This window comes from Heterodontus francisci, unplaced genomic scaffold (genome assembly GCF_036365525.1).
Source record: "Heterodontus francisci isolate sHetFra1 unplaced genomic scaffold, sHetFra1.hap1 HAP1_SCAFFOLD_606, whole genome shotgun sequence".
NCBI classification, from domain to species: domain Eukaryota; kingdom Metazoa; phylum Chordata; class Chondrichthyes; order Heterodontiformes; family Heterodontidae; genus Heterodontus; species Heterodontus francisci.
The window spans coordinates 497,975-558,922 of NW_027140713.1; the positions used below are offsets into that span (position 1 = coordinate 497,975).

A 60,948-nucleotide genomic window follows, 5' to 3' on the forward strand; every position below is an offset into this window, starting at 1 on the left:
GGATACAAGCTTAGCCTGTCCAACCTTTCCTCACAAGATAACCTGACCATTCCAGGTATTAGTCTAGTAAACCTTCTCTGTACTGCTTCAACGCATTACATCCTTCCTTACATAAGGAGATCAATACTGTACACAGTACTCCAGATGTGGTCTCACCAATGTCCTGTATAGTTGAACCATAACCTCCATACTTTGTATTCAATTCCCCTCACACTAAATGATGACATTCTATTAGCTTTCCTAATGACGTGCTGTACTTGCATACTAACATTTTGCGATTGATGCACATGGACACCCAGGTCCCTCTGCATCTCAGAACTCTGCAATCTCTCACCGTTTAGATAATATGACTCTTTTTTATTCTTCCTGCCAAAATGGGGAATTTCACATTTTCCCACATTATACTCCATTTGTGAAATCTTTGCCCACTCACTTAACCAATCTACGTCTCTTTGTAGCTTTCTTATGACCTCTTCACAACTTAATTTCTTACCTATCTTTGTTCATCAGCAAATATAGCAACCATACCTTCAGTCACTTCATCCAGGTCACTTATATAACTTGTAAAAATTGTGTCCCCAGCACTTATCCATGTGACACACCACTCGTTACATCTTGCCATCCAGAAAATGACCCATTTATGCCAACTCTCTGTTTCCTGTTAGCTAGCCAATCTTCCACCCATGCCAAAATGTTACCTCCTACACCATGAGCTTTCATTTTCCGCAATAACCTTTGATGTGGCACTTTATCAAATGTCTTCTGGAAATCTCAGTACAGTATATCCACTGGGTCCCCTTCATCCACAGCGCATGTTACTTCTTCAAAGAACTCCGATAAATTGGTTAAACATGGTTTCCCTTTCACAAAACTATGTTGACTCCACCTAATTACCTTGAATTTCTCGAAGTGCCTTGCAATGACATCTTTAGTATTAGTTTCTAACGTCTTCCCTATGACAGATGTTAAGCTAACTGGCCTGTAGTTTCCTGCTTTCTGTCTCCTTACCTTTTGAATAAGGGAACTACATTGGCTATTTTCCAATCAAACGGAACCTTCCCAGAATCTAGAGATTTTTGGAAAATCAAAGCCAACGCATCAGCTATCTCACTAGCCACTTCTTTTAAGACCCGAGGATGAAGTCCATGAGGACCCGGGGACTTGTCAGCCCGCAGCTCCAGCAATTTGTTCAGGACCACTTCCCTGGTGATTGTAATTTTCTTGAGTGCCTCCCTCCCTTCCATTTCATGATTTACAACTATTTCTGGGATGTTACCTGTATCCCTTATGATGAGAATCGATGCAAAATACCTGTTCAATTCATCTGCCATCTCCTTATTTCCCCTTATTAATTCCCCAGACGCACTTTCTATAGGACCAACGCTCACTTTGTTAACTTCTTTTTAAAATATCTATAGAAACTCTTACTATCTTTCTATTTCTCACCAGCTTTCTCTCCTACTTTAATTTTTTTCCTCCTTATTAATCGTTTTGTCGTTCTTTGCTGCTTTCTATATTCTGTCCAATCTTCTGACCTGGCACCCAGCTTTGCACAATTATATGCTTTTTCTTTAAGTTTGATACCATCTTTAACATTTTTAGTTAACCACAGATCCCTTGGTCCTTCCCTTGGATTTTTTCTTTCCACTACAATGTAGTTTATGTTCCTGAAAGCTTGCTGTGCGCACATTAGCTCCCATGGTTCCCTGCATTAAAGCAGCTTAAACCATATTTCATTAGCTGGATTGGAAGTCATCAAAGGTGCTACATGAATGCAAGTTATTTCTTTCTTTCTGGAGAGTAATATTGGGTGGATGTAATATTGGAGTTGCACTTGATCTGGTCAGTTAGCTGACTGAGTGGGGAATGGGAATGGTGGGATTTGGTTACAAAATCAATACGCTTAACTTGTCCGTCAGTGAAAATGTTGTTAAAAAGAATGTACAATTATAGCCTTAATAATGAAAACGGAAGATGGTGAAGGGAGATATAAATAATTCCACCCGTTATGATTTAATGGCATCGCAATGTGATGTCTATAATTGTATAATTGTCTAATTAATTATATTGTATGAATCCAGCAGACAGAATTTGTCAACGTTTAGCTGTCCTAACAATGGAAAATTACTTTTGATTAGATACACAACAGATGCAGTACGATGGCCGAGGAAATGAAATTGGAACCTGAACAATCCACTTCGACAGGTGGGAAAGGTGGAAAAGGTGCAATTCGAAAAGTGATCAACTATTTTACTAGCACTGGTAAGGGATGATTAGGAAATGGTTAGGCATCACCCGACAGAAAGATACCATTGAGGGAATGAATTAGAAGTTAGCTTGGCTAAATAGAAGCAGGAGGTTGTCGTTCAGCCGCTAGAACATCTTACACAGGAACACGAATAAGTCATTCAAACCCTTGAGTACGTTACATAGGAACAGAAGTAGACAATTTTGCCCATCTAGCCTGTTACATCAGAACAGGCGAGGCCATTCTAGCCTCTCAACGCTGTTAAATAGGAATAGATCATCCAGGTCAATGAACCGGTTGCATAACAATTGACGCCATTTAGCCTCTCAAAGCAGTTACATTGGAACAGGTGGAGACAATTCATTCACTCGAGTCTGTTGAATCGGTACAGGAGGACGCTATTTAGTTTCTCGAGTCTATTGCATAGAAGCAGGAGTAGGTCAATGGACGATTAGAATCGGTAACATAGGAACAGAAGTAAGCCTTTCAGCCCTTCGGATCTGTTCCACTATACAGTTAGGTTGCATCTGATATGTATCATTGCTATATTTAGATATGCTGTATGTGAGGTAAGGACGTTCTTCATTGTGAATTTAAATCCGGTGCCAATTGGTTGGAACTAGTAGATGTGTGTACTGATACCTCCATAAATATGTTGGTCATATTTCGTAATTTTTTTGTTCACATTTACTTTTTTTAATAGCTGGTGATAATGATGGAATCAGACAACTACTGGACAGTTACAGTGACACAGAGTTAGACATTATTACCAAGTTCTACCGTGAGAGATTGGAGGAGGCGATTTTAGAATTGGTGGAGAGCATCGCCTTGGCACTAATGAAAACCGATTCCTTGAGCAGCGCTCAATATGGGGTATTTTGTATGACATATACTTTTTGCATTAATAAACTAAATAGTGTGCGGGAGGGGGTGGGTTGGTTGACAGGAGGGTTCAAGTGAGGTGATTTTTAGAAAGTTAAAGAGAAAGGATAAGGCATAGTGCAGGGTTCTGATATAGGTAATGAAAACCATAGTGTAACAGGAAGGAACAGAGGATAGAAACATGAGCGTGTACTTCAAATCGGATCAGAATGGGGGTTAAAAGATAAACAAAGACAAAATTAAAGGCTCTTTATCTGAATGCAGGCAGCATTCATAACAAGATAATGATGCCATACATCGAAATAAATAGGCATAATCTGACAGCCATTGCAGAGACGTGGTTACAAGGCTTGGAAATGAATATTCATGGTTACTTGACATTTCAGAAGGATAGGAAGAAAGGTAGCTCTGTTAATGGGGAAGTATGTGATCAGCACAGTAGTGGGAAATGATCTTAGCTTGGAGGATCAAGATGTAGAATCAGCTTGGGTGGAGATAAGGAATAACAAGGGAACAAAGTCACTGGTGAAAGTGGTTATAGGTACCATAACATTAGCTACTCTGTCGAAAAGAGTAGGAATCAAGAAGCGATAGGGATTTGCAATGAAGGTTTTGTAATAATAATGGGGGAATTCAACCTTCATACAGATTCGACAAATCAAATTTACAAAGGTAAATCTGAGGATTTGTGGACGAGATCACAGAGTATATTCAGGACAGTTCCTCAGCACTGTGGAACCAACAAGGGGAAAGGCATTTTTTTAGCCTGGTAAAGTTAATGAGACATGCTTAATTAGTGATCTCATACGAAAGGATCACCAAGGGAAGAGTGATCATAACATGATAGAATTTTGCGTTCAGTGTGACAGTGAAAACGTAGGTCTGAAACTAGTTTCTTAAACTTAAATAAAGGGAAATGCAAATGTATGGAGACATAGTTGGCTAAAGAGGACAGGGAAAATAGATTGAAAGGTAAGACAGTAGATAAGCAGTGCCAGACATTTAAGGATATTTTTTCACAATGGTTGAGAAAGATATATTGCATTGGAAAAGAAAGACTCGATGAGAAGGAGGAATCATCCGTGACTAACAAAGAAAGTTACCAATGGTAGCAGATTGAAAGAAAAGGTATTCAATGTTGCAAAGATTAGTCGTGGGCCAAAAGATTCAGAAATATTTAGAAACAGCAAAGGATGACTAAAGAAAAGAGGGAGAATAGACTATGAAAGTAAACTAGCAAGAAAAATGAACATAGACAGTGAGTTTCAGAAACAATATAAAAACGGAAGGCAGTGGCTAACATAAAAATTGGTCCCTTCGAGGATGATTGTCGAGAATTAATTATGTGAAGCAAGGAAATGGCAGAGCATTTGAACAAACATTTTGTACATGTCTTAAGGGTGGAGACACTAAAAGCATCCCAATTATTGTAGAAAATCAGGGGCAAAGGAGAGGGAGGAACTTAAAACACATCATCACTTGACAGTTAAGTGCTGGGAAAACTTATGGGACGAAAGACTACAAGTCCCCCGGATCTGATGGTCTGCATCCTTGGGTCTCAAAAGAAGTGACTGCTGAGATAATGGATGCTTTGGTTGTAATCTTCCAAACTTTCTTAAACTCTGGAAAGTCTGAGTGTATCAGAAAGTGCAAGAACTGAGGGAGCCAGAGAGCAGGAAACTACCTGGCAGCCTGTTAGCCTCACATCTGTCATTGGGAAAATGTTGGGATCCATTATTAAGGAAGGACATTTAGGAAATCATAATATAATCAGGCAGCGTCAACATCATTTTATGAAAGGGAAATCGTGTTTCTCAAATTTATTGGAGTTATTCGAGGATGTAACGGTCAGGTTAAATAAAGGAGGACATGCAAGTGTAGTATATTTGGATTTCCAAAAGACATCCGGTCAGCTGCCGTAATAAAATTTTACAATACATGAGCTCAGAGTGTTGGGGGTAAAATATTAGCATGGATAGAGAATTGGCTAACTGACAGGAAACAGAGTCGGCATAAACTGTTCATTTTCAGGTTGGCAAACTGTAACTAGTAGGGTTCCACAGGGATCAGTGTTTGGGCCTCAACTATTTGTTGTCGGGACTGGAGTGAGATTTAACCGAGTTTAATAAGAAATATGTGAAACAGAGACTGAGACAGAAGCAACAAGCTGAGAATAATTGAGTCTTTATTCTGTGTTTTACTTTCACTTTTCCTTTGCTAGCATGTGTTTTCTACAACAGTCCCAAGCGTACAGAAAGCACAATGCGATATCAATTTCAAAACACGACAATGCTACAGAGATAAGAAGGTATTTATTTCTCAGAGTGTCGTGAAACATTGGAATTCTCTACCCCAGGGAGCTGTGGAGCCAGCCATTGAATATATTTATAAGGCTGAGATAAACAGGTTCTTGAACTATGTCGAGGATTATGGGGAACAGGCAGGAAAGTGGAGTTGAGACCAATATCAAATCAGCCATGAGAGCAGACGCGAGGGGTCATATAGCCTATCCTTGCTTCTATATGTTATGTTATTCAGGGCCATCGAATGGGATGCTCGGTTTGAATTGGAGCAAAGTATCAGTTACTTCTTGGGAAAGTGGTTGCAGTGGGAAGTGAGACTTTATCGAGTCACCATTGCAACCTCCCCTGGACGGGGGCAATTTTCATTTCGCACAACAGTGTTAAGTTAGACGCCTGCCAATTGATTGTCCATTGTATGCCACGCCCGATTTATCTCATTTAAGCTGTTACCTGCTTCACTCGACAAACCTCTCCAACACGGCCAGCAAGCATTAATAACCAGCTGATAGACGTTGCCCATGCGCCTAACTGGCTCGGGGAAATGTGCAGCACCGTTCCAGAGGGATTGGAACACTAGTATTTCATCAGTTTCTGTTGAAAACTTATCATAAGCTGTTCTTGTTGGCATGTAAAGCAGGAAATATAAATTAGATTTCAATGATGCATAAAAAAACAAAATAAAGACTAATAAATGCAGATGGGGAGGAGGGAGGGGGATAAAAGACGTGCACGAAAATGCAAAGAAAACTTTAAAAAGATCTGTAATACTAATGCAGAAATCCGACTCAACACTACGAAAAATGTTTTCAGGGTCAGAGAGTTTGTTGATCAGTAGCTACCACTTATCACGTTAAAAGCTCACTGAATGCTGCATGCACAAGCCCTAGCCTTTTCAGCTGTCTTTAATGAGGACTAGTTGAGAAGCGCAACAAGTTTGTCCCGTTTCAGGCATTTCAATGCTGAGTTTATTGGCAAGGATTGCAACAGTGCATCCTATGGCGTCACAAGGTATCTCAGAGAGATACTAGATTTTGTGTTTATCTGCGCATGCGTGAACATCGGAAGTTGCTGTCAAATGTATCCCAGAATAATGGTGAGTGCTGATTGATAACCTCAACATTGTTATTGCAGCAAAATCCTGGCCATCAATAACTTTCCGAAGCGTTCGTGTAACTTTTCAGTGGTTGTTTCAAATTACCCTCGCTGAGGCTTGGACTTCATTCTCTATTCCTTTGAATGCTAATTTTAATTCCATGCTACTCTAAACACAGAAATCCACTGCACAGGAGATTCAGTCTAACACGCTGATGTGTCAGACGTAGCTTCGTGCATCATACTTTCACCTCAGAGTCAAAACGTCTTGGGTTCGAGTCCTCCTCTGGATGCTGAAACACCATAATCCAGACCTTTACGCCCTCGTGTCTGGAGTGAGGGAGCACAGCAGTGTGTAAAATGCTGTTTATTAGATCAGTTATTGGTCTGAAATTCCATGTCGTGCTAGAACAATAAAAATGACACTACTTCTGAAGTTGAGCTGGTGAGCTCTCCTCAGCACCCTGGGCAAATATTTATCCCTGAACCAACATCACTAAAAGGGTATTATCTGGTCACTGTCACAACCTTCTCTGTGGGACGGTGTCTGCAGAAACTCCATCATTATAGCACTGACTATACCTCAAATGTGCTTCATTGGCTCAAAAGTCATTTGGTGATGTCCTGAGAGTGCGAAATACATTGTATAAATGATGGAATTTCCTTTTTTTCCATTCATTTCTTTGTTCCCTTCCTTTCTTCCTTGTTTAATTATTTCACTCATCTTTCCTTCTGTTCATTCTTTCTGTCCTTCTTTATTTCTTTTCATCCTTATTTTTTTTACATACCAACATACGAATTAGGAGCAGGAGTAGGTCACTTGGCTCCTCAAGCCTGCTCCGCCATTCAATAAGATCATGACTGATCTGATTGTAACCGTGACTCCACATTCTCGCCTACCCCCGATAACCTTTCACTCCCTTGCTTATCAAGAATCTGTCCACCTCTTCCTTAAAAATATTCAAAGACTCTGCTTCCACCGCCTTTTGAGGAAGAGAATTCCAAAGATACACCACCCTCAGAAGAAAAACTCATCCGTCTTAAATGCGCGACGCCTTATTTTTCCTTCCTTCTCTATTCTCCCTATTTCTTTGTTAATTTGTTTGCTTCTTTTTTTTCTTTATGCCATTCTTTCTTTTTCTTATTCCAGTTCATCAGTAAACTAGTAAACCACCAACGCAGAAAGGAAGCAACTCGGTACCTTCTGGATACAGTGACTGAAGAGAATGGCCGGCCAGAACGCGCATTGTGGGACACGTTGGTGGAAATGCAGGGAGCAAGGCCAAAGCTGAAAGGCATTTTGAAAGAAATCCAGAGGAAAGGTATTGCACCACCCAATATTTCTCCTGACAGCGAAACGTTGGTACGGTTCGGTGTGTCAGAGTGTTAAATACAATACTAATGAAATAAAACGTCTTTACTAGGTCCTCATCTGCTTTATAACGCACGCAGCAGTCAGCTGGAAACGAAACTATCAGGTGATATCCATGGTAAGTGAATGGCCTGATTTTCACATTCTACCCCATCGTGCCTCTGACAATTATATAGATATACCATACCATTCATATGATGACCTCCAACTATTGCTCGAAAGTGCTATCAAAGTTAATACACGAGGGGAGTCTAAATGGACTTGGGGATGTAAAACGGGCAGGTATTCCACTTGCCATAACTTATATACTGCATGCCCGATATTTGGTTTCGTTGAATTATAATGACGTTATGTCATTTCCGTCCTTATTCTGTCTGAGCCTGAATGTGAATTGAGTCCTTTCACAGTCTGGGTGCATATGTGATACCTGCCTATTTGTGTCCCTGCCAAAGTACGCTAGCATTCAGCTGGAACTGAATACTTCCAGGTCCCGATGTCCTAATGCAGCCTGCTGTAGTACAGAACTGTAAGTTAGAAAGACGTCAAGTTTTCCTCTGGCCACCAAAAGATAATGTTGCTATTGTTTACGTCTTTGTTTTTTTTTGTGTCAAGACTAGAATTCTGCATCCCGACTGTCCCAATCACACTGAATGCCTCAATTCAGAGGGCATTTAGGAGTCTGTTAGGTTGATGCGGGTATGGAGTCACATACAGGTCTAAACCAGGTGACTCGAATGACATCTGCCCAGACTGGGTAAGGACTAGAGTCACATATAGGACCAGAATGGCCGAGGACTTTAGTCATATATAGGACCAAACTGGATAAGGGCAGGACTCATATATACCCCAGAGTCTTTATGGACTGCAGTCACATGTGCGCCCAGACTGTGAAAGGACTTAATTCACATTCAGGCTCAGACAGAGTAAGGACGGGAATGACATATGGTTCCAGACTATGTAAATATTCGAAACATGCATTCTCCCAGACTAGGTAAGGACTGGAGTCACATGTAGCCTCGGGGTGGCTGTAGACTGGAGTCACATGTGGTTCCAGGTTGGATAAATATAGAATCACACTTACACTCAGAGTCTCTAAGGACTGAGATCACATATGGTTACAGATGGGTGAGGGCAGGAGTCACATATAGCTGCACAGTCAGTGAGGACTAAAGTTGCACACATGTCCTGATTGCTGAACGACTTGATTCACATTTACTTCCACACTGGGTAAGGAATGAAGTCACAGATACGCCCAGACTTGTTAAAGATTCCAGTCACACAGAGCCCCACGCTGGCTATGGACTGGAGTCACATGTAGTCCCAAATTGGGTATGGACTGGCCTCACCTAAATGTCCAGAATGGGGAAGGCTGGAGTCACATATCGTCCCAGAGCAGGTAAAGACTGGAGTCACATATAGGTCGAAACCAATTCGATAGTGCAGAGTTTCCCAGAGTTAAATTTATTCTTGAATGGGCAAGAAAGGAGCGATTGGCCTGAAAGTTTTCTTGACAGTGGCGCAAAATGGGTGGTATTGCATCGGACACCAGTTATATGCCCTGCCTTATATTACACTTAATGGTATTGAATATCAGTCCAGATGAATTTCTACACCTAGAATGTAAAATTGGTGTCTGAATCGCCCGGTTTGCCTCACCACCCAAGCTGAATTTCTATAGATGTTGCCCTTTTTTTTTCGGTGTCCAACAACATTGCAACAATGACACTAATTGCATTATGAATATTCCAATGAAAGGCATCCAAAAGCAACACAAGGAACATCTCCGGTCCAAAAACCAGAATCTGAGTAATGCCACCATCCGAGGAAAGGACAAAACAAAGACATTCTCTCTTGCTGATCGGTACACTGAACTTATAGTTATTTCCTCTCTCCGTGAACGGAGACTGGTGGAACACGAGCTCCTGGCCAGAGGGAAAGACCACGAGGAGTGGCAGCAGAAGTACATCAACAGCGACCTTGAGAAGATCCGCATTGATCAGTTATTCAGGAGCAGTTTCGGCCACACCAGCCTGTCTGGGACCTCAGTGGTGAGCGGGGTGGCAGGGATTGGGAAGACCACTATGGTGCAGAAGATGGTCCACGAATGGGCCCTGGGGACCATGTATACTCAGTTCCAATTTGTTTTTCATTTCACATTCCGAAACCTCAACTCCATAAAGGGGACCACGTCTCTGAAAGAAATAGTGCTGGATTCCTACCCTTACTTAGAAAAGATACTTGGGGATATATGGATGAGGCCAGAATACCTACTCCTGGTGTTCGATGGATTAGACGAGTTCCAACACACGATTGATTTCACAGATCGTGCGACCAGGAAAGTATCTGAGACCAGCTGTACCGGGCCCGAGAGCAGATGTGAGGTGGCTGAGATTGTCCGCTGTCTAGTGCAGCAACAGGTGCTAAAAGGCTGCTCCGTGCTGGTCACAAGTCGGCCAACCGCTCTCAACTCATTGGAACAGGCCAATATCAACCTCTGGGCAGAGATCCTGGGCTTTCTGGCTGACGAAAGGAAAGACTATTTCAGAAGATTTTTCGGGAATGATGAGCTTGCCAGCAACGTCTTCAAATACGTGGAGGAGAACGAGATCCTGTACACCATGTGCTTCAACCCTTCCTACTGCTGGATCATCTGCTCCACCTTGGGCCCGCTCTTCACTCAGCCAGAAGGGAAGAGACCACTCCCAAAAACTATCACCCAACTCTTTTCCAACTACGTTTACAACCTGTTGAAAAACCACCAGCGAGATGTAGAGGACCAGCGGGTGGAGTTACTCCGAATCGGGGAGTTGGCCTACCAAGGAGTTTCAAAAAGGGTCATTGTTTTCAATGAGGACCACTTCAGCCAAAATCAGCTGGAGCCCTCCAAATTCATCTCAGGATTTATGATGGAGATCCTAGAGAGGGATGACGCAGCAAAAAACACTGTGTACACGTTCCTCCACCTCACCATTCAGGAATTCTTGGCGGCCCTCGCTCACTACTTGACTCCGAGGCACCAGAATATGTTGGAGCTCCTTCACTGGGCTTTTAAGAAGGATGACGGTCGCTTTGAGATCTTTATTCGTTTCGTGGTGGGTCTTTCAACTCCCACTTCTTCGCAACAGCTGGGAGAGATCCTGGGTCCTCTGTCTCACGGCACCACCTGTCAGGTGATAGACTGGTTGAAGGCCAACGTTCAGGCAGAGATCAAAAACATGGACAGGAGTGCGGGCAAGAGGCAGCTGCTGAACATATTCCACTACCTGTGCGAGTCTCAGAACAGAGCTTTGGCCCAGATGACCGTTGGGTCGGTGGAGCGACTGATCTTTGGGGACTCCATTCCACAGAAGGCACTGAGATTGAACCCATTGGATTGTGCTGTGCTATCCCACGTAGTGCAACTCTGCGAAACCATGGATGAGCTGAATTTGGAGAAATGCTACATTCAGGAAGAGGGGGTCAAGCGACTGGCTCCCGCCATCCACAAATTCAAAGTTCTGAGGTATTTATTAATGGGGATGAAATTGGACATGGGTGGGACGTAAAACAGGCGATTATCTATTGCTCAAATGTTATAGGCTCTACCTGACATTCAGTTCCTTTGACTACAGTACCTGCCTTCTTCTCTACCTGTTTTTCTTTCCAGGACACGGAAGCAGAAAGGGCCCAGACTAAGTTAGTTGGTCTCACCACGCTCAGTGCGTGAAGGGCCTAATCTACATTCCCAGCCTGTCCTGAGCTAGTTGTACTCGCCTGGGACACACACACACACACAAGCACACCCCTGACCTGCGTAAAAGTGGGTGAACCCAGCAGCTGCTGGGCTCAGCACACATGAATAGAGCTAGAAGGAGCTCCATTCAATCACCAGTCTGAGCTGAGTTAACCCCTCTCACACAGCGCTGGACTGAGCACACATGAATAGAGCTAGAAGGAGCTCCATTCAATCACCAGTCTGAGCTGAGTTAACCCCTCTCACACAGCGCTGGACTGAGCACACATGAATAGAGCTAGAAGGAGCTCCATTCAATCACCAGTCTGAGCTGAGTTAACCCCTCTCACACAGCGCTGGACTGAGCACACATGAATAGAGCTAGAAGGAGCTCCATTCAATCACCAGTCTGAGCTGAGTTAACCCCTCTCACACAGCGCTGGGCTCAGCTCCAGACTCAGAGCAGGAAGGTCCAAATCTCAATCCCGAGCCAATGCTGCTCAGTAATTTCAACTGAGGCAGGCGGCATCAGAACAAATTCACACCTTTTAAACATCGAATTAACAGATAACTGACGAAATACCAGAATTACAATGCAAATTTTTTTTAACATTTTGTAATTTGACCCCATTTTTTGAAACGTTGCTTACATTTGTCACACATTGCAGTAATTCCCAACCGCAGTCTACTTCCTCATGGATATCAATCCCACTAGCACAGTTAAAGCTCTAACTACAACTCCAATAGGACATGAGCTCCCTCCCTAACAGCACTGCGGGTGTACCAGCAGCACTGCAGGTGCACCTACCCCACATGGACTGCAGCGGTTCAAGAACACATCACACCACCACCTTCTCAAGTGCAATGATAGGGATGGGCAATAAATGCTGGCCTGGCCAGTGACACCCACATCCCAAGAAACAATCATGAAAGAAATGAGTTCCCTTCGAAAAATCTACAAGGGTTGTAAGTTTTAGCTCGTAGAGGGTGAAAATAAATATTCGATGGCGTTTCACCTGTGTAGCTCGACTGCCGAGACCAATTTCACCCCCACAACTGGTGCCAGACAACTGAAGATTAACTAGCTGGTGTTTTGACCCTACCAGTTACCATGTGAAGGGTCTATACTTGACGTATAGGCCAACCACGTCTTGACTCAGTGAGGTTGCCACTTATGCATCACAGTTGTTGCTCAAGGGAAGAGCCAAGGTGGGATAGTACGAAGGTTCATCATAGACAGTAGGTTTTCAACACCGATTTCCAAGAGAGACACGGGTTGATAAATTTGTCTTTTTGCGGATAGCACTAGATGGGTGATAGCGCTCGGGGGCGTGGGGGGGGGTGGGGTCGGTGGGGGGGAGGAGTGGAAAATGAGCGGCAAATTTGCCATTGCCCACCTTGTACTACAGCCCAAGAGGAACGTTTAACCCATTAGACATGGCAACCGAATGCAGAACCTGTGAAATGTTAAGTTTTTCATGACGACAGAAATTGTTTTTCATGATTCATTTTCTACATTTCTTTATATGGGGATTATTTCAGCCGGAGGGTGGGTTGGAATTTAACAATAACAGAATACAACTGGTTTTTACTCCTCGCCTGATTTTACTCACCTTTGACTTCAGTAGAATAAAATTGGGCCGGATGTAAAAAGATTTGTCATAACACCATCAGTTTCCTGGTCAGGTGCTTAACTGGTTTCCAAGTTTAATGGTCTGTACTGGCACTTTTAAAAACCTATCCAATTCGTCCCAAATCCCTCGCTCTTTTCCCAAACCAATGCAAATATTTGCCCTTCATGTATTTATCCTCTGCCCTTTCTGAAGGTTGTTATTGAATTTGCTTCCAGCCTAAGTGGAACCCAATTCATAACAATTTGCTGCGTAAAATGATAAAATAAAACCTCCTCATCTCTTTTTTTGTTGTCCATTGTTTAAATTTGCTGTCTTTTGCTTAGTGACCCTTACTCCGGTGGAAATAAATTGTCCTTATGAATCTATTAAACTACTTAATAGTTTTGAACAATTCATATCTCCCCGTCTTTCTGTACTCTACCAAGAAATATTTGAGAAGGTTTCCTTTAACGTGCAGGAGATTTTTTTTTATATGAAAGAAAGACTTTACCTTTCCTTATTAGTGACCTTTGTTTTTCTTGGTTGTCAGACTGAATCATAATAATATCGGAGACTCAGGAGTCAAACTTTTGTCTGCAACACTGAAACATCCGGACTGCAAAACGCAGAGATTGGAGTAAGTGACACTCCTGATTGACAACAAGTCGGGCGAGTCGGGAACCCACTTTACACCCACCCAATTTTACCATTGACTAATAGATGCCTGGCAGTCTAGGTTATAATAATTCTCTGTTCTGTTCTTATGTTGCAGTCCTGTTCATTATCTATATTGTGGTAATTGTTACAGCTGTACAGTAATCTGCTTAGACTCCACATGGAGTACTGTGTTCAGTTTTGGGCAGCAAATCACAGGAAGGATATCTTAGCAATGGAGGGGTTGCAGCACACTTTTTCATCAGAATGATACAAGGGCCAAAAGGGTAAAATTATGATTGCAGATTGTGCAGACCAGACTTCTGTTCGTTTGAGTATGGAAGGTCAAGTTGTGATCTAATCGAGGTGTTTAAAACAATGAAAGGATATAGTAGGGCAAATAGAAAGAAGCTAATTATTTTGGTGGGTGGAGTAAAGAACAAGGCAACATACTTTTAAAAATAGAAGTTAACCGTTTGTTCAAGTGTGATTTTAGAAAAAAGAATCTTCATCCAAAAAATGGGGGAAATCTGGAAGAGTCTCCCCCAAAAAGCTGTTGTGGCTGTGGCTCAAATGAAAATGTCAAAACTGGGATTGACTTAACATAAGTAGGTAAGGATATGAAAGGTTTAAGGAAACAAGGTGTGTCGATGGAGTCAACATACTGTTCAGCCATTACCTAGCTGAATAAAAAAGCACACAAGCTGCAGGGCTGAATGGCCTCCTCCTGTCCCTGTCTCCCTATGTTCCTTCCATTGTTCCGAATGTAAAATCTTACTGCCTATTCGAGCTGTATAAAATCCCGATTTTACATATTTATTTTAGATTGCAGGATAACAATCTAACAGCTGCTTGTATTGAGCATCTATGGTCAGCATTCAGTGTGAATCAATGTCTGACAATGCTGTACCTGGACGGAAATCAGTTCACAGATGAATGTGTTCCCAATCTGCGAAACCTCATATTGAGCTGTAAGAACATGGAACTGATTCAGTGAGTGCTGGTTAAATTATCAACAATATCAATCGTATTGTGAATAATGCTTTCTGTTATAAAATCATCTCGGTTACATATTCTTCTGGGGGTGGGGTTACAGGAATAAGGATGTATATGTAACATTTGCTAGATATTGTATCCCTCTCACTATATTCAGATCCATTGATTCATAGTGAGCAATTTGAACACAATATACCGGGACAGAATTCCAATGGATCAGGGTGAAACGCTGGTTATAAACCCCATCTAATATTGCTCTTGGTTAAATGCAGTGGACGGTAAAATTGGGTTGGATGTAAAATCAGCATTGTAGCCAATCAGGCCCATTACCCAGTTAAAATTGCCCACTGTCGAATTGAATTTCGGGCAGTGTTTAACCGTCCCCACGAACTTCCAACCCTTAGATTATTTGATCATCATCCATGTGTCAGCACTTTGACAGAGCTATAAAATTAGTTACATTTTCTCTGCTGCTCTAGATTCCTTTGCAGGTATATATACAATTGCCTATGGAAAGTGCTTTTCACACATTTGATTGAAATGTTATCAATACTTCTGTTATTTTGGCCGAATGTATTAATTGTCTATTTATGTGTTCAGAATCTGGAGGAATCCGTTCGGTCCAGATGGACAGAAACAGCTCAGATCGCTGAGAGAATCTCGACCCGGATTGCGAGTGTTTGTGTGATTACAGGATCCAGGAAATGGTTGTTATTTTAATGTGTTAACAAAGCCGAAATTCTATTTTTTCTAACGTTCATGTTCAATATAATGAGAAACATGTGAGATTAAACAGAATGCAGAACACCACGTGCTGAATACCTGCAATAAAGTGGAAATGAATAATTGTACCGTACTCAAACCTGACAATAACACTGGAGTGTTACAGAACAGATTTGCTCCTGCAGGCTCCAAACTAGTCATCGTTATGCATGTATCAGGGAAGATAAGGATGCTGTAAGTTAGAGAGACGTAGAAAGAGGACAAACAGTAAAGATCTGCATTTAGATCGAGTCTTTAATTATCACTAGTCTTATTGAAGTGATTCTGAAATATATTTTGTGAGGAATTCACAGTGAAACTGAAGAAATGTTGGACGAGTTACTTTCAAGAGAGTCAGTAAGAGGACACTGAAAGGACTGGTTAGACAACAACATTCACTGGTTATCAGGTGACTCAAGTTCAAAATAGAATAGAAACCCTGGTTAGCTAATGTTTGGAAGGGAGAAACTTAAAATACCTACAAACTTTCTAGATTCAGGTAAGGCTGTCTTCAATGTAATGAGATGGAGACTGTAAACTGGGCAAGTCTATTAATGGGTAAAATGACAGAAGAGCAGGCGACCGCCTTTAAAAAGGAATTTAATATGACGCGCAACCAGTTTATACCCCGAAGGGGCAAGAGCTCTCTTTGCCTAAAAAAGGACGATAAAAGATGCAAGTGGCAACATAAAACACAAAGAAAAGCATACAAAAACGCAAAAACAACGCTGATGCTGGAGAATGGGAGAGATACAAGGAGCAACAAAAGGTGACAAAGCAAAGAAGTAAGAACTTGTAAAGGAGTATGCAAAAAAATACTTTAAGGGAGATCAGAAACAAATAATTTTAGAATTAGAACATAGAAAATAGAACATTACAGTGCAGTACAGGCCCTTCGGCCCTCGATGTTGCGCCGACCTGTGAAACCATCTGACCTACACTATTCCATTTTCATCCATATGTCTATCCAATGACCACTTAAATGCCCTTAAAGTTGGCGAGTCTACTACTGTTGCAGGCAGGGCGTTCCACGCCCCTACTACTCTCTGAGTAAAGAAACTACCTCTGACATCTGTCCTATATCTATCACCCCTCAACTTAAAGCTATGTCCCCTCGTGTTTGCCATCACCATCCGAGGAAAAAGGCTCTCACTATCCACCCTGTCCAACCCTCTGATTCTCTTATATGTCTCTATTAAGTCACCTCTTCTCCTCCTTCTCTCTAACGAAAACAACCTCAAGTCCCTCAGCCTTTCCTCGTAAGACCTTCCCTCCATACCAGGCAACATCCTAGTAAATCTCCTCTGCACCATTTCCAAAGCTTCCACATCCTTCCTATAATGCGGTGACCAGAACTGCACGCAATACTCCAGGTGCGGCCTCACCAGAGTTCTGTACAGCTGCAGCATGACCTCATGGCTCCTAAACTCGATCCCCCTACTAATAAAAGCTAACACACCATATGCCTTCTTAACAGCTCTATTAACCTGGGTGGCAACTTTCAGGGATTTATGTACCTGGACACCAAGATCTCTCTGTTCATCTACACTACCAAGAATCTTCCCATTAGCCCAGTATTCTGCAATCCTGTTACTCCTTCCGAAGTGAATCACCACACTTTTCCGCATTAAACTCAATTTGCCATCTCTCAGCCCAGCTCTGCAGCCTATCTATGTCCCTCTGTAACCTACAACATCCTTCGGCACTATCCACAACTCCACCGACCTTCGTGTCATCCGCAAATTTACTAACCCACCCTTCTACACCCTCATCCAGGTCATTTATAAAAATGACAAACAGCAGTGGCCCCAAAACAGATCCTTGCGGTACACCACGAGAAACTATACTCCAGGATGAACATTTACCATCAACCACCACCCTCTGTCTTCTTTCAGCTAGCCAATTTCTGATCCAAAGCACTAATTCACCTTCAATCCCATACTTCTGTATTTTCTGCAATAGCCTACCATGGGGAACCTTATCAAACGCCTTACTGAAATCCATATAGACCACATCCACGGCTTTACCCTCATCCACCTGTTTGGTCACCTTGTCAAAAAACTCAATAAGGTTTGTGAGGCACGACCTACCCTTCACAAAACCGTGCTGACTATCTCTAATTATATTGGGAAACAGCAGGAGTAATGCGGCCCCTGAAACAAATGGCAATGGTGATAATATCAATGAAAATGAGGAAATAGCAGACATGTTGAACATTTACAGTGAAGAAACAGGATAACGTGCTAGACATCTCAAGGAAGCTAATATTGAACAGGGGGAAGGACTCATCAATATTACCTAAGCCAGATAAGAGTACCGACGTCTGTCTCCATTAAATAATCTTATGTTTTTCTATTCCTCCGACCAAAGTGGACAACTTCGCATTTTCCCCCAAAGGGTAAATGAAGAGAAACTGTTTCCCCTCAATATCTTGAAAACATTGAGCAAATCACCTGAGCATGATAACTCTGCTACCCAACTTTGTGGATCAAGTGGGTTTGCCTCAGTAATACAGGGGGGGGATGATTTCTGATGTGTTACTGCAGCTAGAGGGTCAGTCAAAGGTCAGTGGACACGATTCACATGATGGTGAAGCAGGATTGCAAACATCACATGAGAAATATCAGCGACCGAGATAATGTGCGCCCTTGGATTCTGAAGGAAATCTGACAAATCTCCCGGAATTCACGGACTGCTGAAGAAAAAATAAAGTCTTGCATTCTTACAGTGTTTTTCACAACCCCATGACACCCCAAAGCACTTGTTGAAACGTTGCCTTGATTGCAAAGAATCCAGAATTGGAACAGCACAGATAAATCACAAATGAACCCAAAGTGAAATTTGCTACCACAAGGAGTAATTGAGATGAATCCCATATGGGCATCTGGGTGCAGTGAGCCAGGGACACCAGCAGATGGAGAAAGTGAGAGCAGGGCAGTCACAGTGCAGTGAGACAGGGGCACCAGCAGATGGAGATGGTGAGGGTGGCAGTAACTGAGTGCAGTGAGACAGGGGCACCAGCAGATGGAGATGGTGAGGGGAGCAGTAACTGGGTGCAGTGAGACAGGCACACCAGCAGATGGAGATGGTGAGGGTGGCAGTAACTGAGTGCAGTGAGACAGGGACACCAGCAGATGGAGATGGTGAGGGGAGCAGTAACTGGGTGCAGTGAGACAGGGACACCAGCAGATGGAGATGGTGAGGGGAGCAGTAACTGGGTGCAGTGAGACAGGGACACCAGCAGATGGAGATGCTGAGCCATTGCTGATGGGGAGATTCTGTGATGGAGAGTTTGAAAGTTTGCTATAAGTTTGATGAATTTATTTTATGTAGTGTACGTGGATCAGGGTGTGAGTGAGGGAAGTGCAGGTTGATGAGGGTGTGAGTGGGGGGCTTGCGGGTTGATAGGAGGGAGATTATGGAAATAACAAACTTCAGTGCACAAAAAATTGAAATAGCTTTCTGCTGGATCTATGAGGCTAAATGTGAAATGGAAAGCACGAACTGTGCAAGGGGACCCGGGGAAAGGGCATCTCAATCAATAAGGGTCAGGGGTGGGGTAATGGAATGCGAGGAAGTAGGGGCTCAGCTATGTCTCTGCTGGTTCAAAACGTAAGCTTATATGACCAGCAGCGACCATTAGGAATGGTAATGAGCTCATAATGTGACGTGACCATGGTAATGTGATGACCAAGAAGTCAGATGTGTTTTACCTGTGTTTATTTATCTTTATTTAACTACAATTTATTGGTTGCACTGTGTAGTAAGAGGGACGGTAGAATAGTGGTAATGTTACTGGACATGTAATCCACAGGCCCAGACAAATGCTCTGGAGATGAAAACAAGAAATGCTGGAACCACTCAGCAGGTCTGGCAGCATCTGTGAAAAGAGAAGCAGAGTTAACGTTTCGGGTTCAGTGACCCTTCTTCGAAATGCTCTGGAGGTCTGACTTTATATTCCACCACAGCAGCTGGGGGAATCTAAGTTCAATTAATTAATAAAACTGGAATAAAATGCTAGTCACATTAACAATATTGCTTCAGACAAAAAAAAACTAGTTAACTAATGCCCTTGAGGGGAGGAAATCTGCCGTCCTTACCTGACCTGGACTACATGTGACTCCAAACCCACAACAATGTAATTGACTCTTAACTGCCCGCTGAAATGACCTAGCAAGCCACTCAGTTCAAGGGCAATGAGGAATGGGTAATAATAAATGCTGGCCTTACCAGCGATACTCACATCCCAAGAACGAATTGAAAAAATTGCTTGTCTCTGTGATTTATTGATAATGAACATGAGAGGCAATGGTCAGTGTGGAAAATGGGATGCACGTGTGAGTAAGTGGCTGTTCATGGTCATTCATACTGGAACCGTGAAATCTGACCTGACCCTGCATTATTACAACTGTTGTGTTCAGACTTTCGTGTTTAAAGTAACAAGACGAATTTGAACAAGAAAGTAGCCCAACAGTCCTCAACTTTAGAACCAAGGAAGAAAATTGATAGGGAGGATGCACTGGTTAGGCTGGCTATGCTTAAGCGTGGATAAATGGCCTGGTACCAATGGCTTGCCTTCCCACTTTGTTAAAGGAGGGAGTGGTTTGCCATAATCATCCAGTCTTCCAGAGATATGGGGGAGGTGACAGAGATTAGACAGTGACAAATAGGACATCGGATTCAAAAAAGGGTTTAAGGACATTTCTAGTAACTGTAGCAACAGTTTAACATGTCTAGTTGTCAGGTTTCAGAAACAATAATCAGGACAAAAAAACAACAACAGACTCTTGGAGATGTTTGAGTTATTTCGGGAGAGAGAGCACGGATTTACAAATGACACTTCATTCTTGACTAATCTAATTCACTTTCGATGAAGGAACAGAAAATGTTGATGAAGGGAAAACAATGGAGATTCTCTTTATGGATTTGAAGAAAGCCTTTGACAAAATACCAAATAAAATGTTGGTTAACAATATTGAGGCTCATGAAATAGGAGGATCAGTGTCAGCGTGGATTTTAAAAAAAAGCTTAAATGCAGAAAACAGTGATTCGTTTTAAACGGTTGCTTTTCAAACTGGAGGCTGGTAGACAGTGGTGTTCCCCAAGTTTCAATGCCTGGACCACTGGTTGTTTCACACGTATTAATGGCTAGGATAAAAACAAAATAGTGCAGATGCTGGAAATCTGAAATAAAAACAAGAAATGCTGGAACCACTCAGCAGGTCTGGCAGCATCTGTGGAAAGAGAAGCAGAGTTAACGTTTCGAGTCAGTGACCTTTCTTCGGAACCATAAAGGTTAACGGTAGGATTGTCTTCATGTTAAGTTTAGGGTTATGGTTACATTTCAGGATAGGTTTAGGATTAGAGTGATATTAGTTTGAGATTTATAATTAGCGATTGGGTTACACTCAATTTCAGGGCGATGGTCGGAGTTCTGGTTACAGTTAGCTTTATAGTAAAGCTGGAGTTTTTGTTAGTGTTAAATGCAGTGTTAGAGTTGGAGTGAGGATTACAGTCAGGATTCGGGTTAAAGTTAGGTTTAGGATTAGGTATAAAGTTAGGGTTACTGTTAGTTTTATGGCGAGCGACAGGTTTCAGTTAAGGATAGTGTTACAGTTCTGATTCGAGTTAGGTTTACAATTCTGGTTAGGTTTAGAATTCAGTTTAAGGTTAGTGTTGGGTTAGGATTAGATTTATGGTTATGGTTAGGTTTAGGTTTGAGAAATAGAATCAAGAAAGGTGGCTTACAGAGAAACACAAACACGGTTAGAGACAGTGAGAGAAACAAAAACAACAACAAAAAATCTCATTTATGTAGTGACTTTACTGTGATACAACATCCCAACGCGCTTCACATGAGCATTGTATGGCAAGTTGCAGCAGCAAACCTGGAAAGGAAGTGTTAGGACGGGTGATAAAAAGCGTGGTCAATGGGGTAGGTTTTAACCAGTGTCTTAAAGGAGAAGAGAGACTGGAGAAGTTTAGGAAGGTCATTCCAGCGCGTGGGGCGCAGGCAGCGGAAAACGCGTGCACCAATGGTGGAGCACTTAAAATTGGGGATGCACAGAGGCCAGAATTAAGGGACTGCGGTGTTTACAGAGACAGGGAGGGTTATAGGGGCTGGGAGAGATTACAGAGATAGGAGATAGGCCATGGAGAAATATGAATACAAGAATTAAGCTTTTAAAATCGAAACTTTTCTTGACTGGAAGCCAATGCAGATTAACGAACATGGGCCTGATAGGTGAACGGGTGTTGGTGGCAATAAGGACACAGGAAGCTGAGTTTTGGATGACCTCAAGCTTATGGAGGGTAGAATGTGGGAGGGCGTCCAAGACAGCAGAGGAATAGTCAAGTCTCCATACCAAAGTCACGTATGGGGGTTTCAACGGCAGATAAGCTGAGGCAGAAATAAGTTTGGATATGGTGAGCAAGTGGAAATCGGCCACTCGCTAGGGAATGGAGTTTGTCGCGGGGTCCAAGAAAATGGGCGATGAGTTCCTCAGAGTTAATTGGAGGAAAAGTCTGCATATTCAGTACTGGATATTGAAGAAGCAGGTTGAACATTTTCAGAATGTGGAACAGTCGAGAGAGGTGTTGGAGTTAGGGCTGGTTATTTTCAGTGTACATCTGGAAAATGATGCTCTGCTTTCAGATGATATTGCTGAGGTGCAGCCTTTAGTTGAGAAATAAGACGGGTCTGAGGATAGATCCTTGGGGCCACCAAATGTAAATGTGTGAGAGTGAGAAGAGAAGCCGTTGTCGGCAATAATATGTCTCAGATTGAAGTAGATCAGAATGGAACTGGACGACTCCAGTCTCATGCAGCTGTCCTTCTATGGAGAAGTGTTGGAGGTAGATGGTGTGGCCAAATCTGTCTAAGGCTGTAGACAGATCGAGAAGGTGGTGGAAGAAACGTTTTCCTTCGTCACCGTCACATAGGATATTATTTGTAACTTTAATAACAAACGTTTTGATACCGTGGTAGGGCTGGAAAACTGATTGGAGGGATTCAAACATCGTGTTACAGGAAAAATAGGGACGAATTCGTGAGGTGACAATACGTTTAAGAACTTTGGAGAGGAAATGGAGGTTGGAGAGGGGCCAGTAATTTGCAACGATGAAGAGGTTAGGGCCTTGTTTGAGGAGATGGGTATTGATAGAAGATTAAATGAGAGAGGGGCTGAACCCGAGGAGAGGGAACAATAGCAGCTAAGATGGGAGTCAGAAAGTAACTCAGCTCCATCCATCTGTCTAGCCATCAAGCTGATGCACCAGGGCTGTTGGCTCATGTGCCTAGTCCAGGCCCGCATCCTCACCCTTGGTTCTGTCTCCCCATCAGAGTCTCTGGGCTGTGTTTGTCCATATGCAAACACCAGCTACATCACGGTCTGACTCCGAGAGAGTGAGAGACAGCAGTGACCGGGTGGGGGCAATGGAAGGAGGACGGCCCCAACAGAGTATTTCCAAAAAATAACTTGAATGAACCAATTCACATGACAAACTTTTCAGCATCAGCAGCTTTTTGGCTTTTGCAAGAAAAAGATTATTTATTTCTGAGCAGATGGGAGGAGCTGAGAATTGAACCCGTGGAGGAGGAGGAGGACAGACTGTGGCCGCTGTTTCCCCTCTGGTCCTGCAGGGAGAGCTGACTCTCCACCTGCCCCAATTCCCACCAGTCCTCCAAAGGTCACAACTTGTCCGATGCCATGCTGCTCTTTGACGTGTGTGGCCCTCACCACAGCCAATGTATTTCAGGTCATCCATCTGTCTGTAACCGCTTGTCTGTCAGGGAAATATGTTACATTCATGGGCTGGAAGCACTGACACCTGTATCTGGATTGCTGTCAGATGTGTCCTTTATTAATTAATTGAATAATTGATATAACCGGATATTTCACTGCACTCTTGAACTCTTCTCTGAACTTGGACTGAGTTGCCCCATAAATAAAAGTGTTTGTGCAACAACTTAAATTCCGCAGCATAAATCCAACTTGTAGAAATATATATTCAGAATCGTTGTAACCATCGGGATCTTTCCCTGTGATGTTATAATATAAGAAATGTAGAACAGTTATCAACCACAGAAATATGAAGCTGCCTGAAATGGTGAAGAGTAAAATCACAGACTTCCTTCTGCTCTCCATCTCTGGGTCACTGCGATTCTCTCCCTTGCTTTGACCCCTCAGTCCCTTACGGACTCGACTGGCCAGTAAAATATGTCGGACTGTCAGAGCGTTGAGCAACAGAATTAAAGCGAATGGGAGCAATGGGGTTAAAACCTTATCAAACCTGTCAAATCCCACCCAGCCGGGGTCAGTAAAATAGCTTTCCTTTGGATAACATAACCATGCTACATTGTCAATTATCTCTCTAGATTCAAATATAAAGTAGAAGGGGATGTTTTTTGAGCTGAGCAGAGTGCAGGTTGTTGCGAGAACAACAGTTGCAGTTTTCTTGGTGCAATATTTTGTTTTCAGCTTCTGGGAACAAATAGCCAGAAATCGGTCAAAGGAGAAAGTGACAGTGAACCAGACAGAAGAGTCTGTGGCTGTAGTACTCAGGACACCGATAATGTTACACACAGGGGTGATGTGCAGGAAAGATCCCGGGAAATAATAATAACTGATCCGCCACAGCGTGACCTCAGTGATAATGACCAGTAGATCCGCCCTTGCCATGGCCAGCAGGTAGCGAGTGGTGCAGGTGGAGAGACCGCACTTTCCCCGGGACAGGATCCCAATCGCCACTAAGTTAACTGTAAGAGAGAGAAAGGAAAATAACCTGGAAATTACGGATCCAAAATTCTCCGTGCCTGACCCAGACAGGAATGGCAGGACTTTACTCAAAAACAGATGTGTTGAGGGAGGGTCAGAGGTTAAAATTTAAAAATCTCAATCTCCTCCACAATCTGCCTTTTACTTGCCCACTTCCGGGTTTAAAGCTGTTAAGACAGGAGATGGGCAGACCACCGCTACCAGGAGGCGGGTTGGCAATCTGAACATGTTATTGAGGCTGGAATTTATTGATTTAATCTATTTTGCAGATTTAAATATGGCCGGCCGAGTTTCTCATTATAACCCATTCCACAAACAAAGAAACTCGCAGTTGGCAAACTGAACTCCGCAACCCCCCCACCCAACACCCACCCCCCACCCACCAGGATCAGAGCTCCATGAGGTTCAAACTTGGGCCACTTTCCAGGATAGGAGATCCGTCTCAAGTGTTGTGAAACAACATTCTAGCGACCGGAGATTTCACCACTCTCTCCCAATCTGGAACTGGGGATTGGACACCCCTGATATCAGGCAGCTCCCCGAATAGTCCGCTCTCAGAGTTTGGACTGCCCTTGCCCTGAGTGCTGCTCAGGAGTCCGCCTTGACCGACTGGTCTGTCAATCAGGCTGGTTTGAGGGCATTGAACCTGTCAAAGATAAAAGAGGCAGTATGTCGAGGTAAAACTGTGAAAGTACCCTCCCCACCTATGTCACTCACCCTGTTAATATCCAGGCTTAAGTATTGGAGTAAAAGCAAAATACTGAAAATGCTGTAAATCTGATAAATATAGGAGCATGTTGAAAAGACTCAACAGGTCAGGTAGCATCAGTGGAAAGAGAAACAGAGGGAATATTTCAGGCTGATAGGATTTCATCAGAACTGGAAGATAGTAGAGATTAACAGTTTGAAAGAAAAGATGGAGCCAGAGAAGAGAAGGGCAGAAGGGGAGGAAAGAACAAAGGGGAAGATCTGTGATCAGGTGGAGAATCGGAGTGAATAAATGGTAAAATGGATGATGGTGTGAGGTGAATGACAAAATTAAAGAAACAGAGAATGTGTCCAGAGGAATTGTAAATGATCACAGTAAAACAGCGGAGGGACAGGGGAGCCTGGAAAATCTGGCAAAGAGAAGAAGGCTCCATGAACCTCGAAAAATAATGGGAAATGGTTGGTAGACCCGAGGGATGTCAACCGACCTGCCAGCTGTGCATCAAGAGGGGATCCTCACCCCTAGCGCCAGCCCATATCGCCTCCAGTCCCAGTGACACTGATGTAGCCATGCTCCATTACCAACACAGACCTGGGAGTCATGATCATAATCTGAAGTTTTTTTTAAAAATCTCACTGATGAGTTTAACAGGCAATAAAAATGGATAATTGAAAAATCTGGTGCTGTTCTTTCGTAAGCTTCAGTGCAAGAGGGTAGAGAGTTCAGAGTGGAAGTGTGAAATAGAATTAAAATGACAAGTGACTTGCCGACTGAAAGTGGGAGTTCAGCAAAGCAATCATTCAATCTGCCTTTTCTCCTCTCCCAGTGTACAGAAGATTCAAGAAGCAGCCGATACAATTACTACATTGTAAGAGGCACACACAAATCGCTGTTTCATCTGGAAGGAGTGTTTGGGGGCCCTGGACAGTGGGAAGGGAAGAGGTGAACGTGGAGATATTTTATCTCCTGTGCTTGCATGTATAGTTTCTCTCAGAAATGGAGCGGATGTTGAGAGGCAATTGAAGAGTGGACCAGGGTGTCTTAATGAGTGGGAAGATGGGAGGAGAGCAGAATATACTGTTGCTGATAGACATAACCAGAAATGTTGGAGGATGATACATTGAATGTAGAAGCTGAGGGACTGGAATGTGAAGACAATATGAACATTGTGATTGTGACATTGCGGGGAAGGGGTGATGGCAGTAACATGGGCGATGGGATTGATATGATCGAGGGCCCTATTACCCACAACGGAGGGGATACTTCGGCTGAGGAATACTCAAGACATTTCAGAAGCACTGGTGTTGAAGGTAGCATCGTCAGAGTCAATGAAACTGGGAGAATGAAACACAGACTTCCCAGGAAGCGGGGTGAGAGGAATTCTAATCAAGGAAACAGTCTGTGGGACTAGAGCAGATATTTGTCTACAGTCAGTTGGTTGAGAGGTCGAGGAAGGGAAGGGAAGTGTCAAAGACAGAGCATGTGAAGACAAGGGAGGGGCAGAAATGAGAAGAAATGTTCATGACATTTTCCGGTTCAGGTCAAAAAGAGGAAATACCGCCAGCACAGTAAACAAAGTCATGCGAAAAGTAGGTAAAGTCGAGGACCTGAATAGTATTGGAATAAAGAGTGGCCCCGCGTACCCTACACAAAGGCAGCATAACTAAGACACATACAGCATCCCATAGCAACACCATTTGAGTGTACAATATTACAATGTACACCCGAGGTCCACATGCCTAAAGATTACAGCAAGGATCAGGATCAATAAACTGCAAAGGTGTTCATTTGCAGATCACAACGAGTGAGGAAGAAAGGTGTTCCAGTGGGAATGGTGAGCGCATGAAAGTAAAAAGGCCAATTCCAAATGGTGTCCTGGGAATGTCCCAGCAGGAAAGGGTGGAGGGAAACTGGCTGGACAACGGTCTCCTGGTGTCTGTCAGACAAGATTTCATCCAGTGTCAGTTTAAAGACAGCTCGGGTTTACTGGAATTTGGACCAGGGAGGAGGAGACTGACATGGTCAGAAATGTAAACAGACTTCCCAAGCTCAGCTCCGAGCACAGTGGCAACGAAGTCTTGTGTACTGTCAGACACGAGATTCTGAGGCTGAGGAAGGGAGAGAGATCTCTGAGGGGAAGAACTCAATTTTCAAATAATAGTGAGTATATTCAACAAAAGACTTCAAGACATTTAAGGTAGAAAGTGAGGAGATATTTGATAAAGTAATCAAAGCAAGGGTAAACTCCATGCTTCAGATGGATTGTAGCGACACATACTGAAAAAATGATAACGATGAGATAGCAGAGGCATGAATATCTGTTCATTAATAATCATGGGAATAATGCATAGTGCCAAAGAACTGATGGACAGCTGATGTGATCCTTGGATTTGAAACAGAAGATAGGACAGATCCAAGGAACTAGAGACCAGTTAGCTTAACGGCTGTAAAGATAATGTTAACCTTATTCAAAGATGAAACAGAACAAAAATAAATCTTGAAAGAAATAATATAATAAAGAGTAGTCTGCACATATTCCAAAAGGAAGGTCGTACTTGACCAGCCTTATTTAATTCTTTGAATAAATATCAGAAAGTATCGATACCAATAATAATTACGATGCAATATGCATTGATCTTCTAAAGGCCTTCAATGAGGTACCACGCAGCAGACTCATGACTGATCTCAGAGCAAGTGGAGTAAGGGGGACAAGCAGCAGAATGCAGAGAAAGCTAGCTGTAGAAACAGAAAACGGGAAGTAGGGGTTGAGGGCATTTCCTCTGATTTGTGGAATGTAGGAATACTGCAGTTGACAATTTATATAGCGGATATGGATTCAGGAAGCAGAAGACACAATTCCAGAATTTGCAGCCAAATCCAAGTAGAGATTCCAGTTAATACAGAGGAAGAATGCAATAAAATACATGAAGACATTATTAATAATAATAAACATCTGAATGGCATTGAGGAGCAAAGGTGATCAGGGGTGTAGATTCACAAATCATTGAATGTAGCAATACAAGTTAATAGGGCCTTAAAATACAAGCAAAACACTGGAGTATATTTTGAGAGGAATGGAATTTTATAAACAAAGAGCTGATATTCAACTAATGTAGAAGCTTGGTTATACAACACTTGGCAAACTTTGTACAGTTCAGGTCTCCATATTACAATAAAGAGATTGATGCACTGGAACCAGGAAGATACCAGAACTGAGAAAGGTGTACTATTTATTTCATCCTCAGTTTCTTACTATTGTTTTTATTTACCGCCCTAGGGCTCATCCCTGTATTATGAAAGCCCATATGTATGTTCCTCACTGATATATGTCTCTGCTCGCAGGGACGCACCTATTGAGCTGAGGGTATGTTCAGGTTACCATCTGCCGAGACTCGGAATCATCGGTAAGAAATTATCCATCAAGCATTAATCAGTTACAGAAGAGGACGATTGTAATAGACACAGATATTCATCCAGTGTAATATCAAGATAACATAATTCAGTACATCTGACCCACAGATTCTCAAGACTGTGTTGGGGCAAGGGGATTAATCAGCACTAAAATAACCAAAGTGTTTACAGTGAATATAGGCACGGCAAGCATAAGTCATTTTCAAGAGGATTTGAATACTGTGACAGTGCTGCCCTGCTGTTTACCTGACAGTAAATACTTTCATCTGTTTCTGTTATTGCACTTCAACAGGAAACAGAACATTATCAATGCATTTCAATTTGTGCACTTATTACCAAACATCAGCAAAAATCTTGGCCTTTTGCAATCAATTCCATTCGTAAACCACAGAGGCAGCTCAATAGAATGGAGAGATCAGTCACCTGAATCACTGATTTCAAAATAGATCCGTAATGGATAATCGTGCTCAATCCAAATCTACAGTGACAGATACTCCCAGTAATACATGGCCACTGGGGCGAGGTGGTTCATTCCAGTTAGTGACCCACACTCAGTACCATTTGACACCAAATGATACTTCACTAATACTCAGCGAGTTTTCTTCATTGAGGTCCAGTTCAACATTTCATGAAATTCCATAAAATGCTATAATTTGACAATTCAGAGCGTCTGCCAGTTAGAAACAGGTTTATTATCAGTTGAGGAAATAGTATATAAAACCACGCAGGTAATTCAGAATATTTGACTTAAGGAAGTTAGATCACTGATCGGGTGTCTATACAACGGTGACCTCTAGATCAGCATGTAACATTATCAGTTACAGAGTAAAGCCAGAGACAAACTCTCACACAGATTTACACAACTTCAATAGTTATAGTCACTTACTAGGAACTCCAGTGATGGCGAGGGTGGTGTAATATATTTTCACAATTCTGTCAATCGGTTTATCCATTGTCTGCATGGAGTGATGTGTCCCTTCGTGCTGCAGGTAATCTCTCTGTATTGAAGTCTGGGGTTGATGCATTCCCAGAGCCTGCAATTTATAGCGTGTGGGATCTCCACGGGGAGATTGAGATTGCCACATTGTTCAAATTGTTTCTTTTCAATTGAACAAACAAATTGCAACATTGAGTTCAGTCCGTGTTGTGATGGAATTATTTCTGAGATTGAAATGGAAAACTCCAAAAGCTGGACAATTCTGATTAATTAACTAATGGAAATTAGAAGCTGTATTTTCCCAGAAACGAGGTTGTTCACCTCATTTCCATCAGTCCAATCTCTAGATCTCCTGTTATTTCAGTGATGGCTTTCACTCCATTGTGGTTCGGATGGTGAAGAGCAGATTGCTGTTATCATTTATCTGGGCCTTGAGCAGCAGGTTCTCAGTGTGAAGTGTGGAGAATTGGGACTGCAAGCAGGCAGGTTCCGGGGATTCCTTCACCATCTCATTGACAAGAGTCTTCAGCTGTTCCTGGGGCGGGAAGAGGGAGGAGAATACACTGGACAAGGAGCGGGTTAAACAGAGAGAGAAACTCACTGACCCTCAACATGTCTGATCAATCAGAGCAGCACAGGAGCAGGACGGGGCCATTCAGCCACTCCAGCCCTTTCCGTCTTTTGATGGAACTTGCGTGGGGGAAGGAGGAAATTGTAGAATAGATGACAGTTGTAAAGGATCAGAGGGCCTCACGGAAAGGAGGAGGGAGCGTAGAAAGTGTTCTCTCAGTACTGCCCGTCCGACAGTGCAGCTCCCCTTCTGCAAACTGGGTATAATGTAACAACAGAAAAACACATCCAACAATGCAGTGTTCCCTCAGTACCACCCTTCGGAAATGGCAGCCCTCTTCCAATACCACCCCTTCGACAGTGCGGCACTTCGTCAATACTGACCCTCTAATAGTGAGGCGCTCCCTCATTACTAACACTCCAAAGTGCAGTTAGGAAACATGAACATTATATCGTAAGGTTTTGGTCATTTATGGAAAAGGACAAGGACCAATCATGAGTAAAAATATTTAATTGCAAGAAGGTCAGTTTCACTGGGATGCAAACGGATAAATTAGAATCAAATATTGGTGAGAAAATGGTAAAGGAACAGTATTCAAACAGAAGATGGTTTAGGTACAGTCGAAGTACATTCCCACGAGGGGATAAGATAGGGCAACCAAAGCAACAGGTCCTGGAGGACAAAAGAGATAGAGGATAAGATGAAGCAAAAAAGGGAGTGTAAGATAGATGTCAGGTCGATAATAGAAATGAGAACCGGCTGCATATTGTAAGTTCAGCGGGGATTGAACAAGCAAATAACAGAGACAAAGAGGGAGCACGAGAAGCGACTGGCAGCTAACATAAAAGGGAAAGAAAGTCCTTCAATACTCATATAAATAGTTAAAGGGTAGTAAAAAGACGGGTGGAACTGATTAGGGAGAAATAAAGGGAACTTATGCATGGAGGAAGAAGCACTAAACTACTTTTTATCTGTCTTTACCAAGGCAGATAACATTGCCGAAGTCATCGTAAAACAGGACGTAGTTGAGACACTGGATAGGCCAAGAATTGACAAATAGAAGCTATTATTAAGACCATATCGTTATTTAAAGTTGATAAGTCACCAACACCAGATGTTTCTTTTTCGTTCTAAGGATGTGGGCGTCGCAGCCGAGGCCAGCATTTATTATCCCTAATTGCCCCTGAGATGCAACTAAGAATGCTAGAGAGGTAAGGGAGGAAATTACAGAAGTATTAACCGTAATCTTCTAATCCTCCTTAGATATGAAGATTGCACTAGAGGACTGGAGAAATGCAGGTGTTAAACAATTGTTTAAAAAATAGCCATAGAGAGATACAGCACTGAAACAGGCCCTTCGGCCCACCGAGTCTGTGCTGAACATCAACCACCCATTTATACTAATCCTACATTAATCTCATATCCCCTACCACATCCCCACAATTCTCTTACCACTACCTACACTAGGGGCAATTTACAATGGCCAATTTACCTATCAACCAGCAAGTCTTTGGCTGTGGGTGGAAACCGGAGCACCCGGCAGAAGCCCACACAGTCATAAGGGGAACTTGCAAACTCCACACAGGCAGCACCCAGAACCGAACCCGGGTCGCTGGAGCTATGAGGCTGCGGTGCTAACTGGGCCGGTGTACGGAGCTGGGAAAGCTTAGAAATGATCATTGAGGTCAAAATTAGAATTCACTTAGACAATTATGGATTAATGAAGGCAACCAGCACGGGTTTGTTAAAGGAAAATCTTGTTTCACTAGCTGGATTGAGTTTTATAATGAAGAAAGTGGGATTCCCCAGGGATCTGTACCAGGACCACAAGCTTTCTTGATATACATAAATAGCCAAAAACAAAAACAGAAAGTGCAGGAAATGCCCAGCAAATCTGGCAGCATCTGTGGAGAGATAAAGAGAGTTAATGTTTCAGGTCGATGACCTTTCGTCAGAAACCTCTTAGTTTGACAGCGGCCCCAGTGGCAGCCATTAAACTGGCGGCCGTCGGCATCATGCAGCTCCGGGTCCCCCCACCTACTGAGACAAAAATCTGCCCTGTGTCCCTGTTCTTAGCTCTATTTGAATATGGACTCTGACTAGACTCTGTGTCGCTGTTCTGATCTCCCTGACTGTAGGCTCTTTGACCAAATGTCGCTTTCTCCTTGTAATCTCTCTCTTTGCAGAGGGACTGCGACCATATTCTGTGTTCCTATTAAGCTCTCTCTCTCTCTCTCTCTGATTAGGGACTGTGAATTCATTGTGTGTACATGCTTTGATCAGTCTCGCTGTCGGGAGTGTGGTCCGACGTTGTGTCCGTTTCCGATATCTCTCTCTCTCTGTTTGAGTGTGGACTCTGACCACAGAATTTGATCCTGTTCTGATATCCCTCAGTGTGGCGATTATCACAAGAGGCTTTGTTCATGTCCGTCTGTGTCCCTGTTTTGATATTTCTCTGAATAAGGACTGTGATGAGATTTCACACTCCTATTCTAATCTCTCGTTCTCTCTCTGTCTGTCTATCTGTCTCTCTCCCTCTTACTCTCCCTCTCTCTCTCCCTCTCTCTCTTTCAGAAGAGACTTGGACCACAGCTTGTTTTCGTCTCTTGGGAACAATTAGAAAAATTACATTTAGCCAGCTGAGACATTGTGCAATCAGATTTAATAGAATGATACCAGAAACTGATATTATTCTTATCAGAACACAGTAAACAGTCCGTGGCTTTTTTTTCCTCATTAGAAAACAGAGGAACTGATGTATGAATTAGTAGACATATCTAAAATCATAATACAATTTGAGAGAGTAGACTGAGAGAGAATGCAGGCCTGACAGTGGTAAGGAAACGTTTAATTGCACAAAACAACCTGCAAGATACGCATAGATAATTATAACTAAGCATGATTAATGGTTTGGATGAAATGGTTGCAGCGACATCCATTCCTCAGGTATTGGCTTTCAATCCTTTGGACAGGATGGAGGAAGAACCTCCGTTTGCAGTGAAACACATGATTTGGAGACACCTTACAGGGTCATGTTAAAGGAACAGTCTGTTAAAGCACGACTCGCAGTAAGGCTTGTCGTTGTTTTCCTTGAAGACGCCTTTGCTTAGTTGTCTGAGGCAGAATGCACAGACAAAATGCTCCGGGTGGAATCTCCTTCCCATGGCGGCAATGCAGCGGCCAATGATGGGCTTTTGGCATCCGCTGCACAGCGTCCCCTGGCGCTGGTGATAGTGCAGCTCACAGTAGGGCATTCCGTCAACCTCAAAGAAACTGGAGTTGGCAAAGGAGGCGAAACAGTCCTACGTTGGAGACAAAAATGTAATCCATTAGCATCTTATGGAGGGAGGTGATTCAACCCATTAATCTTGTTACATAGCAAGATAAGAAAGCCATTCACTCCTTTCCATCCTATCACATTGGAGCAGGAGTAGGCCATTCAGCTCCTACAGTCTATTGCTTGGCAACAGGAGTCGATCAGGCAGTACATTGAGTCTATTATACGGAAACAGAAATAGGCTATAAATCCCTATCGCCTACAGCATAGGAACAGAAGTATCCCATTCAGCCCTTCGAAACTGTTCTCCATTAAAATGAATCATGACTAATCTACACTTCAACCCAATTCATCTGTCTGTTTTTCAGATCCTTTCGTGCTCCTACCCTATCATAATCGATCTTAGTCGTTGACATTTCAATTGGTCATAACAGTACACAGCCAATCCGCCCGTTTTGCATCTCTGTCATGTATAATTTCGCCCCAAAGTTGTTTGTTTGTGATTCCCCCACAAGTTTGAATGTTTCTTGTTATATACTCTATGGACTGCTTAAATCATTTTCAACACATTAGATCCGTTCTCTAAATTCCACTCGCTCGATTGACAGTTAATATTTTGGAGCCTTAGTGCCCACATACAGAAGTCATGGAAAGAATTCCAGAAAAAAATGGTGTCCAGCATTTCAGTATAAGTGCCAGTCCCTGCAAAACTGTTTCCACTTCCGCAAACAAGTTGCCTTTTACTTTGGACAACGAATTTCCATATGTAAAATCACTGTGACTGAATAGGCTCGGGATACTAGCAGCATAAGGGGGTGACTTGATTGAGGGCTTTCCAATTATGGAGGGGTTTGAAAATGTAGACGTGGAGAAGATGTTTCTACTTTTCTGGGAGACTAAATCTAGGGGTCATAAAAAAATAAGATAATAAGAAAACTAATAAAACAGCAGGGAATTCCGAAGAAGTTTCTTTTCCAAGAGAGTGGTGAGAATGTGGCACTCGCTACCACAGCCATTGTAGGGGAAGTATAGAATGGTGGTAATATTACTAGGCTAGTTATCCAGAGTCTGGGCTAATGGTCCAGAGACATGAATTCAAAACCCACCACGGGACCTTAGGGGAATTCAAATTCAATTAAATCAGTAATCTAGAATAAATATCTGGTACCAGCAATGATAATCATGAAACTACAAGATTTTCACATAAAAAAAAGAACCCATCAGGTTCAGCAATGTTCTTAAGGAAAGGAAATCTGTTGTGGTTACCCGGACTGACCTACATTTGTCTCCAGAACCACAGCAATGTGTTTGACTCTTAACTGCTCTCTGAAATGTCATAACAAACCACTCAGTTCTATCAAACTGCTACGGAAAAGTCGAATATGAGTAAAACTTAACATCAATACGGCACCGGAAACAACAAAGGCACATCCTGTCACGTGGACTCTGCAAGGTTCTCCTCACGAAACTTTGGAGAATTGGGAGAGCTGTCACACAGACTCGTCAAGCAATAGCCTGACATAGTCATAACTCACCGAATCATACGTTCCAGCCAGTGCTCCAGAATCCTTCATCACCATCTGTCCAGAACTGGCAGCAAAGTGGTATACAATCGGGAAGGAGTAGCAGGGGGAGTCCTCAACATTTACTCCCAATCTAATGGCATCAGGTGAAACATGGGCAAGGAAATCGCCTGCAGTTTACTAACTACACCATCCCTCAGCTGATGAATCAGTTCTCCTCGATGTTAAAGACCACTTGGAAGATGCATTGAGGGGGGGGGGGGGGGGGAAGCGCACAGAATGTACACTGCATGGGGGACTCAATGTCCATCACCATGAGTGGCTCGGTAACTGAGCCTCTCGCAGATGGTAAGCAAACCAACACGAGGGGAAAAGGCACTGGATCTCGTCCTCACCAATCTACCTGTCGCAGATGCATCTGTCCATGACAGTATTGGTAGAAGTGAGTACCACACAGTTGTTGTGCAGTCTAAGTCCTGTCTTCACACTGAGGACACCTACCGTGCTAAATGGGATAGATTTGGAACAGATCCAGCAACTCGAAACTGGGCATGAATTTGTCTCTGTGAGCTTTCAGCAGCAGCAGAATTAAATTCAACCACAATCTGCCACGTCATGGCCCAGCATATCCCTCGTGTTACCGTTCTCATAAAGCGAAGGGAAGACCCTGGTTCAATGACGAATGTATGAGAACATGCTAGAAACAGCACTAAATAAGATGCCAACCTGATAAAGTGACAATACTGGACTACAAATATGCTGGACAGCGGAAGCAACATACTATAGACAAGGCTAAGCAAACGTACAACCAATGGATCAGATCAAAGCTCTGCAGTGGTGAATGGCGGTGGACAATTAAACAACTAAGCAGACGAGGAGGCTCCACAAACATCCCCATCCACAATGATGCGGGGGTGGGGTCAGCATGACAGTATAAAAGACAATGCTGAAGCATTTGCATTCATCTTCAGCCAGACGTGCCGAGTGAATGATCCATCTTGGCCTCCTCTTGAGGTCCCCAGCATCACAGATGTCCGTCTTCAGCCCATTTGATTCACTCCACGTAATATCAAGAAACGATTGAAGGCATTGGATGCAGCAAAGGCTATGGGCCCTGAAAACATACCGGCTGTATTGCTGAAGACTTGAGCTGCAGAACTACCCAACCCCTAACCAAGCTTCTCAACTGCAGCTATGACACTGGCATCTTTCCGACAACATGGAAAATTGCCCAGGTATATCCTGCCCATAAAAAACAGGACAAATCCAATGCGGCCAATTGCCACCACACCAGTCCATTCTAAATCATCAGCAAAGTAATGGAAGGTACCATCTACATGGCTGTCAAGCGGCACCTATTCAACACTAACCTGCTGGCCAATGCTCAGTTTGGGTTCTAAAAGAGGCATTCAGCTCCAGACCGCATTACAGCCGTTGTCCATACATGGACAAAAGATCTGAATTCCAGAAGTGAGGTGAGAGTTCTTTGACCAATGGTGAAAGAGTATGATATAGGTTATTTAAAATAGGACATTCTAGAGGATGCAACTGTGTAGCTTCAGTCACCTGTTACACGCCTCACATGATATTCAACTGTATTGATATAAAAGCAAAATACTGCAGATGCTGGCTGTATTGACTTCGGTAGTAGTGAATATTGGCCAGATGTTGATTGGTCAGCAAAAGAGATTCCACCTATTTTGAACTGCCGCCCGTGTTCAATTTTACCCCAACGAATTTCAATTTGAAGTATGCATCCAGCATTTTTCCCCACATGTAGAATCAGGTATTAATCAGATGGCTGATGTGCCTTCTCGGATGGATAGACAGAACCGCTTGGCACCATGGCTCAAAGAGGATCAGGGGAGATGTTCATTTCTCAACCAATATCAATAAAACATACGATCCAGTCACATTTCCGTTTGTGGGATCTTTCTTTGTGATAATGGTTTTTCAGTTTCTCTCCCTTGCAACAATGACTATACCTCAAAAGTTCTTCATTGGCTGTAAAGTGCAGCGGGATGTGAAGGTCGCTGAAGGGGCTATATAAATGCCAGTCTATACCTTTCTTTTTACAAACAGACAGGCGTCCGAAACATAATGTGCTTGTTCTGGTCACTGACACTTACTCTGCAAACAAAGCATTCGGGGTGCCAGACGCTGTTGAGTGCGGACAGATAGTTATCCAAAACTGGCCGATCACAGCTGCCGCACTTGGGAGCGAACATGTTGAAGTAGTCTTTGCGGCAATACGGCTTTCCGTCCTTCTCATGGTAACCTAAGTATGCAGAAGAAGGGAACAAGTCGTGACGCACATGTCGGGGAAACGAACCAGCAGCATTCTAAAATAGCACAGAGAACAATCAAGATAGTGGGGGTGAAAGAGAACACCATAGCAGCTCAAAGGAACTGATATCGCATCGGTATAATAAAAGCAAAATACTGCGGATGCTGGAAATCTGAAATAAAAACAAGAAATGCTGGAGCCACTCGGTTCTGAAGAAGGGTCACTGACCCGAAACGTTAACTCTGCTTCTTTTTCCACAGATGCTGCCAGACCTGCTGAGTGAATCCAGCATTTCTTGTTGATATCGCATCGGTGACTGGTGACACATTCAATTCTATTACTATCGATCAAGCTGAATGGGCGGCTCCTACAATGGCAGTCTTAATACAAATCCACCTCTGTGTCGTGCTTGTCCAATTTTCAATTGCACCCCGCTATAACTTTAACTGCAACGCTTCATATCAGCTTTCAGAATGATTGCAAAGTGAAAAGCACGAAAAATGGAAGAAGTGTTTTGAATTAATCTCTTTTCTAACAAAGCTTTCGGCCAGAACGCAAAATATTTTGCTCAGTAGAAAAACCAAACTATTCAGCCGAACTCTACTTTCCATTTCTTGAACCGTACCTGGAGCTTACGGCACTTTGAGCACAAAAAGAAGTATTTTTTTACCTGATGCGGGTTTCTGCCTCGACCACCCTTTTAAGCTGTGGGTTCCAGTTCCCCACCACCCAGTGGGTGAACAAATTGCTCTTCAACTCCCCTCTCATCCTTCCACCAATTACTGTAAATCTGTTCCCCTTGGAATTGACCTATTTGTAGGGGGGAAATAGATCCTTCCTATCCAGTCTATCTAGGCCCTCATAATTGCATCCTCTTGAATTAAATCTCCCCCAGTCTCCTCTGTACTTTTATTAACACTACATTACTATATTGTTCAGAATTAACCAGCAAATAATGAAGGCTATTTGGGGAGCAGATGAGTAGAGTTCGTTGGAGATGCAAGGCATAATGTGAATTACTGTCAAATTAATTGTAAGCAAATAATGAAGTTGGCTCACACTGTGGCATATTTATACGTACTGGTAGCTACATCGTTGGATGCACTTGCAGAGACTGCGGAGCAATTTTAACTGAACCCGCCTATTGGAACACTAATGGGAGCGGTTAGAACTTCGGTTTCACGTCATATCGGTAGACTTCAATGGGGAGGTAAATCCAGCGGGTGTAAAACCAACGTTCCTATCAGTACCCTAGTGATGTGTTGGTTAGTAAGGGTGTCCACAGCCTTTACATAGAGGTGATGGTGGTGAATTATCGAGCCATTTTATTAGGTACTGCTGAAAACAAAAGCATTTGGTCGAAACTTTTCGTCTTGTGCTCATCAAGACAAATCACAAGAATACTAATTAGATTAGATTAGATTAGAGATACAGCACTGAAACAGGCTCTTCGGCCCACCGAGTCTGTGCCGAACATCAACCACCCAGTTATACTAATCCTACACTAATCCCATATTCCTACCAAATGTAAGGGAAAGCAACAAATCTATGCATGTGTGGTGTTCGCCACTAACAGCATGCTGCCGTCAAGACAAATAGACGTTCTACCTATCACACAAATGAGTAATGCGATATATGAATTCCAATGTCAGTGTGTTGCGAGGTATATAGGCCCTACGTCCCAAGGACTGGTGGATTGTATCAAACAACATGCCCCTTGTGTTGTTCACAAGGGCATGGCATTGGCTCTACCCAACCAACCCATGCTTGCAAAACTCAAAGCACACTGTCCAACATTCGATGTGATTCCACGATTGGACAACATTTGTTAAATAATCCTCACTCTGCTAAGAATTACACTGACAACCAATTTAAGATTGTCAGTCGGGCTCACAGTGTGGCATTTTTACACGTACTGGTGGCTACATTAATACACAGGGTCCTGTACTTTACAGACAGAAAGAACATGCACACACATTGTGCCTGTTTCAGCCAAACAAAATAATTCTTCAGGGCAATGATTTGACCAATCTGAGTCAGGCTGCCTGGTTTAAATTTCAAGCAAAACTTGGCAGTTAAGTGTCAGTCAACATAAGCTGGTGCTTTCTCCATGGCAACTCATCTACCACTTGCCAACCAATCAGCACTGTCTTCTCATACAGCATAAATGTGTTGCTTTCCCTTACTGGGGCAGTGGTTAGCACCACAGCCTCACAGCTCCAGCGACCTGGGTTCAATTCTGGGTACTACTTGTGTGGAGTTTGCAAGTTCTCCCTGTGTCTGCGTGGGTTTTCTCCGGGTGCTCCGGTTTCCTCCCACAGCCAAAAGACTTGCAGGTTGATAGGTAAATTGGCCATTATAAATTGCCCCTAGTATAGGTAGCTGGGAGGGAAATATAGGGACAGGTGGGGATATGGTAGGAATGTAGGATTAGTATAAATGGGTGGTTGATGGTCGGCACAGACTCGGTGGGCCGAAGGGCCTGTTTCAGTGCTGTATCTCTAAATTAAACTAAACTTACATTGGTATTTTTTCAATTTGTTCTGATGAGTGCAAGATGAAAAGCTTTGACAAAATGTCTCTATTTTCAGCAATACTCAAATTCTGTACTACTAAACGACCATGGAACTAAAGTGTAAAATGGCTGAAGACCTGATGATATTTTAAAATGAACTCCTTGTTGTATTATTTTGTGTCATTTGTTTTACAATTAATTTCATACTAAACAATAAAATAGCATAAACTACAAGAAATTCGTGTTTTTGCATTCTATTAAAAAATTTTAATTGACCTTTGCACAGAGTGTATAATCCACCGCTAATTCAATATGATCCATTCTACACCATTGTCCCAACGCTAAAATGACTCCCAATTGCATTTCCCTGAGCTGTAAGAAATTGCAGCCCTCTTACATCTGCAGGTGTATATATACATAGGCAGAATGAAAGGTCAGAGTTGAATATAGTTCATAATACCTCACTGGGAGAATCCAAAATTTAATGCAGCACTCCCAACAATTTGAGTAGTAACTCTGTAAAACTTACCGTCGTTCCCAAATATATCACCGCAGTGTGCACAAAAAAAGTGTTCCGGGTGCCAAGTTTTGTCCAGGGCTGTGAGGATTTTCTATAAATGGGCAAAATACAATGAAGTGAAAAACAATATTAAGTCCTTCGGAAATTTCAGAAATGTTAGGCAACTGCTGCCCACTGATTGTGTATAAATACTTTACAGTTACTGAGATGGACCTTCATCTTAGTCGGTAGCATATCATGGACTGTGGCTCATCAAACGCACGTTAACTGATCAGTCCGAAATTCATTTATGTTGACTTAGAGGGAAATGAACATCAGAGGTGTGGTATAATGGGTGATGAATTTAATGTGGCCTCTTTTGTGTGCCTAGTCACGAATACCTTCACCCCAACCATCTGTGAGGTGATTCTATATAACCAGGCGTTCAATCACGATTAATACGAATTTGTTGATAGTTACCCATACACAGCAGTGAAAACCACAGTGACCATGAGCGTCATGCGCTAAACTCCGAATGCTAAACATTGAAAATAAAATTAATTATGGCAGGCAATTGCATTGTAAATGAATGAATATGAATATGATCAATTCATTTTCCAGCTTAGTTCACAGAAGACGGCAGGAGGCAGAACGTATTGGAGGCTGTAAGGAATTCTACCTATATGGACTTCAGGGAAATAATAATTAATAGTGTGAGACTGCGAGATGAATTTGAATTTCACAAAATGGGTTTGAAGGGATTAAGAGAATGTAGATGACATTTTGTATTTGCTGCCTGGAATCAATATGAGTAACAACATCAGGAGAGTACAGAAGTAGAATTGTGAAAATTTGAGACTTAAGATATTGAGGTGGTAGGGGATCTAGAAGGCTATGTATTTAACAGGAGCAACATATCATGAATACGTTATTGCCTTTTGCATTACCTGAAGGCATGAAAGGCGCTTGATAGATGTTGAGGGTTGAAATCAGTCTTGAATAATGCAATACAGGAGTACGCACGTGTCCTGACAGTTATACAACACACCCAATATTCAATGGATATTGAAATCAGTGGAACTGTCTTTGGGATGGGATGTATTATGAATGAAGAATCCGATACCTCCCGTCCTGTGTTCCAATCCATGTCCAATTTCAATCACTAGTTCATCATTCTATTATGTGGAATATTGCATGCAATTCTGGTCGCCACACTACCAGAAGGACGTGGAGGCTTTGGAGAGGGTACAGAAGAGGTTTACCAGGATGTTGCCTGGTCTGGAGGGCATTAGCTATGAGGACAGGTTGGATAAACTCGGATTGTTTTCACTGGAATGACGGAGGTGGAGGGGTGACATGATGGAGGTTGACAAAATTATGAGCGGCATGGACAGAGTGGATAGTCAGAAACTTTTTCCCAGGGTGGTCGTGTCAGTTACTAGGGGACAGAGGTTTAAGGTGCGAGGGGCAAAGTTTAGAGGGGATGTGCGAGGCAGGTTTTTTACACAGAGGGTGGTGAGTGCCTGGAACTTGCTTCCGGGGGAGATGGTGGAAGCAGATACGATCGCGACGTTTAAGAGGCATCTTGACAAATGCATGAATAGGATGGGAATAGAGGGATATGGACCCCGGAAGTGCAGAAGGTTTTAGTTAAGACCGGCATCAAGATCGGCGCAGGCTTGGAGGGCCGAATGGCCTGTTCCTGTGCTTTGTTCTATTATTGAAATGGAAGCTGAATATGGTGTACTATTTTTCCCAGACTCCAGCCATACAATAAGTTTTGAATCATTAATACAGTTAGATGACAATTCCAATTTGGTTTCAGTAGACTTACATCTTGAATAGGACCGCTGCAATAGGCACAGCGTGGGGAGAAGAGATTGTGGTAATCCTTATGACAATATGCCCGACCATCACGTTCGCAAAACCCTTTCATTCCGATTTCTTCATTGCAGTGAGTGCAGACAAAGTGTTCTGGATGCCAGGTCAAACCCATCGCTGTGATAATCTGAAAATCCCAAAATATATTGCATTGGTCGGCAATGTCGTTGAACAATCGCTCATTCACTATATAAGTCTGTGTTCAGGTTTCCCAGAGAAAATCTAATGGGGACAATTGTACCCTGACTTTACATCAATTTAAAATAAGGTAAGGAAAAATGTGACTCGTTCTGTATTTGAACGGGTGGGGAACGGGGGCTGGAGCGGGAGGGTGTGGGGCGGGGGGCGGGGGGTGGGGGGGGAGGGTGTGGGGCGGGGGGCGGGGGGTGGGGGGGGGAGGGTGTGGGGCGGGGGGCGGGGGGTGGGGGGGGAGGGTGTGGGGCGGGTGGGGGGGGGGGGGGTGTGGTGGTGCGGGGGACGTCATCTTCCCATCAGATCTTTCTTCGAGATAGATCATTGGAACGAATACTCTGGACCAGTCTCCACTCCCGTAGTGTAGTCTCAGTTAACAACAATGTAGGAGGCAGATGCACATATCAACCTGGTGAACAACAGAAGGTCTTGAAAAGATTGGGCTGCTAATCCGAATAACGTCAATCTCACTCTGGGCAAAGAAACTGGAGCCATGACTTCAATGGTCATCTTGACAGATCTAATGCAAGTTTCTGATTCACTGTTAGCCATTTTACAATATCGGTATCAGCTATTCTACACTATTGCTGTCAGTCAGCTTATACGATTGCACAAAGTCAAAACAAACCTAATTTGACATGTGTGTGAATGAAATCCGCATTACTTTTCCACCAAATCCTTCCATCCCTCCCGTGTTTTCGGCTTGATTAAGTAAATGCAAAGTCCTGCGGACGTTGGAATTCTAAAATAAAAACACAAAGTGCTGGAAATACTCAGCACGTCTGGTAACATTTGGGGAAGAGAGAAGCAGAATTAACACTTGAGGTCTGTGGCCTGATCAGTTCTGATGAAAGGTCACTGACGTCAAACGTTAACTGTGTTTCTCTCTCCACGGATGTTGCCGGATCTACTAAGTATTTCCAGCACTTTCTGTTTTCATTTTTTTGTTTCAAGTTGCTGGTCCGACATCCTGTCCTCGGTGAGCCCCAATTTCCTACTAAAGCTGTCCTGCCACTCTGCCACCCTGAACCCTCCAAGAGATTCAGCTCATCCATAATTCTCTGCGTGTGAAACTGAAGTGATCAAATCTCTGTTGCCCTTGTTCTAACTAGCACCGAGTCCCATTCACTCATCACAACTGTGTTCGCTGATATACGATGGCTTCGGGTAAAGCGGCAGCTTGTTTTTCAAGTTCTTGTTCTTGTTTTCAAACCCCTTCATGACGTGGCCCCTCTCTATCTCTGTAATCTCCTCCCGTCCCATAATCGTGTAAGATATCTGTGCTCATTTGATTCCGGCTTTTGAACATTCCCGATATTAATTACTCCATCATTGGTGCCTAGCTTCTAAGCTCTGCAATTGCCTCTTTAAACATCTCTGCCTCCCTACCTCTCTTTCCTCCGTTACGACACAACTGAAAACCGACCTCTTTGACCAAGATTTTGGTCATCTTCCTTAATGTGGTTCGGTGTCAACTTTATTTTGCTAACGCTCCTGTGAAGCGCCTTGAAAATTTCACCATGTAAAGATGGTGTATAAGTACAAGTTTTTGTTGTTGTTGTCAGGATCCTAACTCGCAGCACGTCTCGTTCACCCTGCACCCACATGCTGGTTGACCTACATTGGCTCCCAGCCAAAAGAAAACTGACAATTATAATTCATCTCCTCCTATGCACAATCTTCAGTGGCCTCGTCCCCCCCCCCCCCCACCCCCCCCGCCCCATCTCGAACATTCACCAGCACTACAACAGTTGGAAAATTTTCTGTTCCTCCAACTTTGGCCTCTTGCGCAGCTCTCAATCCTACAATGGCGGCTATGCTTTGTTCTGTGCGCTGGAATTCCCTTCCTAAGCACCACTGCCTCTCCACCACCGATTCTGACTCACCTTGAAAAACAACCTTTTACTCGATGCTTCTAGTTACCCCTCCTGACATCTCTGTGGTGCAGCGTGAATTGCCGTTTCGTTATGCTTCTGCGAAGCACCTCAGAAAGTTTTTTTGAACTAAAGTGGCGATATTTTTCCAGTGTTCTAAAACTCTAAGATCTTACTTGATACTTTTAAGTTTGTAGGCCATGTTAAAAATTTACTATTTACAAATCAGACGTGTTGTTGTGAAGTGTTCCTCAGATAATGAATAGCCACAATAATATGTCATATGAAATTCTCTGTTAATGCAACAGCAGCAATATCCAAAGTCTGTGAGATGCTGATTGAACATACTCACATATTCACCATATTGTTTTACTTACTTTCCCAACAATGCGTTTCTTGCAGGAACTGCAGACGCCCTTCGCGTCGGTGCTGACTCCAAGTCGGTTTAGGTCAGATTCTAAGGATCCCAGTATGTTGTCCAGAGAGCTCCCTGCTGCCTGCACAGCTGCATTTGGGATCGGATTTTTCGAGCTCTGTGCAGGCTCAGTGGGGCTGAGGAGCTGTGGCAGAAAACAGCCAAGTTAAATTATTTGTGTCTGTCAAGGTCGCAGATAGATAGCAACCCGCTGATGAAGTCATGCCAAGATATGGAATGACCTTGTCATCTCACATCATCTTGTTAGTCAGATTATATCAATTACAGATAAGGTCATCTCTGATCATTTCCTTCTATTACATTCCACCCACATCCCCCTTCCACGCCCCATCCCTATCTTCTTCTGTATTGGTCCCTAAAAAACACTATCCCCAATTCATTTGAAACTGCACTTTCAAAAGCCCAAGTGGTTAACCTTTGGCCCTCCATCCCCCCAACAACAACCACCCCCCCCCCCCCCCACCGACCACCACCACATTTGTGCAGCTTCTAATTTACTCAATAGTACTCTCACCTCCACCTTTGATGCCCCAGTCCCCAATTAAAACATCACTCTCTCTTACCCTGGCCATTCCTCCTGGTATGGCGCTCATCTCCACTCTCAAAGCCAAGAAATGCTGGCTTGAAAGGATATGGTGGACAAATGATTTAGACATCCACTGCCCTATCTGACAGGACCACATAAAGCACTATCACGTCCATCTCTTGTTTGCTAAAACTGCTCACTTTTCCAGGATCATCCTGGAATATAAGGATAACCCCTTCTTCTTTTCCCTACTGCAAATAGTCTTCTTCAACGTGTCTCATCCACACTAACCTCTAACAATAAGCGCAAGGAGCTCATGAACTTCCTTGCAACTGAGACCATTCAACCCGTTGCCTCTGTCACATTCCTCCTTTCTACTCGTCCTTCGGGACAAACATCCTCTAAGGCTCCCCCCGTTCTAGCCCTGAACTCGCATTTTTCTCAAGTTTCTCTCCCATCTCCTCTTCTTCCTTCTGAGCTCATTTTGTTCATGAGAACACCTCCTGCTCCCTCTCCTGTTACTCTCAGTCTATCTCTCTCTTCAGGTGTCGTCATCTCTCCTTTAAATCTGCCTTCAATACTGCTCACCTCAAAAACAAACACTTGACCACAAGTTCCTGGCAAATTACCGCTCTATCTGCAACCTCCCTTTCCTCTCCAAAGTACTTGAAAGTGCTGGTGCATCCTAAATCAGAGGCCATCCTTCTCGAGCTCCGTATTTGAATCTATCTGATCAGGCTCCCGCACCTGCCACAGTACCGAAACAGCTCTTTTCAAAGGTGCAAATGACATCCTACGTGTCTGTGAGCAAGGTAAACTATCCCTCTTTGTCCTTCCCGACCTGTCTGCAGCCATTGACACGATTCACCAGAACATTAACCTTCAACACTTCTCCACTGTCGTCCAGCTGGTTAGGACTGCTCTCATCTGGTTCCATTCTTACCTTATATTCAGGGTATCACTTGCAATGGCTTCGCTTCCTGCTCCCACACCGTTACTTCTCGTGTCACCCAAGGAGCTGTCCTTGGTCCCATCCTATTTCTCATCTACATGCTGCCACTTGGTGACATCATCCAAAATCACAGCATTAGTTTTCACATGTATTCTGCTGATGCTCAGCTCACCCTCAACTCCTCCACTGTGATAAATGATCAAACTGCTTATCTAACATCCATTACTGGATGGGAAGTAATTTCCTCCAATTAAATATTGGGAAGACTGAAGCCATTGTTTTACAGTCACTGCTCCAAACTCTGTTCACTAGCTATGGACTCCATTCCTCTTCCAGGCAACCATCTGAGACTAAACCACTGTTTGCAACGCTGGTGTCATATTTGACCCCGAGATGAGCTTCCAAACTGTTATTTATGCCATCGTTAAACCACCTATTCTGCCTATTTCCACCTCTGGAACATCGCTGGACTTCACCCCTTTCTCAGCTCTTCTGCTGCTGAAACCCTCACCAATGCCTTTGTTACCTCTAGAATTGACTGCTCCAACGCACTCCTGGCTGGTCGCCAACATTGTACACTCTGTAACTTTTAGGTCATCCATTACTTTGCTGTCTGTGTATTAACGTACACAGAATCTCCTACAGTTATCACCCTTGTTCTCGCTGACATACATTGGCTCCCAATGTCCTGATTTTAAATTTATCATTCTTGTTTTCAAATCTGTCCATGCCCCTCCCCATCTCTCTAGTTTTGTCCAGCCCCATAACTCTCCATGATACTTATCTTCATCTAATTCTGGCCTCTTGCTCAGCACCGATTTTAATCACTCCACCATTGGTGGTTGCACCTTCAGTTGCCTAGGCCCTAAGCTCTGGAATTCCCTCCCTTAAACTCGTTGCCTCCTTAACTCTCTTTCTTCCTTTAAGACACTCCTTAAAACCTACCCCTTTGACAAAGTTTTTAGTCCTCCAACCTAATAACTCCTTGTGCTGTATCATATTTTGTTTTATAATGCTCTTGTGAAGCACCTTGGGATGTTTTATTACGTTAACGGCGATATATAAATATATCTTGTTCTCGCTGGTGACTTACGCCACTCAGATTGACCATAATATCCTCCAGTTGTTGGGCCGCTGATGTTGGACTCAACACCGCGGTTTCTGTGGTAACTTGAGGACCCTCGCTCACCGTGCTGTTGGAAAAGAGAAATGAAATGAGTGAAAAGGGCAGATGGTTTTTCATGTTATATCTTCCTAATTAAAGATACAGGCATAAAGCTAAAGTTATGAATTGAACTTCTTTTATACACAAAACACCATTTTCATTTTCAGTGAAAGCAACGAAACATTATGTTCACTGTTTTCCTCATTCTAAGGATGTGGTCGTCACTCACAAGGCCACACTTGAGAAGGCGTTGGGCGTTCTTCAGAAGCTGCTGCAGTCCATTTGGTGAAGGTGCAGCTATAGCGCTGTTAGGGAGGAAAATCCATGATCGTTACCCAATGACATGAAGGAACGGTGATATATGTCCAAGTTTGGATGATGTGTGGCTTTGTCGGGAACTTTTGATGGTAATCCCCTGTATCTGCAGACCCTGTCCTTCTTGGTAGTGCAGTTCGACCATTTTGGGAAATGTTGCATCATCGAATTAAATCAAGTTTACAGCAGAGAAACAGAACATTTTGCCCAACTGGTATACGTCAGCACTTATGGTATACACAAACCTCTCACCCCTCTTCATCAAACCCGTCAGCGCATCTATCTGTTCCTTTCGCCCTCATTTATCTATCTACTTTCCCCATGAATGTAGCTCTGCTATTTGCCTCAACTGCTAGGTGTGGTAGTGAGTTCCACATTTTTACCACCCTCCGGGTAAATAATTCCTTGTTAGATTTATTGGTTATATTTGTTAATTATGGCCTTTAGTTTTGGTCTCACCCATGGTAACTTCACCAATCCCGTTCAATATGTTAAAGACGTCCATTTGGTCACCCTTCAGCATTCTCTTTTCTAGAGAAAAGAGTCACAACCTTATTCAGTATTTCCTGATAGCCGTATTCTCTCAGTTCTGGCATAAGAATTATGAATCTTGCCTTGCACCTTCCTGAATGCTTTTAAATATGTTTTAATATATAATATGGAAACGAGAACTGTGACTAATACTACATCTTTGGTCTAAACACAGTTCTATGCAAATTTGACATAACTTCCCTGCTGCATAATCTTGCCCCTCTCTAAATGAACACCTGTTTAGTTTTTTTTTTCAATATACTTTATTAACCTGCATCGTTACTTTTAGTGATTTGCATATCTCTGTACCCAGATCCTTTTTTTTCTCTTACCTATTTAGGGTTGTATTATCCAAGCACATGATTCTTACCAAAATGCATCGCCTAATAGTTATCTATATTGAAATTTATTTGCAAACTCCTCGCCCATTTTGCATGTTTTCTGATGTATTCTTATATTTTGTCACAGTATTGCTTGGTAGCAATTGTACTCCTAATTTGGAGTCGTTTGCAAATTTTGAAGTTGTGCTTACGATTCCCGAGTCCAAATCTTTAATCTAAATTGTAAATAATATTGGTCCCAGCACTGATCCCTGGGGAACATCACTTCCAACCTCTTGACAGTCTGAGGAGCTACACTTAACTCTTCGTTTGTTCCCTGTTTTGTAGCCAGCTTGCTACCCATTCTACTATCTCTCCTCTGACTAAACATGCTCTGACATCAGTCATGTATCGACACATTTGAAAATTCAGATATCTGACACATTCTGCATTATTTTTATATACTATTTCTGTTACTTCCGACCTGGATTTGGGCATAAAGGGCATAATTTCAAAGTTTGCGGATGAAAGGATATTCAGAAATTTAGTAAACAATGAGATGGATAGTAACCAACATAAGAAGACATTGAGCAACTTCTGAAATGGTCTGGCTTCTGGCAAATGAGATAAGTGTGAACTGATACATTCTGTAGGAACAATGAGGGGAGATAATATAAAGTAAGTGATACACTTTTAAAGGGGCTAAAGGAACAAAGAGATCTAGGGGTATATGCACATAATTTTTTGAAAGTGGCAAGACAATTTGAGAGGCTGCTAAAAAGCTATGGCATTCGACATTTTATAAATAAAGGAATGAAGTACAAAAGAGAGTTGTACGAAAAAGATTCCGGGTCAGCATCAGCAGGAAAAATGTGTTCAGTTCTGGAAACTGAACTTTGGGAAATATGTCAATGCATTAAAGAGGGTGCAGACAAGATTTTTTTTAGAATGGTTCCAAGGATGAGGGACTTCAGTTGTGTGTAGAGATAGGAGAAAATGGAGTTGCTATAGGAACAAAGGAACAGGGGTAGACAATTTAGTTCCTCGAGCCTGTTCCTCCATTCAATAAGATCCTGGCCAACCTGCGACTTAACTCCATATGCTCACCTTTGCCCATTTCCCTTCATATTTTGGTCAACACAAATCTATCATGCTCAAATTTAAAAATAACAATTGAGCAAGCATCAATTGTTATTTGTGAAGCGTTCCAAGCTTCCACCTCCCTTTATTTTGAAGTGTTTTCTAATTTCATTCCTGAAAGACCTAGCTCTAATTTTGAGACTATATGCCCGCTAGTCCTTGACTCCACAACCAGCAGAAATCGTTTATTTTATCTACCCTAACAGTTTCCTTTAAATCTTAAAAACTTTGATCAAATCACCCTTAACCTTGTAAATTCCAGAGAATGCAATCCTAGTTTGTTTAATCTCTCCTCGGGGCTTGGAGCCAGATACCATTCTGGTAAATTCACGTTGCGCACATTCCAAGGCCAATATATTCTTGCTAAGGTGTGCTGCTCACTGTAATTCTAGGTTTGGTTTCAGCAGAGCTTTGTAAAGCTGAGTCATGACTTCTGCAAACTTGCATTCTAGTCCTCCAGATATAAAGGCCAGCACTCCATTACGCTTTTTTTATTATTATTATTTTCTGTACTTGTTCATAGTATTTTAATGATCGACGTACTGGCCCTCAAAATCTCTTCGGACTTCCATTTTTCTATCGTTTAAACTCCGTACAACAGAGTAGGCTGAGAGGAAATTTGATGAAGGCGTTCAAAATCACGACAGGTGACAGGTGAAAAATAAGGGGAAACTGTTTACAGTGGCAGAAAAAATACAGATTTAAGGTCATTGGCAATAAAACCAGAGGTGACGTGGAAACATTTTGTACAGGGCAAGTTGTGTTGTGGAATGCACTGCCTGAAAGGGTGCTGGAAGCAAATTCATTAGTAACCAGCAAAAGAACATCAAACCAATACCTGGAGGTGGAAAATAATTGCAGAGCTATCGGGGGAAAAAAAGTGGGACAAGTTGAATGTACTATGAAAGAGCTGGCCGAGGCACGACAGGGCCGACTGAGATCATTCTGCACTGTGTCACTCCATAATTCTATAAGACTATGAATTCAATTATGTTGATAAAGTATGACCTTCCCTTTGAAAACTGCTTCCGGTTTCAATATATTTTACTATTGCATCTTTGAGTAAAGAATCAATTGCTTTCCTATCAGGGTTGCTAAGCTAACTGGTGTACAGTTCACTGGTCTTGTTAAACCTCTAATAAATATGTTTGAATAACAGTAGGGCCAGTTGTTATAAGTTGTTATATATTTTCAATAGTGTCACTGCTATCTCTTCCCCAATTTATCTCAATATTGTCAAAGACGCCTTGACAAGTTGTATTCTGTAGATAGTACACACTGCAGCCACAATACGCGGCAGTAGAGGGATTGGATGTTGAAGGTGGTGGATGAACATCGAATCAAGCAGACTACTTTGGCTTGTATGATACCGAGCTTCTTGAGTGTTGTTGCATTTGCACAATGCAGGCATTCCATCACATTAAGAGGCGGGGTGTGGCCTATCAAGGAAAAGAGATGTTATAGGCTTAGAGACTCCGGGAAAGGCTAGAATAGGTAATTAATACTTTGTATTCGGGTTTGCTATGGAAGAGGATGCTGAAAAAACATCGGTAAAAGTGGTAGAGGTAATGATGGGGTGAAAATTGAGTGGAAGGATGTATTGGAATGGCTGGCAATGTGGTAATGAGTGGTTAAGTCACCTGGTCCAGATGGCTTGCATCCAAGGTTTTAAAGGAAATGGGAGTAGAGATAGCATACGGACTTGCCATAATCTTCCAATCTTACCAAGATACGAGCAAGGCGCCAGAGGATTGGAGAGTGCGACATCCTTAATCAAGAAAGTATGTCAGGACATTCCTAGTAACTGCAGACTGCTCAGTTTCAGATACAAAAATCAATGGAAAAGTCAACAGACGTTTGGAGAGCTTTGAGTTAATTAAGAGTCAGTATGGATTAGTAAAAGGCAGATCATGCTTAACTAATCTATTGAATTTTTCAATGAAGTCATAGGGAAGGTTGATGAAGGGAATGCAATGGATGTTGTCCATATAGATTTGAAGAAAGTGTTTGTCAAAGTATCATATACGAGGCTGGTTAACAAAATTTAGCCCCATGGAATAGGAAGTCAGTGTCAGATTGCATTAAAAAATTGAAAAATTGGCTTAAGGACAGAAAGAAGCGATTCTGGGTAAATGGTTGCTTTTCAGTTTGGAGGATTGTAGACAATGGTGCTCCCCAATTTTATATATATATATATATATACATATATATAAATGACTTGGATATTGGAATACTGAGTAAAATTTCAAAACTTGCTGATGATACCAAGCTTGGAAGAGTGACAGACAGTGAGGGCGATACCAAACAATTGAGACAAGACACATGTAGAATAGCTAAATCAGCAGACAAGTGACTGATATAATTTAATGCAGAGAAGTGTGAATTGATTCATTTTCGCAAAAGGGATAGGGAGAGGCAATATAGACTTAATGGCATAGTTCTAAAGAATTGGGGTTCTTGTGCATAGGTCTCTGAAGGTGATAGGACATATTAAGAGAATGGTTCATAAAGCATATGTGATCTTGGGCTTCATAAATAGACGTAATGAGTACAAAAGCAAGGACGTTATGCTGAATCTTTATAAAGCTCTGTTTAAGCCATAGTATTGCGTCTGGCTCTGTTCACCACACATTAAGAAGAATGTTAGAACCCTTTAGTGGTTTCAGAGGATATTTACCAGAATGGTTCCAAGGATGTGGGATTTTAGCTACAAGATTAGTTTGGAGAAGCTGGGATTGTTCTCTCAGGAGCAAAGGACATTGAGTGGAGATTTGGTAGAGGTGTGCAAATTCTAACAGGTTTGTCCAAGGAAATACAACTTTTTCTGTACTCCCTTTACATTGTTGATCCATTCTCTTATTTTTCAGGCCTTCTATCCAGCTAATCACAGCCAGTTCCCTTTTCTTCTCATTGAAAATATTTCCCCATTATGTCGTAATTTTAAAACTTCGCCGAAAACTAATGCATTCTTTTAAAAATTTGAACTGCTCACTGTTTCTTTTTTGACAGACCCTACATTGAATATGTGATTCACTTCAGCCTGTAAGAGCGAGTCCTTGGTGTAATGGTAAAATTTAGACCTCCAGAACGGGAAATGATCGAACCCTTCTCTGGATTGTCCCGACGAAGATCAGTTGATAGCCTGTAATATATAACACTCCTGTCCTGACGACGTATGACCTGTAGTTAGCTAATCAGCCTGGGGAACCCTTCACTCCTTCACACTACTCATAGAATCAAAGAATGATATAGCACAATAAGATTCCCTTCGGCCCATCGAACCTGTGTTGACTCTTTGGTAGAGCTATCCAATTAACTCCACACTCCTGCTCCTTCCCCACAGCCTTGTATTGTTTTTACCCATCTTCAAGTATTTATCCAACACTCTTTTGAATTGTACTATTTTATCTGCTTTCGCCACTCTTTCAGGTCAATGCATTCCAAATCACAATTTTCTGTGCTACAAAACGAACAATGCTTTCATATTTCCCTTCTGTTTGTTCTGCAGACCATCATAAAGTCGGTGTCCTCAAGTTACCGACCCTTCTGCCACTGGAGCGTTCTCCTCGGGGACCATTTCCAAGGGGACCATTCGCCAGCGGTAGTAGTGTGACAAAAATGACGGCAACGCCTGCATATTACTTTTGAACTGGGTCCTGCGAATTAGGTTTGAATACTACGGATAAAAGTAGGAAAATCCTTCCCTTACTCGTTGGTGTACAACTGGAATGATATACTGCATTACGAAGGAAAACATTTTCAACAATAAGCAGTTAAAATTTGAAATGATAGGGTGATGAATACAGATTGAATAGTAGCCTGCGAAAGATATCTGGATAAACACTTGAATGTGAAAAAAAATGCCGGGATGTTGGAACGGAACGGGTTGTGGGACTAACTGACTTGCTTTTCAATGGATCTGGCACAGAATCCATGGACTAAATGGTCTCTTCTATCTGGTACTACTCGATGATTCTACGATTCAATAATGTTTGGTACGAAAGCGAAACAAATGATGAAAGGCGTTCTCTCTTAGTTTACAAGGACAAGCTTAACGGAATAAAGAAAAAAACACTTCTAGTGATTTTGTTTCTGATATTCATATCCCGCTAACTTTTGTAGTTCTATGTCATTCATTCAAATTTTCATTCAAATCTACCTCCTAAAGGAAAGAAAAATCAACTGTTTTGAGGTGTCGAAAACGATGTAGATTCCACAATAAATTTCGTTATTTGAATTGATCATTAAGGTAAAATTTTATAAGGGATATTAAAGATTGTGGCTGAAATTGGTGATAGACAGCAACACAAGACTGGCGGAAGCATATTGGCTGGCGATGTTATGACACATCTGATATTCATGCCTATTGATGTCAGTGGAACTGAACATCAGGGGGAGCATATAACCAGTGAGAGGTACGATAGCGCCTGTTATGCATCCCTTCCAATATCAAATTTCACTCCTCTATCTGTGATTTCGGCGCTGGTACATTTCCTTGTTTGTTCATGACAAAGATAGACTATAAATTAGGTAACAATAGGAGGAGCGGGTGGCGAGTCAGCGGAGTTACATAGAAAAGCTAAAAGCAACCTTTAAAAAAATCTTGATTTGTCCATAATGAATGATTGTAGCTCACCTGTAAATGTGACCATTTTCATTTTTTTCGTCTCCTGTACTACTTTTTGCTCCACCGACATGGGACAAGTAGACTGGCTGCAACGGGATATAGAAAATTAGCAGAAAAAGCTCTTCGGTTGTGCGCAGATAACACACTCATACCAGCAATAGGTCATACATGAGGAGAAATAATTTGCATCTATGCAGCTCCCGTCACATCCTCAGAAAGTCCCAAAGCATTTCATAGCCAACAAAATATTGCTGATATATTTGGGGCAAATTTTCAACTTGTTCCCAGACGTAAAGTGCATTGCGGGGGCGCTGTCCAAGTTTCATTTCTAGTTATGTTTGGTCAGCAAGTTAACACTCACTCATGGTTGTAGTGCATAGAAAAGCAGAAGCTAATTTGCGCGAGGTCGAATAAACAGCAGTCTGCTCAATGGCCAGAAAATCTGTTTTAGGGATGTTGGTTGAGAGGTAAGTGTTGGATGGGACACTGGAGAACACGTTCTGCCATTCCTCTAACAGTGCTGTGGAATCTTTCAACACCCATCCAAGAGGACATGTATACCTTTGTTAAATATTGCATCGATGAATAGTGCTTCAGACAGCGCTGCACGTCTTCAGCACTGCACTGAACCACCATGCAAGATTATGGGTTCATGTGTCTGGAATGGTATTTGAACCCACAACTTTCCAGTTTAGAAAGGAGAAAACCAGCACCGGGCCAAGGCTAGCAGCAAATGTGCACATTATACCTCAGACCAGCGAAGCGAAAATTTGCAAAGCTAATGCAAATCTATCTTATAAATCACAAAGCATGAAGGTGGATTCACTGTTGCTTTTTCTGATAACATTACAGAGACATACAGCAATATGAAAGAAGGATAGCAAGAAAGAAGGAAAGCAACAGAGAAAGAAAGAATGAAAGAGAAAAAGAATATCCGTGGTTCAATGCTACCACAGAGCGATAGAATGACGACACAGGAGGAAGATCATTTAACTCATAGTGTCTGCTGGATATTTAGCAGAAAAACCCAAAACTAATGTCACTGTCTGCATTTTCGCCGCAACCCTGTGTTTTCCTCTATTTTAAATATATTTCTAACTTTCCCTTAAATGAGGTAGTGGTAGTCTTAACCATTCCCGATAAAAGAAAATAAATGCTTTTATATGGCGTCGTTCACGCCGCTCGAATATCCGAATCTAACTCAAAGGCAACGATTTACTTTGCAAATGTTTTCGCTGTCGGATTTTAGGGAAACACCGCAAATAATATGGGCATGGCAAAGACCTAAAAAGTGCAAATACAAATTGACCAGCTAACTTGCTTTGGTGGCTTCCCTTGGTTTGCTCATGTTGCACGGGAACCAGGCTAACTTCCTGGTCTTTGAACTGTCTCATGAGGTCGTTTATGGTCATCTGAATAGATATATGACGTCTCCGTTTAACAGGTCATCTGAAAGGTGGCACTTCAAATAATACATTTCGCAATGAACATTGCACTTTTAGATTATGGGATGCTGAATTTCTCGAGAGGGGTTTGATCCCTATACACTTTGATTTAGAAGCGGACATTCTATCAATATATACTTGACGACGTTTTCCATGCTTTAGCAATCCATTGCTGCATAGCTATGAAACGCGATCAACTTACAGCTACCAGGAAAAGAAGCTCAATAATTTTCAGCTTCTCTGTCTGTGGTGCATTATGGGTATATCCTGGTAGGACAAAATCAAAAAGGCTGCAGTCCTCCCAAAGTCAGAGCTCCCAAGTGTGATGGCATTAATCAAACAGAGGTAGTTTCAATGGAGAAGGCACGTCTGCAGGATGGAATATGGTTGTACACCCATGAGCCTTCTGTATGTTGAGGTAACCAGGGCCAGATGACCAGTACTGCGCCCCAGCTGCGCTTCAAGGATGCTTGCAAACCTGACACGACGGTCCTAAATGTCGACTATCACATCTGGGAGTCACTGGCTGGCTAAAGAGGGAAATGGCATCACATCCTGTGGACCGGTGTGCACTACCATGATGCCCAGTTGCAACAGCAGCTTGGCAACAGGTGCCAACGTCAAAAACAACAACTCACGCCGCCACTTGGCAGCTTCACATGCAGCACTTGTGGCAGAACCTGCCTCTCAAGGATTGGCCTTGCCAGCCGTCAGCAAAGGTGCACCAAGAGAATGCGGAGGCCAAAAGTGAAGGCAGTATTCTAACTCTGAAAAAACCGCTATGTGGTTCACGTTTGTATGTTTCTCTTCGTTATTGCTATCTATGCACCCCGCTGTTAACTTTTGACTGTGTTTCCACGATTGTTCTGGTAGGGAATGTTAAGAATGACACCCAACTCTGATGGATAAATAATGCAGTTGATTCAGGTCAAGGTGCTGTTTGTACTTGAGGCGCATTTGTCTGCCGTGGTGTTCCCATGATTTTTTTTTTACTCCTATATACATAAGTCACAGTGAAAGCAATCGTTTTCTGGTCAATGACAATACCTTTGGTCCTTCGCCCGTTCTGAAGGGACTTAAGACGCTAAATGCGCTAAATAAATTGAATCTATTATCGTTATTGTTTTGAAGCAAAATGCATAGCAACAAAACTACATGATTGTGGAAACACATATGGTAGTGGCCAAATATTCTACCAAGTCGAGTTTTTATCCAAGCAAGTCTAAAAAGTCTAGGCGAATTTCTTAATAACTAGCAATCCTCACTCTTGTTATTTCATGTATTAATTTTGCCCCAGTAACATAAAGATGCTTCTTACCTGTACTGGTGCATGTGTGGATGCTTCATGCTTACCACCAGAGGCCTGTGAAGCCGACTCTTCAGCATTTGCTAGAGCCTGTAAAGGACTGTCCTTTGTTACAAATTCTGTCAGGAAATCATAATCAGATAGAGCTTGATGATCCAGGTTACTTCCACAATCGCTCACTGACGTTTGCTCAAGCTCTGCCAGCAATATATCTGAAAGGCAATGTGGGTATTAGAACGGACGTTGGTTCACGTTCGCCATTAATAATACACTCAAGTTTGACGAACAAATGGAACTTTCTCCGAAGAAATGTAACTTAAGTTGCTAGTACTTACAGATTTCTAAAATATGTTTGATGAATGAATAGGAACAGACTGAATGCATGCACACTCGCTCCTTATCACAATCCTTATTTTGCTAAAGGAAAGCGTGGTCATGGATTGACAGGAAATTAACCTCCCTGGAAGAGTATTCCTTTGCAAACTCTGAATTTTTCGCCAGGCACGTTACGTTAAGATGTATTGTGCAAAGCACCTCATGTACATCCCAAGTGTACTGGTTATCTTGTACTGGTTAGTGAATACTGACGACAGCGGGGAAAACAAAACTGACCAAAGTTGTTCTCCCCTTTCTCTGCTCAGCTGCTCCCGACAGAGCAGGATGGACTTCAGATCAACCTGGATTAGAATATGAGTGATGGATAACGTGCCCACAATTGACTGTTAAAATGTAATTATTAGAATATAGGAGGTATGATCAGTAAGTTCGCAATTGGTGGTGTCATAAATAGTGAGGAGGAAACCCTTAGATTACAGGACGATATAAATGGGCTGGTAAGATGGGCAGAGCAGTGGCAAATGGAATTTAATCCTGAGAAGTGTGAGTTGATGCATTTTGGGAGGACTAAAAAGGCAAGGGAATATACAATGGATGGTAGGACCGTAGGAAGTATAGAGGGTCAGAGGGACCTTGGTGTACTTGTCCATAGATCACTGAAGGCAGCAGCAAAGGTAGATAAGGTGGTTAGGAAGGCATATGGGATACTTGTCTCGATTAGCCGATGCATAGAATATAACAGCAGGGAGGTTATGATGGAGCTGTATAAAACGCTAGTTAGACCACAACTGGAGTAATGTGTGCAGTTCTGGTCACCACACTATAGGAAGGATGTGATTACACTGGAGATGGTGCAGAGGAGATTCACCAGGTTGTTGCCTGAGCTGGAGCATTTCAGCTATGAAGACAGACTGGATAGGCTAGGGTTGTTTTCCTTGGAGCAGAGAAAGCTGAGGGGGGACATGATTGAGGTATACAAAATTATGAGGGGCATTGATAGGACAGATAGGAAGAAACTTTTTTTCCATTAGCGGAGGAATCAATAACCGGGGGCATAGATTTAAGGTAAGGGGCAGGAGGTTTAGAGGGGATTTGAGGGGGAAAAAACACCCAGAGGCTGGTTGGAAGTTGGAACACACTGCCTGAAGTGGTGGTAGAGGCAGGAACCCTAACAGCATTCAAGAACTATTTAGAAGAGCACTTCAACCGCCATAGCATACAAGGCTACGGGCCAAGTGCTGGAAAATGGGATTAGAATAGATAGGCGCTTCATGGCCGGCTCAGACACGATGGGCCGAAAGGCCTGTTTCTGTGCTGTATAACTCTATGACTCTATGAAAATGGCCTCTTGCTTTCGAACTGCGCCCACAGGATGAGTCACTTAGTTAGCAGAAGTTAGAAAGAATGAGGGTTGAAAATCCAAATGCACCATATCCACTGATTCCATCTTATGTGCACCAATATTTGCAACTTCAAAAAACTCTGACAGATTTGTCAAACACGATTTTCCTTCCATACGTCTGTGTTAACTCAGATCATATTATGACATCCCAAGTGACCTATTACCAAGTCACTAATAATAGATTCGAGCATTTTCTCGACTATTGATGCGAGGCTAATTGGACTATGGTTCCTTATTTTGGATCGTGACGTTTGCTGTCTTCCAATTGATATTCCAGTAAATGATAAATAAAGAATACATGCATATCCCAATGAGTGACGTGGGTGTGTGTGAGGGAGAGAAAAGGTATACACACACACACACAGCCACATGGGTGTTAGTGTGAGAGGCAGAGATGGAGAATGTGTGTGTGTTTCTCTGTTTGTGTGAATGAGTGTGATAAAAAGAGATAGTGAATGCGTATGTATATCAAAGTGGCTAAGCGTGTTTGCGTATGCGAGAACGACAGAATCAGAAAGAAAGGTAAAGGATGCGTCTGTATATCAGTGAGATACTCTGAATTAGTATGTGTGTGTCTGTGTTTATGGGGGTGGAGTAAGGGTCAAGATTGCGAAATCGCATCTTTAGTCATAGCAACTTCTACAATCCAGCACAGAATGGCATTTAACAGGTTAACTTGCTGAAAATCCGTGGCCATATCAAACTTTGCATCAGACGTGGCAAGTGCTGCCTACGCGCAGAGTGCCAGATTCATATTACTCATATCGATCCAAAGTTGCAGGAAGTGGGTTGCCCACAAACGGAAGCCGTTTGCTTCTGCCTCTGCAGGTTGGATGATTTTGCTTATATTTTGCATCAGCTCCTGCATGCAGATATTGAGACCCCTTCAGCTTCATTTTGCAGGAATGTTCATTCAAATCCACTGCGATTTGATTATGGTCACACTGAATGTCAATTAGCCCTAACATCCACTTGCCCTAGCATTTTGGAAAAAAAAATGTTTTGATTGATTATCCGCATTAGATTTCATTTGTAACTTTGCTCACCTTCTGGTTAGCACTTGGAACCGTGCCTGTGACTAGAGAAGCAACACGTTATTCTCCAGGCTGCAAAACCGCAGTCGAAGCTAGCGATGCAAAGTTCAACTTTCCATTCCACAAGTTTTGCTAACAAATTGCAGCCGCCAAATGGAAGAAAAAGTGTTTCTAAAAATATATTAATTCACTTTTCCTTTTTTTTATCAATTCAAATTACCCCGCCATTTCTGAAGAATGATACGAATTAAAATGATCACTTTGTAACATTAAAGCATCTTTCGCATGCCATACTTTCAATTTAAAGATTCTGCCTCTCACTGAAATTTTGAAAGCACATATTGAACCGTGGTTCCATATTTATACCTTTTACGCAAAATTAAATATATGCATAAATCCCTGCACCCATTGCTAAAAATCATTTTTTTATATATTAATATGCATCGATAATCGAAATACACAGACATAAGGCAATTTAAGATTAAGATAGGAAGGAAGATTTTGTATGTATTATATTAAGATAAAAAGTGAGTTGTGGTCTGGAATGCATTGCCTGAAAGGATGTTAGATGCAGGGTCAGTACTAATGTTCAAAAGGATATTGGATATATCGATGAAAATGAAAAAAAATGTTGCTGGACTATGGGGAAAGAGCAGAGGAGTGGAACTAATTGGGTGGCGCTATCATAGCGCTGTCACGGGCACGATGTGCCGAATGGTCTCCTTCTGTGCGTTAAGATTGTATGAAAGTATTTTATGACTCTAATACAGAGAGACATGCACCGATTTTTATCAACAGTTCTTCACTTAATGCAGACCTACAGAGACCAAATAACTGAGGTTCCCCTTTGACCTCCACAACTCTTTCTCTGAGTAATCACTCTCAGTCTCTCCTTCGACCTTGTCACGCCCACAATCAGACATTCTCGGCCACTCACCTAATTCGTCCATCAGGAGATTGAAGTAGCGCTGTTCAGCTTCGGTCGGTTCCTGTCTCCAGTCAAGAGTCTGGTGCTCGGGGATTCGACTAATTTCTGTGCCCTGTGCTCCTTGCCACAAAGTCTGACGGAAGCCCTGCAGGAAGTGTCAGCGCGCATGTACGCCTGGCCCTCGCTGTCATTGGTTCAGCTCAAATATTGCTCACAATTTGGGTGAAATATAATCCGAGATGTAGGGCTTCCTGTCCAATTCCCAATTGCTGATTCATCCAAGTTTAAGTTTTCTGTTAAATATTCATATCCTTTTTCAAAATTCAATTTGCACACTCGCCTTCCCGCCATTGATTTGAATTGTAGAATCATACAACAGAGAATGAGGTCATTCAGCC

General features: G+C 42.5%; 2 protein-coding genes across 2 annotated transcripts; one reads left to right on the top strand and one right to left on the bottom strand.

Annotated features, from left to right (window-relative positions):
- Window positions 1-9,633: 9,633 nt before the first annotated feature.
- LOC137360541 (NACHT, LRR and PYD domains-containing protein 3-like) lies at window positions 9,634-15,560 on the top strand. Its single transcript, XM_068025944.1, has 5 exons — window positions 9,634-11,391; window positions 12,047-12,168; window positions 13,773-13,859; window positions 14,702-14,869; window positions 15,473-15,560. Exons 1-5 carry the CDS (start codon window positions 9,634-9,636, stop codon window positions 15,558-15,560), a joined length of 2,223 nt encoding a protein of 740 aa, XP_067882045.1.
- Window positions 15,561-32,682: 17,122 nt separating this feature from the next.
- On the bottom strand, window positions 32,683-60,708 carry LOC137360539 (leupaxin-like). The gene is made up of 9 exons (XM_068025941.1): window positions 60,560-60,708; window positions 56,863-57,062; window positions 54,109-54,185; window positions 47,095-47,194; window positions 44,465-44,647; window positions 41,975-42,148; window positions 40,171-40,252; window positions 36,969-37,117; window positions 32,683-33,341 (listed from the first exon to the last, which is right to left on the bottom strand). The coding sequence occupies exons 1-9, from the start codon at window positions 60,570-60,572 to the stop codon at window positions 33,075-33,077; spliced, it is 1,245 nt and encodes a 414-aa protein (XP_067882042.1). The 5' UTR covers window positions 60,573-60,708; the 3' UTR covers window positions 32,683-33,074.
- Between the last annotated feature and the right edge of the window lie 240 nt (window positions 60,709-60,948).

Bases quoted from the DNA above. Each gene is read 5' to 3' on its own strand.
- LOC137360541 (XM_068025944.1), top strand. From the start codon at position 9,634: ATGAATATTCCAATGAAAGGCATCCAAAAGCAACACAAGGAACATCTC. The intron at 11,392-12,046 runs GTTCTGAGGTAT...CCTCTCACACAG, and splicing joins CCGCCATCCACAAATTCAAA to CGCTGGGCTCAGCTCCAGAC. The intron at 12,169-13,772 runs ATTAACAGATAA...CTTGGTTGTCAG, and splicing joins TCACACCTTTTAAACATCGA to ACTGAATCATAATAATATCG.
- LOC137360539 (XM_068025941.1), bottom strand. The intron at 54,186-56,862 runs GTAAGAAGCATC...ATCCCGTTGCAG, and splicing joins CCACACATGCACCAGTACAG to CCAGTCTACTTGTCCCATGT. The intron at 44,648-47,094 runs GTAAGTCACCAG...TTTCTGCCACAG, and splicing joins TTATGGTCAATCTGAGTGGC to CTCCTCAGCCCCACTGAGCC.